This window comes from Onychostruthus taczanowskii, unplaced genomic scaffold (assembly GCF_017590055.1).
Source record: "Onychostruthus taczanowskii isolate IOZ18803 unplaced genomic scaffold, ASM1759005v1 scaffold74, whole genome shotgun sequence".
In the NCBI taxonomy this organism is placed as follows: Eukaryota; Metazoa; Chordata; class Aves; order Passeriformes; family Passeridae; genus Onychostruthus; species Onychostruthus taczanowskii.
The window spans coordinates 898,829-958,694 of NW_024505229.1; the positions used below are offsets into that span (position 1 = coordinate 898,829).

The 59,866-nt window shown below is 47.3% G+C and overlaps 3 protein-coding genes across 4 annotated transcripts; all 3 read right to left on the bottom strand.

Moving 5' to 3' along the window:
- Nucleotides 1-2,420: 2,420 nt before the first annotated feature.
- Nucleotides 2,421-16,844, bottom strand: NUCKS1 (nuclear casein kinase and cyclin dependent kinase substrate 1). 2 transcript variants are annotated; one of them, XM_041422550.1, is made up of 8 exons: nt 16,516-16,844; nt 8,083-8,132; nt 6,937-7,042; nt 5,504-5,559; nt 5,070-5,222; nt 4,701-4,853; nt 3,699-3,845; nt 2,421-3,065 (listed from the first exon to the last, which is right to left on the bottom strand). In XM_041422550.1, exons 1-8 carry the CDS (start codon nt 16,530-16,532, stop codon nt 2,866-2,868), a joined length of 882 nt encoding a protein of 293 aa, XP_041278484.1. In that variant the 5' UTR covers nt 16,533-16,844; the 3' UTR covers nt 2,421-2,865. The 2 variants fall into 2 exon arrangements, with proteins under 2 accessions (XP_041278484.1, XP_041278482.1); XM_041422548.1 differs by having other exon boundaries at nt 3,699-3,848.
- Nucleotides 16,845-22,625: 5,781 nt separating this feature from the next.
- Nucleotides 22,626-37,435, bottom strand: RAB29 (RAB29, member RAS oncogene family). The gene is made up of 5 exons (XM_041422519.1): nt 37,305-37,435; nt 35,227-35,298; nt 32,209-32,390; nt 29,671-29,792; nt 22,626-22,638 (listed from the first exon to the last, which is right to left on the bottom strand). The coding sequence occupies exons 1-5, from the start codon at nt 37,423-37,425 to the stop codon at nt 22,626-22,628; spliced, it is 510 nt and encodes a 169-aa protein (XP_041278453.1). The 5' UTR covers nt 37,426-37,435.
- Nucleotides 37,436-38,499: 1,064 nt separating this feature from the next.
- Nucleotides 38,500-56,531, bottom strand: SLC41A1 (solute carrier family 41 member 1). Its single transcript, XM_041422683.1, has 10 exons — nt 55,613-56,531; nt 50,928-51,035; nt 47,224-47,295; nt 46,640-46,784; nt 46,400-46,546; nt 45,185-45,332; nt 45,031-45,110; nt 43,385-43,519; nt 42,029-42,177; nt 38,500-40,945 (listed from the first exon to the last, which is right to left on the bottom strand). The coding sequence occupies exons 1-10, from the start codon at nt 55,970-55,972 to the stop codon at nt 40,760-40,762; spliced, it is 1,530 nt and encodes a 509-aa protein (XP_041278617.1). The 5' UTR covers nt 55,973-56,531; the 3' UTR covers nt 38,500-40,759.
- Between the last annotated feature and the right edge of the window lie 3,335 nt (nt 56,532-59,866).

The following is a 59,866-nucleotide window of genomic DNA, read 5'->3' on the forward strand; positions in this document are numbered from 1 at the left end:
CCAGAATTATCCAAGAAGTTGAGGGAATTTCTGCTCTCCCAGCAATCCAGCAGGTGGAAGAGCTGTGGGAGAAGAGAGGGGATTAAATTTTCTTTTTCAAGATTGAGATTTCCCTTCAGCCTGATGCTGTTCTGGAAAAAAATATATTAAAAAATCAAACCATTGTAAAAAAATAGATTTACAATGAAACAACTTCATCTTTATTGTAACTGCAACAGTAGTTCCATGAGAGTCAAGAACGTTAGAGAACTTCAATTTTCATAAGGTAAAGGAATTTACCAGCCTCAATAAAACCAGGGAATCACACAGGACAATCACTCAGCTGCTGGAGGAATATTCCATTCCCCACCTGAACTGGATTCAGGGTCCTTCCTGATCATTTTTTAGTGTATCACCTCTAGGAACTCTCCAAAATCCCAAAGAGGATTGAAAATCTGCTGCCACCAGAAATCCCAACTCATGAATTAGCTGCCTTATGTCACCTTCGAGAGGCTGGTTGCAAAATGGGGAGTTCTGTGACAAAAAAAATAAAAAGCAAAAAACCAAGAAGGATGCAAAGCTTGTCAGCTGGAAGGAGAGCAACAGACAGAAGCACAGAGGGTTTAGGGAAAAAAATCAAAATAAAAATGGCAGGTCCAGTTTTCAGTGTTTCCACCAACAAACGTGGCAGAAAAGCGTCTGAGGGTGTGAAAACCGAGGTTCGTGGAGTTTCACGAAGTTCAGAAAATAAAAATATTAAGGAAATTATTTGGCTGCTTGGATAAAAGCACATGAAAGTGGCAGCACACAGCTCGAGTGTCCTGCTGAGCCAGGGACAGCCCCAGGGAGCTGATCCCACAGATCCCACAGGGAAAGGGGAGCTGATCCCACAGGGAGAGGGGAGCTGATCCCACAGGGAGAGGGGAGCTGATCCCACAGGGAGAGGGGAGCTGATCCCACAGATCCCACAGGGAGAGGGGAGCTGATCCCACAGATCCCACAGGGAAAGGGGAGCTGATCCCACAGGGAGAGGGGAGCTGATCCCACAGGGAAAGGGGAGCTGATCCCACAGACCCCGCAGGGAAAGGGGAGCTGATCCCACAGGGAAAGGGGAGCTGATCCCACAGATCCCACAGGGAGAGGGGAGCTGATCCCACAGACCCCACAGGGAGGGGGGAGCTGATCCCACAGACCCCACAGGGAGAGGGGAGCTGATCCCACAGATCCCACAGGGAGGGGGGAGCTGATCCCACAGACCCCGCAGGGAAAGGGGAGCTGATCCCACAGATCCCACAGGGAGAGGGGAGCTGATCCCACAGATCCCACAGGGAGAGGGGAGCTGATCCCACAGGGAGAGGGGAGCTGATCCCACAGATCACACAGGGAGAGGGGAGCTGATCCCACAGATCCCAGAAGCAGGGTGGGAGCAGATCCCACAGACAGGGGTGAGGAGAAAACCCCACAGGCAGGATGGGAGCAGAACCCACAGGCAGGAGGGGAACAGATCTGTCTGTCCCTCAGACCCCACAGGAACAGTGAGGAGCTGATCCCACAGATCCCACAGGCAGGGTGAGGAGCTGATCCCACAGATCCTACAGGAGGGGTGGGGAGCTGATCCCACAGGAAGCATGGGGAGCTGATCCTGCAGGCAGAAGGACAGCTGACCCCACAGGCAGGGTGAGGAGCTGATCCCACAGATCCCACAGGCAGGGTGAGGAGCTGATCCTACAGGCAGAATGGGAGCTGATCCCACAGGTATAAGGGGAGCTGATCCCCCAGGGAGCAGGGTGGGCACAGGGAAGTGCCCCCTGTGCCAGGGATCCCTGGAGCTCTGCTCAGGGCAGCAGCAGGGAGGGAAACACTCAGGGCTGACTCACGGGACCTCAGGTGACCAGAGCACTACAGCAAGCCTCTGCTCACACCCACGAAGGGACATCCCTCACCCCAAAAGCTGAAGAATCTCATTTTACATTATCTGTTCATTTGTTTGGTTTTCTTTTCTTCCTTGGGAAAATCTATAATAAAAAGATTTTCCACAATACCCAATGGGAAGCAGTTTTAAAAATGATTTTGCAATTTCTCTTCCCTGTTCTGCCCCTCTACAGAAGGAACAAAAGAAGGGTGAGTGGATATGGGAAGGCTGTAGGTTGAATATCTGAATTTCTCTGGAATGGGCTGCAATTTGCCTACAGCAGAACAGTTTTCTATCCAGCAGAGACAAAAGATCTCCCATCCTGACTGAAGGGTCTTTTCTAAATCAAAGACACTGAAGCATCTCCGAGTTTCTTGATTGCTTTCCATGAAAAACGTGCCTGAATCCAAGAAACACAGGATTCCTCCCCATGTTCCATCCTCCTCCACTGCAATTAGATCAACTACATTTTTGCTGAGAGCAAACTCGTCTCAAAGTCTGTTAAAGCAGAGGTTCATTATTTTTTTTCCCATATATTCCAAATACAGAATAATAGTTTTAAACAGCTCTTACCAGCACTGGGAAAAATCTATTCTACTTAAGGATTTGTAAGTATGGTTTCCACAGATCAGTCTCAAACCTTATTGCTTCACAACTGCAGTATCCCTTGAAAAAAAAATAAAACATTGAATGGTCTGTTAATTTGTCTCAAATGGCTTTTCAGATTTGGCAGGGGAGGGAGAACGGAATGGCCAACAGAGAACATTGACTTCAAAATATTACTGTAGAAGGGTTTCCTCTTATTAAAAAAGAATACACTGTATTAAACAGCTGAAAGTAAAGACAGCATTCAAAGCCCATGAGTCAAGCCACAGCCAAAACCGTGTTCTACCCCTAAGTATTGTTTTCTTTTCCTTTTTCTTTTTTTTTTCCTCTTTTTTTTTTTTAAACAAAGATTTTCCTCAACTGCCATTTTAATCTTCACCAGAGGGTGCTTCATCTTCAGATCCCTCATCCCCTGACTTTTCTGGCGGAGGGCTGGCTGATTTTTTCTTTTCTGGGGGACTTTCAGGCTCTTCATCCTCTTCTTTGGGGGATGGGGTCTTTTCTTTTGTTGCCTTGGAAGCTGTGGGGCGACCTGCCTTCCCTTTGCCTTTCACTGGGCTGGGGGTCACTGGAAAAAGAAAAACCTTGTAAAACTCAGCAGCAGCAGCAAAGGCAGACTCCCAGTAAATGGGATTTCAAAGTCATCCAGCAGCAGCCTGACCATACCCACAGTGTTTTTAGCACTCCCAATTAGCAAAGCTGAAGTGAAGAGCAATCTAATGAGATTTAAAAGCTGGTTAATTGCAGGTCCTGGCTGATTGCTGGATGTGACATCATAAATGGACACAGCTCTTCTCAAAGCAGAGCAGGCATTGCTGTTATCATTTGAAATTTCTGCAGAAATGCTTCCAGTTTCCCTCTGGTTCACATGTCCCCACCCTGACAACATCCCAAAGTCCCCAACAGAGCCATAAATTGGTAAAATTTGGCTGTGAGACACAGAAAATCAGAATGCAGCACCTCAGCAGAGAATGTTTTCAATACCATGAGTTTTTACCACCAAGACACAGATCCCAAATCAACCCCTAAAGGAAGAATTAAAGCCAACTCATTATTCCACATTGCTGCTTTAAATCATGGCACTTGGGCCCTTCCAACATTTTTGTGGATCATCTGTGACTCCAAGATTTCAAAAACAAGATTCTGCAGCAAAAAGAAAATCTGGGTTTTAAACTGAGAAACTTCCCTTGCACAGACTCACCTGTAGCCTTTAGCCTGGGCTTGGGCATTTTCTTTTCTTTCCTCTCTGGCTTGGATTTCTTGGAGACCTTCTTATTTTTCTTTTTTGAACTGCCATAGTCACTGTCATCATCATCTTCCATGAGGAAGTCTTCATCACTTCCTGAATCTGCTCGAAGCATAAGGAAATTTCAGTTTTTTGGGAAAAAAAAAAAAAAAAAGGAAGGAAAAGATAGAGCTGAGATCTGCCAGTGAAACTGTGGACACAGACTCTGAGACCTTGTGGGCTTCCATTAATCTGCTGTGCTAAAATCTGACTGGGTTCTTACATCAGCAATGCCACAGGGACAGCAAAAAGCAGCAAAAAGCATTGAGAAGTTTACAATTATCCTGTAGGGCTGCTTACAAAGAAATACATCTCTGGAAAACACACACTCACACCTCAGGGGGGGGAAAAAAAAATCTTTATCTGCAAGGAAAAGGCACCAAGGCAAAGTCTCTTGTCTCACAGATTCTTCAAGATTCACTGAGTGAACTCTTCAGTTATTTAAGGCTTTCCTAAAATCTGTCATTGAAGCTTACAAACTTTTGACTGCAAAAATTCCAAATCAGTTTTGAAGCACTGGCTCATCTGCCCCTGTACATGACCAACCAAGCATGCAGAACAGTAAGTGGTGCAAATCCATGGCAGATTCCAATTTTCAAGTTACAGGAAGTTGCCACAGCCACATTTATAGAATTTAAGTACTTGATGACTTAAATCTCATTGTGGATAAAACCTGCAGGGAAGGGATCAACAGATCTACCCACTTGTGAAGACAAATTTTGTGGGACACACACACACACCCACACAGAGACACCTTTGCTGCAAACTTGGAGCACAAATTCCAGCTGAGAAAACCGAACCTGGACAGACACACAGTGAAAATGAAGTTATTCAGGAGCACAATTTCCACCCTGTGTCCCAGCCAAAAAGCAAACTGTGGTTTTTTTGCTGTCCCTTTTTCCAATCCCATTTACTCACTCTCCTGGAACTGTGCCTCATCATCCTCCTGCTCCTCCTCCTCACTCCCCACATCATCCATGAGCATCTCCCGCTGTTTGGAGGCTGCTTTGGACGCCGCCTGCCGCTGCTGACGAACGTTTTTGTGATCTTCCTTCTCATCCTCGCTGTCCTCTGCAGAAAAAGGCCCCAGACTGTGCTGAGCACAGAGCAGAGAGCTCCTGCCACGAGGCAGCACGTGGGCAAAACAGGGGCAGGGCATTTATCAGGGGTTAGAACACTGGCTGAGTTACTGTGGGGACAATTCAACCTCATCAACACCTTCCTTACTCACCCAACGAAGATCCTCTGCAAAATAACTTACTTTTTTCTTTTTATTTTTCTTTTTACCTGCAGGCCTTTTCCTGGATTTGGAGGCTGCTCTCTTATTCTTGTCTGGTTTAGCTTTCTTTCCTTTTTTGCTTTTTTGAGAGCTCTCGTAGTCGCTGTCGGCTTTGCCATCGTCGGCTCCTACGTCATCGTCTTCGCTGCCAAAATCTTCATCTGCAAGGAAGAGGCACCAAGATGAAGATTTTGGATCATTCTGGATAAAAGCTGCAGGGAAGGGATCAACACATCTATCCACTTCTGAAGACAAATTTTATAGGATCATCACATTACACAAAAAACCCATTAACAAACCAGGGAAGTAACAGCAGCAGAGGCAACATATGACTTTAAATAAATCAGAATAATTTAATTTCTGTCTCAAATCCTACTCCTGCAACTCTCACAGGTGTCAACAGATATGATTTAAAGATACACAATCAGTACAATGCTATTACCTGCTGAGTGTGAATCATCTTTCTTAGTCTTCACATCTTTGTCTTCTGAATCCTCACTGCAAATGAGAGGAGGATAAAGTGAGAGTGCTTGTCTCAACTTTGACTTCAGTCACTCTTGTGTGGAAAATAACAACTTTTAAAGAGCAAACTGGTGTCCAGGATGAGAATTTTCACTTTTCCTGGACATACTTCAGGATTACTCAGCTGCCTGTGGAGTTATCACGGTTGGGAAGATAAAGTTCAAAGTGTGAATCCCAGAAAAACTGAAACCAGGCAGGAAATAACCAGACTGAGGTGAACCAAGCACTTCACTCCCAAAGCAACCCACAATCCACATGGCTTCCAGTGCAGTTACAACTCTGATGGTTTATATGCAGTCTATACATGAAATAAAGGTTTATCCTGAAGAGATTTTAAGTCAGCACATGTCTTTATGTCATTGTTCAGATTCCATTCTGTGCATCTTGCATTTACTGGCACATGTCTGGTCTAAGCTTTCTCAAATGATTTGATCATTTGGAAAATAAAAGACATCTTGGGGTGCTAGAACAAGAACCAGCTGGCAGAACCACAAGAATCTTCAGAACCAGCATCCCTGAAGCTGAGCTCTGTCATAAAAACCCAAAAAAAAAAAAAGTCAAAGGTCTCGTGGCAGTCACTGGGGGACTGAAAAATGGAAATTCTACAGGAAAATTTCACTTTTCAGTAGGGCAGCACTGAGGCTGCTGGAGGAACTCGGCTCCCAAACCAAGCTGTGTGTTTACAGATTACCCAAAATGAGGAACCAAGAGCCACAAAACTTCCAGATGCCCCCTTGTCCTCAGTGCCACCCATCCCTGGCACCACAGGGATGCTCTGAGGCTGCAGAACACGGGGCACCTTGCCCTGCCTCACCTGGGGATGCAGCAGCTGCCAATCCTTGTGCCCAAATCCCTTTCCCTGGCACTCCTGCTGCCTCTGGAGCAGTGCTGAGCCATCTTAAATGAAGTTTAGAGATGCTCAGGAGGGCAACTTAATGTTTATAGATTACCCAGAATGAGGAACAAAGAGCCACAAAACTTCCAGATGCCCCCTTGTCCTCAGTGCCACCCATCCCTGGCACCACAGGGATGCAGCAGCTACCAATCCTTGTGCCCAAATCCCTTTCCCTGGCACTCCAGCTGCCTCTGGAGTGCTGGAGCACTGCTGACAGTTCCACACGTGATTTCTGCCTCACCTCAGTGTCTCAGACCTGAGCTCCAATCTCACTGGAATCTGGAGTGCTGGAGCACTGCTGACAGTTCCACACGTGATTTCTGCCTCACCTCAGTGTCTCAGCCCTGACTGAGCTCCAATCTCACTGGAATTCCACTCCCCCTGGAAGATGCTGCTCCCCACACACAGGGCAAAGCTCTGGGAAATGTTGCCAAGAGATGCAAAGCTGCTTTTCTTACCTGTCCTCCTGAGAATTCTTCCCAGATCTCCTCTTGTTTTTAGCCTCTCGGGGAGACGAGCGGATTTTCTTGGATGGGGGACCTGAATCTCTTCCATAATCATCATCTGGACAGGACAGGACAGCACAAAATGGGCTGGGGTCAAACTCATCCCAGCAAACTGCTCTCCTCAGCCACAACTCCAACTGAGCATTTCATGCACATCAAAAAGAAAAACTTCATAAAGCTTCAATAAACTTTGGTGGAAGCGAAGTCCTGGTTTAGATCACTGATCTGAGCTTTTCTTCTGCCAACAGCACCGTGGAAATGTTCTGTACAGTCAAGTCTCACCCAGGGAAACACACACAAACCTCACAAGAGGACCCAGGATTCATTTTGTATTTAGTTATTTTATAAATCCATTAAAAATTAACAGCCACATGGATTTCTGCACGATTCTAACAGCACACACTCTTTACTGTCCTGGGATGGATAAAGGATGTCATGGAGCTCGCAGCAGAACTCCTTGCAACTCTTACACAATACCTTATTTAATGAATAAAACCTCTGTAATTAAGAATGATGCATATTTGTCTCATTTTGATTATCAGTGCAACCTTAGCATTGAGTTTCTTTTCCAAGAACTCAGAAGAGTCCAGAAAGTTTCTGTTAATTCACACAGATGATATTGTTTTAGAAATGGGATCCAGAATTTTAATTCAGACATTACATTTTTACCAAATGTGATCCAGCAATATTTTGTTAATTCACACAAATGATATTTTTTTAGCTGCAATCCCCCCCAAATGCCTGATAATGTGGGCTCAACTGGAGCCATAAAATAAATGGAAAACATCTTTTCCTGTGGAAAAAAAGTGGCATCAAGGAGCCTCTGCCCCAGAACATAACATAGAGCAAGGAAGGAATTGCTGCCAGCAGCCTCCAGGCACTACAACAATACCAGCATTAAATAATAAGATTTCTATCACCATTGTTTGTTTAATACAAAACATATGAGAATGATTATATTTTCAAATACTTATTAACAGTTCAGGCTGTGAAGAACAGAAACTCCTTGGAACTGGAGTTGAAGATGTGATTAGAAGCAGAACAATTAACATGCATGGCAAGAACAAGGAGATGAAGGGAAAAAAAAAAGTCATTTACCAGCATCATCTGATTCCTGAAACTGGGAGTAATCCACCACCTTCCTGTTCCTGTTAAAAAGCAGGAGAAAAAATTAGGAATTCATCCCTTCAGGGCTACTAAAGCTTTAAGGAACACAAAGTGCCACATCCTCATTTCCAGTGCTGCATCTGTAGCCCAAAAACATCTCAAGAAAACTTGGACAATTCAGCCACCTCCACCTCTGCAGTCAGGAGTGAACACAAAGTACATTAAAGCATAAACAGCATTTTCCTGAGGGGATTTTATAATAATCTGGATTGCATCTCAGAATGTGAACATTGTTTTTATAAATACACAAAGATTATGAATCAAACGTTTCCAGACTGCTCCTTTTGGAATTTCTGCTCCTCACCTGCTGTCACACCTTCTCCCCCAATTTTTGTTTTCCCACATGATCCCTGTTCTGAAAGCACTTGAAGCTCACTGGGGTTTCCAGGAGCTTTCTGAACGACTTACACCGACCTGGAAGTCAACAAAATCAAATCTGCCTCTTCAACTTTCTGCAAGCTCCAAAATGGAATCGTTGGGGATTTTATCAGCACCTTGTCCATCAAATCCCAGCTGCTTTGTGGACAAGGCATCAAATCCCAACTCTTTTATTGATAAAGTATCAAACCCCAGCTGTTTTGTTGATAAAGTATCAACTCCCAGCTCTTTTATTGATAAAGTATCAACTCCCAGCTCTTTTATTGATAAAGTACCAAATCAGCTGTTTTACTGATAAAAGTATCAACTCCCAGCTGTTTTATTGACAAGACATCAAATCCCAGCTATTTTATTGACAAGATATCAATTCCCAGCTCTTTTATTGATAAAGTATCAGACCCCAGCTCTTTTATTGATACAGTATCAATTCCCAGCTGTTTTACTGACAAGATATCAATTCCCAGCTGTTTTATTGATAAAGTATCAAACCCCAGCTCTTTTATTGATAAAGTATCAATTCCCAGCTCTTTTATTGATACAGTATCAATTCCCAGCTGTTTTACTGACAAGATATCGATTCCCAGCTCTTTTATTGATAAAGTATCAAACCCCAGCTCTTTTATTGATAAAGTATCAATTCCCAGCTCTTTTATTGATACAGTATCAATTCCCAGCTGTTTTATTGATAAAGTATCAAACCCCACCTCTTTTATTGATAAAGTATCAATTCCAATTCCCAGCTGTTTTACTGACAAGATATCAATTCCCAGCTGTTTTATTGACAAAGTATCAACTCCCAGCTGTTTTACTGACAAGATATCAATTCCCAGCTCTTTTATTGATAAAGTATCAATTCCCAGCTGTTTTATTGATAAAGTATCAACTCCCAGCTGTTTTACTGCCAAGATAACTTCCCTATAAATCAGCGAGCAAAGCAAACCAAGGCAGCCAATAAAATTAAACAAAACCAATGAGATTCCAGCTGACAGTTCCTCCAAGTCAGACTCCTGTCAGTCCTGGAAGGGCTGACAGGGGCTGGGAACACAGAGATTCCCAGAGTCCCTTTTTCCAGCCCTTCTGGCCCAAAGCCAAGGATAAATGGGATTTTGCAGCAATCACCACGTGAGCTCAGTTCTTCAGCTGGGAGCTGCACCCAGCACAAGGATCCTTCCTCATCCTCCTCCTCCTCCTCTTCTCCTGCTCTCAGCACAATTCACACTGAGCTCCATTCACTGTCAATTAATTAATTATCACTAATTGCTGATAAACCTGCTCAGTTCAAAGACACCCCAAAGCCAGCAGGGCTGATCCATCAATAATCAAGTTTAAGTTGTTTTCCTGAGCATCTTGAACTGATGGCTTACAGTAGGAGCAAAACTGGTTTATTTCAACCCAAACCTCTTAAAAACCCCAAAAAATTAAACTAATCCCTTAAAAACACCCCAAAAATACAAAAAAAAAAAAAGACAAATGAAAGGAAGACAATATTTGCACAGGTAAATCAAGTTTGTCCTCCTGAGCATCTTGAACTGATGGCTTACAGAAGGATGAAGGAGCAAAATTGGTTTTATTTCAACCCAAATCTTTTAAAGAAATTTAAAAACCAAAAAATGAAACCCATCCCTCAAAAACATCCCAAAAATACCAAATGAAAGGAAGGCAAGATTTGTACAGGTAAATCAAGTTTGTCCTGAGCACCTTGAACTCATGGCTTACAGAAGGATGAAGGAGCCAAACTGGTTTTATTTCAACCCAAACCTCTTAAAAACCCAAAAAAATCAAATTAATCTCTTAAAAAGCACCCCAAAAATACCAAAAAAAAGACAAATAAGACAAGATTTGTACAGGTTGAAGCCCACCCAAGCTCTGCAGAGGAACACAGTCCAACAGCAGCGGGCACTGGTCTCTCCCTCAGGCTGAGCGTGGTAAAATTCCAATTTAGGGACCCAATTATTGGCAATTTTTGATTTCCTCCTATTCCAACAAGGAGCCTTCCTGAAGGTTGCATCTGATGAATTTTATCCTGATAAGCATCAGAAGAATAATTAAGTTATTTAGTAAGAAATCTGATTTGATGTATCAAGTATTTTTTTTAATGTAAAAGCACAAAAAAGCAGAATTTCCAGAAATAAACAACACTTTTAGGCATCACTGAGCTACTAAAGATGGAAAGGGCAGTTTTTCCACCTTGCTTCCTTCAGAGACACATTAAATCAGGTGCTGGGAAAGTGACAGTGGCAGCATTTACAGGAATTGTAGCTGTGGCAAAGATCCTTTACCAAAAACATCCCTTCCCCAGCACCATCAGAAAGTGAGATTTGTATTTAAAAAAATAAATTAAAGATCACTCTTTCAGAAGAAACCAAAAGTGAAGCTGTTTCCTTGCAGAAACTGATATTTGTATAAAAAAAAATTTAAAATAATTGTTTCAGAAGATACCAAAAGCGAAAAGATGAATTTTATTCCCATAAGCATCAGAAGAATAATTCAGTTATTAAATAAGAAGTCTGATTTTATGTATCAAGTGTTGGGGCTTTTTCGTGTGAAAGCATAAACAGGGTGAAAAAAGCAGAATTTTGTACTAAAAAAAAAAATTTTGTATTTCAGAGGAAACCAAAAGTGAAGCAGATTCCTTGCAGAAAGTGATATTTTTATTTTAAAAAATAACTTAAAAATCAATGTTTCAGAAGAAACCAAAAGTGACTCCTTGCATTATCTTATCTCCCAGGGTGGAGCAAAGGAGCAATCTCTGCACTGATACCACTGAAGATAAAAAGCTGCAAATAAATCTTCAACAGCACCAGAGAAGCTCAGAGAGAACCAAGCAGCTCCTGCCCTGACTCCAAACTCATCTTTCACCTCTTTCAGCCCAGCCAGCTTCGATTTGATTTGATTAGTTATTTATTTCATTATTCTGCAGCAATAGCTGCACAGAGCCTGCAGTGTTTACGACAGCAAGGTGATAAAAACTCTGGGGAAGATCAGTGGGAAATGTGGCACTGGAGAGCCTCTCTCATGTCCCAGCAGAGAGAAAAAGAAACTCTTAAATCCACTCAGGCTGAGCTAAAAGAGACTGGGATGGGCACTGTTCAGGGTGGTCTGAAATTGAAATTTAAACGGGGTGGACATTGTTCAGGGGGGTTTAAAATAGAAATAGAAATTTGAAGGGGATGGGCATTGTTCAGGGGGGGTTAAATATAAATTTAAAGGGGATGGGCACTGATCAGTGTGGTTTGAAATTTAAATAGGATGGGCATTGTTCAGAGTGGTTTAAAACATAATTTTAAATTTAAAGGGGATGGGCATTGTTCGGGGGGGGTTAATATATAAATATAAATTTGAAGGGGATGGGCATTGATCAGTGTGGTTTAAAATTTAAATAGGATGGGCATTGTTCAGTGTGGTTTAAAATATAAATTTAAATTTAAAGGGGATGGGCATTGTTCGGGGGGGGTTAATATATAAATATAAATTTAAAGGGGATGGGCATTGTTCAGGGGGGGTTAATATATAAATATAAATTTGAAGGGGATGGGCATTGATCAGTGTGGTTTAAAATTTAAATAGGATGGGCATTGTTCAGTGTGGTTTAAAATATAAATTTAAAGGGGATGGGCACTGATCAGTGTGGTTTGAAATATAAATTTAAAGGGGATGGGCATTGATCAGGGGGTTTAAAATATAAATTTAAAGGTGATGGGCATTGATCAGTGTGGTTTAAAATATAAATATAAAGGTGATGGGCATTGATCAGTGTGGTTTAAAATATAAATTTAAAGGGGATGGGCATTGATCGGGGGGGTTAAAATATAAACTTAAAGGGGACGGGCATTGATCAGGGGGGTTTGAAATATCAATTAAATTTGAAGGTAGCTTCCTTGCTGATTCACATTAACACAAAGTGTGCATGTAAAAAAGTTCACAGATAAGTTTTTAATAACAGCTGTCAGTTTTTGGAATAAACAGGAGCTCATCAACATGTAGGAAGGAAGCACTCAGTGCAGTAATTCTCCAGTAATTTAACTACAGCTCAGAAATGCACAGAAATTTTTGCAACCTGCACTTGATGCCTGCCAAAGTGCAATTTTGGAATTATGGAAAGCAACATCAACGTGTCAAAGGATCACTAAATGCCCATTAAACTGTAAAAAAAAATGTCATCCTCATACCTCATCTTCAATTTAGTCCCTAAACCTTCAGTTTTTAAATCAACATCAGCACAGCCCTACAATCAGATAGAAACATTTTGGGGTTTTTTAAGAGAATGCACAGATGAAATGCAACATCAACATGTCAGAGGATCACTAAATGTCCATAAAACTGAGAAAAAAATGTCATCCTCACATCACATCTTCAGTTCAGTCCTTAAACCCTCAGCTTTTAAATCAACATCAGCACAGCCCTACAATCAGATAGAAAGTTTTGGGGTTTTTTTAAGGGAATGCACAGATTCCCAGGTATTTGTACAGGTATTAAAACCCACATTTTAAAAAAATCCCACAACATGCAATCCTGCAAAGCAATGCTGAAAGGAGTCTTCAAAAATCCAGGCACTGAAGAGAATGTTTAGGTCAAACCCAACCACCCACCCTCAATGCAACAGAGCAAAGGCAAGGAGATTCAATGGTTGTTGAGGTTTTGGTGTGGTTTTTTCAGCACAACCTTGATTTAAGCAATGTAACCAAAAATCCTCAGCATTTCTGAACAAAGCTCCAGCCCCTCCTGACCCTCAGGGCTGGCTCAGCAGTCAGGTTTCACTTCCAGGTAAAGGTGAGACCAATATCATCACAAATATTGCCACTAAAATCACTTTTGGGTAGATTTTTTTATACAAAGAAAACACAAATTCCAGCCAGAAGTGTTTCCTGCAGGGATTTTCAGAGCAGTGCAAAGCAAATCTGCAGTGTTGGATTTGGGATTTCCATGAGCACTGATTTAAGATCACCAGCAGAAGGTGGCACAGGGCACCTGGTGACAGGCAGGGACCCAAACCAGGTCACTCTGGGGTTAACTGGGTAAAAACTGGGCTCGGGACTCACCACTGAGAGGGTCCCACTACAGAGCTCAGATCTGGGTCTGGCCTGACTGCCCACTTCAGCTTCTGCAGGATTTTCAGGGCTCACAAAACAATCCAACGATTTCTGCAGCAATAATTAAAGCAGCCTTGTGCTCTTTCTCTATGTGATTTTAACCAGAATTGAGATTTTACAGAAATGATGCAGAGAAGGAGAGGAACCAAACCCAAACACCCAGCTCACTCCCCCACCCTGGTATTCTGAATTTCCTGGTACCTCCACCACCTTTCTGTTTCTCCTCAGACTGAAAGAGAGCAAGAATCACCTTTTTCTTCATCTGGACCACACAGCATCCCTCAATTTTATTAAGTGCCAATCCCCCAAGGAACTGCTCCTTGCCTGCAATCCCACAGAAACCTTTCCACAATCACAATTATTTCTACTTTACCTTGCCCAGTGCCAACACTGGCAACAAGTTACATTTAATAGTAAAATTTCACCCTTCCACTGCAGTGCCAACAGCAGGCTGGGATTCAAACCCAGAAAAATGAAAGATGCAAAGCCTTGAAGCACTGAGATAAACTCATAACTGGCTTTAAGGTTAAAATGAATGACCAAAAAGCCCCCGGGATTCCCAGCCCTGCCCACAACAGCTCAATTTACAGAAGACAAGCAAGTAAAAGTGACCAGTGAGAAAAAGCAGAAGAAAAGCTGCACCAGAAGTCAGAACTCTGACTTTAAACACATGAATTGATGCTGTATATATAAAAAATAGTGGCTTCAAGTATTACATTTCATTTTAGCTCTGGAAGCAACCCCAGCTCTCTTTGCAAAACTTCAGCAGAGTTACACAGGAGATGCAGAAGTTCAGTAATTTCAGGTTCCTTTAGTTTTTACTCCTTGCCTTTTTCTAGGAGAAAACCCCATCATTATCCACCCAGGAGAAATGGAATTGTGCAGAAGAACCTGGCTCTCAGTGCCAGCCACATGGAGCCTGTAAATACCAGCACTTTATTACTACTTAATTTTAAATAACTGAATTAACAGCCAGACTCAGCCTCAGGTCAATTTTCTCAACAAGTGGAGTAAAAACTTGGGATATGGGATGGATTTGATGAAGTTCACTGCTTCAGGTGCACACGTATTCACCAGAAAGCAGCAGACAAGAGCAGTTAATTCAAAGAACACTGACTGGAGGAAAACTCTCCCACCACGACATCTCTGATGAAGAACCTTTCACCAGGCTTCCATTTCACCAAAAACCAGCAAAGACAGGCAGACAAAACTTCATCCCAGCATTAATTTGTGAATGGATTGGAATCTGTAGACAGGGTTTTCTAGCTAGCAGAGCAATATAACTTAGCAGGCACCGAATATTTACCTTTTTTCCCCTGGAAGGGCTATTAAACCCAGGGAGATAAGGGACTGCTGCCTCTATCCTGCCCCGTGCCAGGAGGTTTTGTGCTCCCAACAACCTGCTGGACTTTGGTGCTTCATTTTCAGCAGAGGCTGACAGCAGGCAGACCTCTCACAACATTCCAGGACTGGACAGAGGTGTTTTATTTTAATCATTTTTTTTATAAACTCTCGCAAAAATACTTAATTCCAGCAAGCTCAGAGTCTCTGTTTTTCAAGACAGCAGCCCTTCCTGACCTGGAGGAAATCTCTAACACTGAAGTGTCCCCTCAGGCAGCAGAGTCACATCACCACTAATTTGGGCAGCTCACCCAGCACTGAGCCACTCCCACACTCAGCAAAGCAGTCCTGGGTTCCATTTCTATTTTAAATTCTGCATTATAAGAGATGTTACTTAAATCCAAATGCTGTCACCTCTAAACGCATAGATGCATCATTGTCACAATTAATTTGTGCCTATTAGTTACATTAGCTAAAATACTCAACATCCACAGCCCAGCCCAGGCTCACTGGGAATAAAACATGAAAACTCCAACTGGGATGAAACTCCAGCCAGTCACTTGAGAATGAAGAAATTCCAAAGCATTACAAGAACGCCGTGGGAAACCTCACACCTTTGCCATGAAGACACCTTAAATCACAAGTGCACGCTTTTGCCACCTCCTCGGCAAAGCTTTGACACCCGAGGGAATCACAGAATATCCTGGATAGGAATGGACTCACCAGGATCATCCAGTGCCACTCCCGGCCCTGCACAAACACCCCAAAATCCCACCCTGGGCATCCCTGGCAGAGCTGTCCAAACACTCCCGCAGCTCTGCGGCCGTGCCCATTCCCCGGGGACCCTGAGCAGCGCCCAGCACCCTCAGGGAGAATAAACACCCCAAACCCTTCCCCAACCACCCCCGGCGACCACAGCCGCAGCCCTTCCCTCGGGCACCACCTCCCCAAAGCCACCACGCTCCATCCCACCTGGCACAGCCCAGCGCGGCCGCCAAAGGCTCGGAAACGAGAAGCAAAGGGCGAAAAGAGCAGCGGCGAGGCGAGCCCGGAGCGCGCAGCCCGCGGGCGGCCGGGCGGAGCGGGGCGTGCGGCGGCGCCGCTCGCACCGAGGGGGCGGCTCCTGCCGGCTCCTCCCCTACGCGTGGTTCCCCATGCACAGCCCCCGTGCCCCGGACCCTCGCCGGATGGCACCGCGTCCCCTCCCCCGGCAGCGTGCTCGGCCCGGCCCCGCCGCCCGGAGGGGGCCGCGGATCGCGGCCAGAGCGGCGCCCGCCCCGCGCCAACTGGGTCACGGCGGCGGCGGAGAAAAAAAAAAAAAAAAAAATCCCCTTTTTTCCCCCCCCGTTACAAAATGTGGGACAGCGGCCGCGGGGCCGCCCCGCCGCGGCCCGGTTGAGCGGCGCGGCGCGAAACGCGGTGTTGATGGCGGTGGCCCGGCCGAGTTAGCGGGGAGAAACAAGGGGAAATAGAGGAGAAATCGGCACGGCCTGCCCCGAGCGCGGCCTGCCCTGCGCGGGGCCGGCCCGGCGGGAGCGGCGCCGCCGGGACTCACCTGACGGGCCGCGACATCCTCCCGGCGCTTCGGGCCGCGCGGGGCCGGGCGCGGAGCAAACGGGGACGCGGAGGCCGCCGGGGCCGCTGAGGCCGCCCGGAGCGAGCGGGAGCGCTGGGCCCAGCGCCTCAGGCCGCGCCTGCGGAGCCGCCGCTCCCCCGTCAGGCGCCGCCGCCGCCCCCGGTGCCGCTCCCCGATGCCGGCCCCGGCGCCGATCCCGCTGTCGCTCCCTGAGCCCTGTGGCGGTCCCGGTGTCGGTGCCGGTCCCGCTCCCGCCGCTCCCCCCCGCAAAATGGTCGCGCTCGCCCCGCCGAGAGGATGCGAGCGGGGGGGCGGTGCCGCCGACCCCGCCGGTCACGCCCCCCTCGCCAGCCGATTGGTTAGGGCCCGCGAGAGCCCGCGCCCCATTGGCTCGTTCGAACCATCACGGCGCGCAGGGCCCGCCCACTGTCCCCGCGGGGAGGGCGGGCAGCGCGGCCCGCACGCGGCGGAGCTCCGGCGGCAGATTCGCCACGGGCTCCCGGTGCCGCCGCGGCTCCTCCGCGCCCCTTCCCGCTGCGCCCACCGCTCCCGCCGCGTCCCTCCGTCACCGCCGCCACGCCGGAATTTTTTCCCGTTTCTCCTGGAATTTCTCGAGGCGCTGCGGCGCCTCAAGGCCCGAGCCGCAGATTCGCCGCGCGGGCCCGGCGCGGTTTTGGAGGGAAAACGCGGCCCCGGGCGCGGGTTCAGAGTAATTAATTTTTATTATAAAAAAATGCAAAAATTCGGTGTCAGCGGCAGATTTTGACACCAGCACTGACGTCACTGATGCCACTTCTCCCTGTGCGAGCCAGCAGTTAAGTACACGCACAATTCATGCAAAGTCCAATGAAGATTTGGGATTTTTTTGCACTTTAAACTCGCCAGAAATCCCAAAAATTACTCATTTGGGTGAGGAAAGGGGACGCTTTAACCACGGAAAAATTAAGATTATTCCACAGTCATTAAAATGAAGCCTCTCTATTTTGCTCTGCATTTTGGTCTTTGGAGGTTCATCCCTCCATTTTAGTGAAAATAGAATTTAAATCCTATTTTTACACACTGGGAACTGTGAGAAGATGGATTAATGATACAAATATTATCAGATTTATAGCAGAAATTATAATTTGGGGTTTTTTCACCAGCACCGTTTCCCCTGCGCTGGCCAACGCAATTCACGCAAAGCCCAACTGAAGATATTTGATTTTTTTACACTTTAAATTCCCTCCAACCCCCCAAAATCCCTCATTCTGGGGAGAAAAAATACATGAAAAAACCATGAAAAAATTAAAAATATTCCACAACCGTTAAACTGCAGCTTCTCACTTCTGCTTTGCATTTTGTTCCTGGGATGTCCATGCCTCCATTTTAATAAAAATCCCATTTAAATCCTATTTTTACACAGTGAGAAGACGGACTGATGACACAAACATCACCGGATTTACAGGAGAAATTCCAATTTTTGGATGATTTTGCAAACCCTGCGTGATTTTATTGGAATCCCTTTGGAATTTTGGCCGTTTTCCTGAACCAAGAGGCCCAAAACACACGGAATTTAGGAGCAGGAACCACAGCAGGGAATTCCTGTCTGCAAATATCCAATCAAACCCCCTGAGGTGCCCAAAATTTTCATTTTTATGTAGCTCGATAAAAACACAATAATTCAGGATGTTTCGGCTGAGTTAATTTGGGGTTTGGTATTTTAAATTTTATTTTATTGATTTTTTGGGGGTTTTTTTGGGTGTGTATTTGGGGTTTTTTTGATGTGTATTTGGATTTTTGGGGTTTTTTTGGGTGTGTATTTGGGGTTTATTTGAGGTTTTTTGGGTTTTTGCATTTGGGGTTTTTTGGGTGCGTATCTGGAATTTTTTTTGGTGTGTATTATGGTTTTTTGGGTTCCTATTTGGGATTTTTTTGGGTTCATTTGGGTTTTTGCATTTGGGTTTTTGTGGGTGTGTATTTGGGTTTTTTTGGGTGTGTATTTGGTTTTTTGGGTTTTTCTTTGGGTGTGTATTTGGGTTTTCTGGGGTTTTTTTGGTGTGTATTTGGGTTTTTTTGGTGTGTATTTGGTTCTTTGGGGTTTTTTTGGGGTGTGTATTTGGGATTTATTTGGGTGTTTATTTGGGATTTTTTTGGGTGTTTATTTGGGTTTTTTTGAGTGCCTATTTGGGATTTTTAAAATTTTTTTTGGGGTGTGTATTTGGGGTTTTTTGGGGGATTTTTGGTGTGTATCTGGAATTTTTTTGGTGTGTATTATGGTTTTTTGGGTTCATATTTGGGATTTTTTTGGGTTTATTTGGGTTTTTTTGATGTGTATTTGGTTTTTTGGGGTTTTTTTTTCGGTGTGTATTTGGGTTTTCTGGGTTTTTTTTGGTGTGTATTTGGGTTTTTTTGGGTGTTTATTTGGGATTTTTTTGGGTGTTTATTTGGGTTTTTTTGAGTGCCTATTTGGGATTTTTAAAATTTTTTTTGGGTGTGTATTTGGGGTTTTTTGGGGGTTTTTTTGGTGTGTATCTGGAATTTTTTTGGTGTGTATTATGGTTTTTTGGGTTCATATTTGGGATTTTTTTGGGTTTATTTGGGTTTTTTTGATGTGTATTTGGTTTTTTGTGTTTTTTTGGCTGTGTATTTGGGGTTTATTTGGGTTTTTGCATTTGGGTTTTTTTGGGTGTGTATTTGGTTTTTTTTGAGTGTGTATTTGGGGTTTTTTTAGGTGTGTATTTGGTTTTTTGGGGGGTTTTTTTTGGGTGTGTATTTAGGGTTTTTTTTTGATGTGTATTTGGTTTTTTGGGGTTTTTTTGGGTGTTTATTTGGGTGTTTTTGAGTGCGTATTGGATTCTTAAAATTTTTTTTGGGTGCGTATTTGAGGGTTTTTTGGGTGTGTATTTGGTGTATTTTGATGTGTATTTGGTTTTTTTGGGGTTTTTTTTGGGTGTGTATTGGGGATTTATTTGGGTGTGTATCTGGAATTTTTTTTGGTGTGTATTTGGGTTTTTTGGGTTCATTTTTTGGGTGTGTATTTGGGATTTATTTGGGTTTTTTTGAGTGCGTATTTGGGATGTTTAAGATTTTTTTGGGTGTGTATTTGGGTTTTTTTGGGTGTGTATCTGGAAATTTTTTTTGGTGTGTCTTATGGTTTTTTGGGTTCATATTTGGGTTTTTTGGGTGTGTATTTGAGTTTTTTTGGGGTTTTTGGGTGTGTATTTGGTGTGTTTTGATGTGTATTTGGGTTTTTTGGGGTTTATTTGGGTTTCTGTACTTGGGGTTTTTTTGGGTGTGTATCTGGAATTTTTTTTGGTGTGTCTTATGGTTTTTTGGGTTCATATTTGGGATTTTTGAGTGTTTATTTGGGTTTTTTGGGTGTGTATTTGGGGTTTCTTTTCCCTTTTGTTTTGTTTTTTTTTGGGGTTGTTTTTGAAGTTGGTTTTTGGTTTGGTTTTTTTGTCATTTGGTTTGTTTGGGAGGTTTTGTTGGGTTTTTTTGGTGTGTATTTGTGATTTTTTAAGGTGTTTATTTGGGCTTTTTGGGTGTTTATTTGGGTTTTGTTAGTGTTTATTTGGGTTTTTTGGGTGCATTTGGGATATTTTTGAGTGTTTATTTGGGTTTTTTGGGTGTGTATTGGGGTTTCTTTGGGTGTGTATTCGGGATTTTTTTTGGTGTGTATTTGGGTTTTTTGGGTGTGTATTGGGGTTTCTTTGGGTGTTTATTTGGGCTTTTTGGGTGTGTATTGGGGGTTTCTTTGGGTGTGTATTCGGGATTTTTTTTGGGTGTTTATTTGGGTTTTTTGGGTGTTTATTTGGGATTTTTTTTGGGTGTGTATTGGGGGGGTTTTGGGTGTGCATTTGGGATTTTTTGAGTGTGTATTTGGGATTTTTTTTGGGCTGTTTATTTGGATTTTTTGGGTGTGCATTGGGGGATTTCTTGAGTGTGCATTTGGGTTTTTTTGGGTGTTTATTTGGGTTTTTTGGGAGTGCATTTGGGATTTTTTTTGGGTGCTTATTTGGGTTTTTTGGGGTGTTTATTTGGGATTTTTTTTTTGGGTGTGCATTGGGGGATGTCTTGAGTGTGCATTTGGGTTTTTTTGGGTGTTTATTTGGGTTTTTTGGGAGTGCATTTGGGATTTTTTTTGGGTGTTTATTTGGGGTTTTTTGGGTGTTTATTTGGTTTTTTTGAGTGTTTATTTGGGATTTTTTTGGTGTTTATTTGGGTTTTTTGAGTGTTTATTTGGGATTTTTTGAGTGTGTATTTGAGATTTTTTTTTCTTTTTTGTTTGGGATTTTTGGGTTGTTTTTGGGCTTATTTTTGGGGTTTTTTTTAGAGTTTTTCCTGGTGTTTTTTTGTTTGTTTGTTTAGGGATTCTTTCCCTCTTTCCCCCCGGATTTGTTTGTTTTTCTGGCTTTTGTCGCCTCCCTATCGCGACAGCGCCGGGGTCGGGGCAGCGCCCGCGGGGCCAGCGCTGTCCCGGAGGATTTTCCGCACTTCCAGAGGATTTTCCCAATTATTTCCTCCTGCAGCCAAACCAGGCTGCGTTTTGGGGTTAAATGAAATTTATTATAAATCCCCACAATTTCCTGTTCTCAGCACGTCTCACGCTGGGGTTTTATCAGCCCTGGGGGCAGTGGATTTTTATTTTTATAATTTAATTTTATTTATTTTATTTTATCATTTAATTCATTTCCATTTTTATAATTTTTATTTTATCTTTTAAATTTATTTTTATTTTTAGCAATAATTATCATTTCCTGTATTTTTATTTTATTTTTATAATTAATTTTTATTTTATAGTTTATTTTTAAATTTTATTTTTAGAATTAATTTAATTTCATTATTTTTTATTTTATTTGTATCATTAATTTTTATTTTTATCTTTTAATTTATCTATAAATTTATTTTATTTTTAGCATCATTTTTAATTTATATCTTAATTTCATTTATTTTTATTTTATTTCTGTCATTAATTTTTAGTTTTATTTGTATCATTAATTTTTATTTTTATCTTTTAATTTACCTATAAATTTATTTTATTTTTAGCATAAATTTTTATTTGTATCATTTAATTTAATTGATTTTTATTTTATTTCTATCATTAATTTTTAGTTTTATCTTTAATTTATCCATAAATTGATTTATTTTCATTTTATTTTTGGCACTAACTTTTATAATTTAATTTCCTTTATTTTTATTTTATTTCTATCATTAATTTTTAGTTTTATCTTTAATTTATCCATAAATTGATTTATTTTCATTTTATTTTTGGCACTAACTTTTATAATTTAATTTCCTTTATTTTTATTTTATTTCTATCATTAATTTTTACCTTTATAATTTCATTTTACTGGGAATAAAGAGGCCCAAAACACACGGAATTACGGAGCCCCAGGAGGAAGGAGCAGAAACCACATCAAGGAATTCCTCGCTGCAAATTTTGAATCCAACCCCACTGAGGTGAAAAGTTTTGCATTTTTATGTAGCCCAATAAAAATGCAATAATTGAGGATATTTCAGCTGAGTTCATTCGGGGTTTGGGGTTTTGAAATTTTATTTTCTTGTTTGTTTGGGGCCTTTTTTTGGGGTTTTTTTTTGGGTGTGTATTTGAGGTTTTTTTTCTTTTTTGTTTTGTTTTGTTTGGGTTTTTTGGGTTGGTTTTGGGGTGGTTTTTTATTTTTCAGGGGTTTTTTTGTTTGGTTTGTTTGGAGGGTTTTGTTTGGGTTTTTTGGGTTGTTTTTGGGGTGGTTTTTTTTATTTTTCAGGGGTTTTTTTTTTGTTTGGAGGGTTTTGTTTGGGTTTTTTTGGGTGTGTATTTGGGTTTTTTTGGGTGTGCATTTGGGATTTTTGAGTGTGTATTTGGATTTTTTGGATGTATATTTGTGATTTTCATTGCTATATTTTTTTCCTTTTTCTTTTCTTTGGGGTTGTTTTTTCTTTTTTGTTTCTTTGGGGTTTTTTGGGGTTTTTTTTTGTTTGGTTTTCTGTTTGTTTGTTTGTTTTTTGGGCTATTTCAGAGGAATTTGTTTTCCTGGCACTGCAGGGCACTCCACACCGCATTTTTTATAATTTTTTGTTGTTTTTATTCCTAATTTCAGCTTGTAAACTCAATTTTCAGCACTGTTGAGACAGCAGAACAACAACCACCAGCCAGCAATGCCCCATTTTTATTCCAAACCCTTGCAATGCTGCCCCAGTGATATTGGTGTGGATTAAAATCCATTTTTTTTTCCTCTTTACACACCCATAATACTGAATTTCACACTGGTCAGGACCCTGCCTCTGAAATACTTCAGTGAAACAGCAAGAAATTAAAAAAAACTTAAAAAAAAAATAAAAGCAATTAAAAAAAATTTAAAAAAAACAAAATAAAAGCTGAATTTTGATATTTTTGACTTATTGAGGCCGCAGTAAAATTCTCCAGCTGTGTGAAGAAACCAAGTGCAGCCACCAAGGCACAAAAAACACCTGGAAATTCCTGGGGTTTTGGGATAAAAATTGAAATTCCAGGAAGGAAAAAGGAGCAGGAAATGGAACAGAGTCACACAGAGGGCACGGAGTGAACGCAGGGAAAAGGAAATTCCTTTTTTTCCCCAAAATTCCCCAATATCCTCATTCCTGACGAGGCAGGAGTGGAAATTCTGAAGGAGAATAAAGATAATTTCTGATTCCTATTTGGAAGATTCAGGTTTTTACCCACCTGCATCAACAAAAGTTCAATGAAGCCATTTTTTGGCTTTCCCCTTCCATTATTTTAAAAAAATAATTCTGGGGTTTAAAATTTTAAAATATAATAATAATTTAAAATAATATTATTAATAATTTTGGGTTTTAAAATGTTAAATATAATAAATTTAATAATAATTTTAATAATTCTGGGTCTAAAATTTTTAAATGTAATTTTAATAATAGCAACAATTTTGGGTTTAAAAATCTTAGAATATAATGACAATTTTTAATAATAATTTTTAATAATTCTGGGTTTAAAATTTTTAATATAATGATAATTTAAAAATAATAATGTAAAAAATAATTGTGGGTGTTAAATTTTTTTAATATAATAATATTTTAAAAACAATAATTAAAAAAATAATTCTGGGTTTAAAAATTTTCAAATATAATAATTTAAGTAATATTTTTAATAATTCTGGGTTTCATTTTTTAAAATAGAATTACAATTTTTATAATAATTTTTTAGCGATTCTGGGTTTAAATTTTTTAAAATATAATTTATTTTTATTTTTAATTTAAATTTTGAAATTATAATTTCAATTAGAATTTAAACATAATTTTGGGGTTTAAAAACCAGAATTATTTCAGCTGGGCACCTCCCCTGCTCCTCCCACCAGAATCTGGTTTAATCCAGGGGCACTTTTTTGGGTTTATTTGGGTTTTTTAAGCACGGGGAGATCTCTGCAAACCCCCAGAGCTGCCCAGGGAATTCGTTTTCCTGCCTGGTTTGGGTTCACACTCAGCTCAAGCAACGACTCTTCCTTTTCTGCAGCTCCTGGGGGTTTTATTTGACTTTTTTTTCACAAGTTAACCAACAGGAAATGTGGAAAAACAACCTCCCCAAGGCACACCTGGGCACTGGAAACCCAAGGGCAGCACACAAATGCCGTGAAATAGATTTAAAAAATTGCATTTTTTTTTGTTTAAAAATAAGATTTTATCCAAAGAAACGTCCAGTTTTATCCCGATGATACAAATCTGGCCAGATTTATAGGAGAAATTCCAATTTTTGGGTCATTTGGGGGCATTTCAAGCTCTGCTTGAGCTCCATTGGATGGAGCAGGAATTGGGAATTTTCAGCTGCTCTGAGCCTGGATTTTCCAGCTCTGAGGAGAGCTCTTGGCTGAAACAGTGCAAGTACAAAAATCAATAAATAACACCTGAATCTGAAGGGGTTTCGTGGCAGCTCCTTAAAAAAATCAGGCACTTCTCTGGTGTTCTAAAAAAAAACCAGAAATATTTATAGGATTAAATATTTGTAGGATTAAAATCCTTTTTTTTTTTTTTTTTTTTTTTTTTTTTTTTTTTTTTTTTTTTTTTTGTTTGTTTGTTTTTTTGGGTTTTTTTTTTGTTTAAGACAATGAAGTAAAATTCATCAAGGCACTTCCATTTAGATGCAAACCAGTTCTCCCTGGGTGCAGAAAATGGTATTTTTAAGCACCTATAACCCCAAATTTGGCAATATTTGCCCTGGTATTTCAGCTTTGCATTAAAAAGTGCAGCACAAATAATTCTAAATTTCTTGACCCTCACTGTTTAGTTTTAAATTCTTTTCAGCTCCAGAGAATGAAAACTCAGATTTTTTTTAGTGAAGGTAAAAACTGTAAAATCCCTCTATGTGAGACAGGCAGGAGGAAAAATTTCCCTAATTCAGCAGGAACCAGGACACAGCAATTTCCAGTCCTGTTTCCCAGTTAAGGAGGTAAAAAAAACCCAATTATTGAAGGCTTTTTTTCTGAAATCTAAACCCAAAACGTGAGCAGGGTGATTTGTGTTCCATGAAAAAATCATGGAAGAGCAAATCCAGAATTAAACCCACAAAACTCCACTCCTGAAGTGTGAATTCCCTAAAAAATTCCCTCAATTTGTACCAATTTTTTTTGGCTAGAACTGCTCTCCACCACCAATAACTGGGGAAAGTGGCACCAGAGGGAAAATGGGAATTAAACCCACAAAACTCCATTCCTGAAGTGTGAATTCCCTAAAAAATTCCCTCAATTTGTACCAATTTTTAGGCCAGAACTGCTCTCCACCACCAATATCTGGGGGAAAGTGGCACCACAGGGAAAATGGGAATTAAACCCACAAAACTCCATTCCTGAAGTGTGAATTCCCTAAAAAATTCCCTCAATTTGTACCAATTTTTAGGCCAGAACTGCTCTCCACCACCCAGACCTGGGATGTGCAGGGGGGAAAGTGGCACCAGGGGGAAATGGGAATTAAACCCACAAACTGAATTCCTGAAGTGTGAATTCCCTAAAAATTCTCCTCAATTTGTACAGAATTTTAGGCCAGAACTGCTCTCCACCACCAATATCTGGGGGAAAGTGGCACCACAGGGAAAATGGGAATTAAACCCACAAAATTCCATCCCTGAAAAGTGTGAATTCCCTAAAAATTCCCTCAATTTGTACCAATTTTTAGGCCAGAACTGCTCTCCACCACCCAGACCTGGGATGTGCAGGGGGGAAAGTGGCACCAGGGGGAAATGGGAATTAAACCCACAAACTGAATCCCTGAAAAGTGTGAATTCCCTAAAAATTCTCCTCAATTTGTACCAATTTTTTGGCCAGAACTGCTCTCCACCACCAATAACTGGGGGAAAGAGGCACCACAGGGAAATGGGGAGTGGTTCCTTCCTTTCCTTTTATCCCACAAACTCCTTTTTCCCTCCTCCTCCCCCTCTTCCCCAGCTCACTAAAACAGCAGGGGGGTTTTTAGGGAGCTGTTTCCTCCCCAAAATTCCCTCCTGGCTGCAGGAGGATGCAGAAGGCAATTGAGCAGCACTTGCCAAAAGCACTTTGGGCTGGCCCAGAAGTGCCAGGGGCCCTTTGTGGGGCCACAGAAGGGGTTTACAGCCCCCTCCTCACCCTGGCCCACAAAGGGGCAGCAGAAAATCCTGACCAAATTTTGGGGTCCCTGCTCCACAGGGGAGTGAGGATTGTGCTGCTCCAGGAAGGACAGAGCAATTCCTGACCAAATTTTGGGGTCTCTGCTGCACAGAGTGAGGATTGTGCTGGTCCAGGAAGGGCAGGAGAAAATCCTGACCAAATTTTGGAGTCTCTGCTGCTCAGGGAGGACCCAGCAACTCCTGACCAAATTTTGGGGTCTCTGCTCCACAAGCAGAGCCCAGGGGAGTGAGGTTTGCTGTGGTTCAGAAAGGGCAGGAGAAAATCCTGATCAAATTTTGGGGTCTCTGCTCCACAGGGAAGTGAGGGCTGTGCTGGTCTAGGAAGGGCAGGAGAAAATCCTGACCAAATTTTGGGGTCTCTGCTCCACAGGGAGAACACAAATAGTGAGGATTGTGCTGGTCCAGGAAGGGCAGGGGCAGCTCCTGATCAAATTTTGGGGTCCCTGCTCCACAGTGAGAACCCAAATTGTGAGGTTTCTGCTGGTCCAGGAAGGGCAGAGCAGTTCCTGAAAATTTTGGGGTCTCTGCCCCACAGGGGTTGAGGTTTGTGCTGGTCTAGGAAGGGCAGGAGAAACTCCTGACCAAATTTTGGGGTCTCTGCTCCACAGGGAGAACACAAATAGTGAGGATTGTGCTGGTCCAGGAAGGGCAGGAGCAGTTCCTGACCAAATTTCGGGATCCCTGCTCCACAGGGAAGTGAGGGCTGTGCTGGTCCAAGAAGGGCAGGAGAAACTCCTGATCAAATTTTGGGGTGTCTGCTCCACAGGGAGAACCCAGGGGAGTGAGGATTGTGCTGGTCCAGGAAGGGCAGGAGCAGTTCCTGACCAAATTTTGGGGTGTCTGCCCCACAGGGGAGTGAGGATTGTGCTAGTCTACGAAGGGCAGGAGAAAATCCTGACCAAATTTTGGGATCCCTGCTCCACAGGGTTGAGGTTTGTGCTGGTCCAGAAAGGGCAGAGCAATTCCTGACCAAATTTTGGGGTCTCTGCTCCACAGGGAGCACCCAAATTGTGAGGATTGTGCTGGTCCAGGAAGGGCAGGAGCAGTTCCTGACCAAATTTCGGGATCCCTGCTCCACAGGGAAGTGAGGGTTGTGCTGCTCCAGGAAGGGCAGGAGCAGTTCCTGACCAAATTTTGGGGTCTCTGCTCCACAGGGAGAACCCAAATTGTGAGGATTGTGCTGGTCCAGGAAGGGCAGGGGCAGCTCCTGACCAAATTTTGGGGTCTCTGCTCCACAGGGGAGTGGGGGTCGTGCTGCTCCAGGTCCCAGCTCACCCCAGAATTCCACAGTGCTGATGCACATCCAGCAGCTCTGGGGCACTGCTGTCCCTGCAGGACACAGATCCAGCAGGGATCCCCAAATCCCCAGAGCAGGGAGGGAGGAAACTGCTGGAATGTCCCCAAAAGGGAGGGGGTAAAGGTGCAGAAAGTTAAAAAATCCCTCTGACAGCCCGGGCCAGCACTGCCAGAGGGGGAAGTGCTCAGAATTTTAAAAAAATATAATTCAATATAATCCAAGGCACTGCTTGGACATGGATTGTGCTCCACCAGAGCAGCAGAGAAAATGAGGAATATTCCTAATGAGGAACACTCCCAAATGAGGAACATTCCCAAATGAAGAATATTCCAAATGAGGAATATTCCCAAATGAGGAATACTCCCAAATGAGGAATACTCCCAAATGAGGAATACTCCCAAATGAGGAATATTCCTAATGAGGAATATTCCCAAATGAGGAATACTCCTAATGAGGAACACTGCCAAATGAGGAATATTCCCAAATGAGGAATATCCCAAATGAGGAATATCCCAAATGAGGAATACTCCTAAATGAGGAATATTCCAAATGAGGAATATCCCAAATGAGGAATATCCCAAATGAGGAATAAGAGGCTTTCTCTGAGCCTGGAGCATCCTGGACACAGAGACTGCAGCCCACGAAGGCTCAGGAAATAAACAACTGGGAGCCTTTTGGTTATTTGAATCAAAGTTTTTAAACTTTTAAATAAAAAAAAAAATTTGAATTATTTTAAATTATATTTATTTAATCTAAATTAAATTTATCGTATTTAATTTTTAAAAATGTTTTTATTTTAAGTTATATTAATTTAATTATTTTTATTTAAATTTTGATTTAAATAAAAGTTATTTTAATAAAATGCCTCTCAGTTGCCCCATCTCTAAGCCAGAAAAGAGCATTTTCCCACACAGAAGGATATAAAGTGCAGGAAATGAGTAAAAAAATCAGGTTAAGGAATGGGACAGCACTGGCAGCTGGACAGGGCAGGGACACCTCCCACTGTGCCAGGCTGCTCCAGCCCTGCCCAGCCCACACACAAAAACACACAGAAAAACACACAAAAATACACAGAGAAACACACAAAACACACAGAAAAACACAAAACACACAGAGAAACACACAAAACACGCACAAAAACACACAGAGAAACACAAAAACCACATAGAGAAACATACAAAAACCATAGAAACCCACATAAAAACACACAAAAACTCCCAGAGAAACACACAAACACATAGAGAAACACACAAAACCACAAAAAACCACACAGAGAAATACATACAAACCCACAGAGAAACACACAAAAACCCACAGAGAAACACACAAATACACTGAGAAACACACAAGAACCATACAAATCTACACAGAAACACACAAAAACACACTGAGAAATACACAAAACACGCACAAACACACAGAAACACACAGAGAAATATACAAAACCATACAAACCCATACAGAAACACACAAAAATACACAAACACACAAACACATAGAGAAACACACAAAAACCATACAAACCCACAGAGAAGCACACAAAAACACACACAGAAACACACAAAAACACACAGAGAAATACATAAAAAACATACAAACCGACACATAGAAACACACAAAAACCATACAAACCCACACAGAAACACACAAAACACACACAGACCCACAGAGAAACGCAGAGAAACACACAAACCCACACAAAAACACACAGAGAAATACACAAAACACACACAAATCCACAGAGAAACACACAGAAATACACCAACACACAAACACATAGAGAAACACACAAAAACACAGAGAAACACACAAACCACACACAAACCCACACAGAAACACACAGAGAAATACATAAAAAACACACAGAGAAACACACAAAAACCATACAAACCCACACAGGAACACACAAAAACACACACAGAAACACACAAAACCACAGGAACACACAAAAACACACAGAGAAACACACAAAACCACAGGAACACACAAAAACCCACACAGAAACGCACAAAACCACAGGAACACACAAAAACACACACAGAAACACACAAAACCACAGGAACACACAAAAACACACACAGAAAAGCACAAAACCCCACAAACCCACACAGGAACACACAAAACCCCACAAACCCAAGAGGCCCGGGCAGTGCCGGGGCAGGGGCAGCTCCACTCCCCGGGCAGGGAATGACCCCTGGCACACAGCTCCCACCTCATGGCCTCGTGGATGTTCTTGTTCTCCTTCACAGACGTCTCCACCCATCCTGAAAATCCGTTTTCCTTGCTGAAGCGATCGATCTCGTCCCTGCTCACGGCCCACGGGGAGAGGTCACACTGCGGGGCAGAAACGGCGCGTCTGAGGGCACTGAAGGCCAGGGTGGGCTTGGCTGGAGGGAGACCTTGAAATCACCCAAAGGCAGGGACATTTCCGCTGTGCCAGGCTGCTCCAGCCTGGCCAGGGATGGGGATTCTCTGGGAATTCCAGGGAAGGGTTTATTCCCAATGCCCCATTCAAACCAGCACAGGGAATCCTGGAATATTTGGGTTGGAAGGAATCAGCAGCTCCACACTTTTCTCCATCCCAGGCTGCTCAAACCTGGCCTGGAGCACTGCCAGGGATGGGGATTCTCCAGGAATTCCAGGGAAGGGTTTATTCCCAATGCCCCATCCAAACCAGCACAGGGAATCATGGAATATTTAGGTTGGAAGGAACCAGCAGCTCCACACTTTTCTCCATCCCAGGCTGCTCCAACCTGGCCTGGGGCACTGCCAGGGATGGGGCAGCCAGGAATTCTTTGGATCATCAGTGCCAGGGCCTCCCCACCCTCCCAGGGTGGATTTTCTCCCCAATTTTGCAGCTGGGAGAGCCATTCCGTGGCTGTGGGAAGCAGCTCAGCCCTCCCAGATCTCGGGGCAAGGCTCTCACCGGGGTGTTGCAAGCAGCAATTTCTTGATCTGCTATCTCAGGCACTGACACACCTCAGCCAAGCACGCCTGGGATGGAGCTCCCAAGCTTTCCCTCATCCCAAATGTGCCCAGCAGCCAGCGGAGGTGGCACAGAGGTGGCACCACGGTGGCACAGATGCCAAGGGGATGGACAGAGCCTGGCCCGGAGCTCTCCAGGTGTCCCTGATCCTTTGAGGCAAAGTTGTTGTCTCAAAACAGAATCCCAGGGTCATGAGGAGGGAAAATTCCTGTGGGATCATCGAGTCCAGGCTGTGAACATCCCCACCCTGAGCACGCAGGGACACCTCCAGGTGACACCTCCAGGGGTGGGCACTCCAAACCCACAAAACAAACACACAAAAAGCATACAAACCCACGGAGAAATATACAAAAAGCATAGAAACCCACAGAGAAACACACAAAAAACACACAAAACCCCACCCAGAACACACAAATACACAGAGAAACACCAAGAAACCCACAGAAACCATACAAACCTACAGAGAAACACCGAGGAACACACACAGAAACACAGAGAAACACGCACAAAAAGAAACGTAGAAACCCACAGAGAAACACACAAAAAACATACAAATCCAGAGAAACCCATAAACTACACACAAAAACACACAGATAAACACACAAACACACAGAGAGCCACACAAAAACCCACGGAGAAACACACAAAAACGAACCCATAGAGAAACACACAAAAACCATACAAGCCCACTGAGAACCACAAAACACATACAGAAACACACAAAAAGCCACAAAAACACAAACACACAAAACACACAGAGAAACACAGAGAATACACACAGACACACACACACAGAAACACACAAACACACAGAGAAAACATAGAAACCCACAGAGAAACACACAAAAACCACAGAAACCCACAGAGAAACACACAAACACACAGAGAAATACACAAAAAACATACAAACCCAGAGAAACCAAACAAATACACACAAAAACACACAAACACACAGAGAACCACACAAAAAACACACAAACCCACAGAGAAACACACAAAAACCACAGAAACTCACAGAGAAATGCACAAAAACCATAGAAACCCGCAGAGAAACACACAAACACACAGAGAAACACACACAAACCCACAGAGAACCACACAAAAACCACACAAACCCACAGAAAAACACACAAAAACCACACAAACCCACAGAGAAACACACAAACACACAGAGAACCACACACAGACCCACAGAGAACCACACAAAAAACACACAAACCCAGAGAGAAACACACAAAAAACGCACAAACCCAGAGAGAAACACACAAACACCATAGAAACCCAGAGAGAACCACACAAAAAACACACAAACCCAGAGAGAGACACACAAAAACCACACAAACCCACAGAGAACCACACAAAAAACACAAAAACCCACAGAGAACCACACAAAAAACACAGAAACCCAGAGTGAAACACACAAAAACCATAGAAACCCACAAAAACCCACAGACAAACCCACAAACCCACAGAAACCCACAGAGAAACACACAAAACCCACAGAAACCCACAGAGAAACACACAAAAACCATAGAAATCCACAGAGAAACACAAAAACCCACAGAGAACCACACAAAAACCACACAAACCCACAGAGAACCACACAAAAAACACGCAAACACACAGAGAAACACACAAAAACCACAGAAACCCACAGAGAACCACACACAAACCCACAGAGAACCGCACAAAACACACAAAGCCCCCCACAGAACCCCCCAAACCCGCAGAGGAGCCCCCAGCCCGGCCGGGCACGCTGCCCACCTTGTTGGCCAGCAGCAGGCAGGGCACGGCGCTCCCGTCTGGCAGCACCAGCTTGCTGTCCAGGTCCTGCTTCCACTTGTGGCTGTTGCTGAAGGTGCTGGCGTTGGTGACATCAAACATGATGACACAGGCTGAGGCCTCCCTGTAGTACAGCCGGGTCATGGAGGTGAAGCGTTCCTGCCCTTCGGGGTCAAAAAGCAGAGGGAAAAACCCAGCCAGAGTTGGTGTTTTGGGGTTGGTGCAGGTGGGTTGGGTGTTTAGGGGTTGGGTTTGCAGCTGGCTGTAGGGATTTGTGGTTAGAGGGGGGATTTGGGGTGTGTGATGGGCAGGGGTCGCTGGGCTGGGTAGGGGTCAGGTCACAGAATCAAGAAAAACACAAGGAGAAATACAAAAAATACAAAAAAACCGATATAGATCCACAGAGAAACACACAAAAACACACAAAAACCATACCAACCCTCAGAGAAACACACAAAAACTGCACAAACCCACAGGGAACAACAAAAACCATACAAACCCACAGAGAAACACATAAACACACAGAGAAACACACAAAAACTGTGCAAGCCCACAGAGAAACACACAAAAAGACACAAAAACCATGCAAACCCACAGAGAAACACACAAAAACTGTGCAAACCCACAGAGAAACACACAAAAACACACAAGAACCATACAAACCCACAGAGAAACACACAAAAACTGTACAAACCCACAGAGAAACACACAAAAAGACACAAAAACCATGCAAACCCACAGAGAAACACACAAAAACTGTGCAAACCCACAGAGAAACACACAAAAACACACAAAAACCATACCAACCCACAGAGAAACACACAAAAACTGTACAAACGCACAGAGAAATACACTAAAACACACAAAAACCATACAAACCCACAAACAAACTCAGAGAAACACAAAATACACACAAAACCCCACAGAGAAGCACACAAACACATAGAGAAACACACAAAAACCACACAAACCCATAAAGAAACTCAGAGAAGCACACAAAATACACACAAACCCCCACAGAGAAGCACACAAACACATAGAGAAACACACAAAAACTGTACAAACGCACAGAGAAATACTCTAAAACACACAAAAACCATACAAACCCATAAAGAAACTCAGAGAAGCACACAAAATACACACAAAACCCCACAGAGAAGCACACAAACACACAGATAAACACACAAAAACCACACAAACACACAGAGAAACACAAAATCCACACAAGAAACACACAAAAACACACAGAGAAACATACAAAAACCATACATATAAACCCATGGAGAAACACACAAAATACACAGAAAAACCATACAAACCCACAGAGAAGTATACAAAAACCCACAAAAACCATACAAACACACAGAGAAACATACAAAAACCACATAAACCCATGGAGAAACACAGAAATACACAAATACCACAGAAAAACAAAATACACAGAAAAACCATACAAACCCACAGAGAAGCATACAAAAACACACAAAAACCATACAAACCCACAGAGAAGTATACAAAAACCCACAAAAACCATACAAACTCACAGAGAAACACACAAACACACTAAATACACACAAACCCACAGGGAAACACACAAAACCCATACAAATCCACACAGAAACAAACACACAAAAAACACATAAAACCCACACAGAAACACACAAAAGCCATATAAACCCATAGAGAAACATATAAAATACAGGTATACAAAAACCCACAAAAACCATACAAACTCACAGAGAAACACACACACAAAAAACACATAAACCCCACACAGAAACACACAAAAGCCATATAAACCCATAGAGAAACATATAAAATACAGAGAGAAACACACAAAATACACACAAACCCACAGAGAAACACACAAAACCCATAGAGAAACACATAAATAGAGAAACACACAAAACCCATTAAGAAACACATAAAATACACCGAGAAACACACAAAACCCATAGAAAAACACATAAAATATACAGAGAAACACAGAAAAACACACACAAACCCACAGAGAAACACACAAAACCCACACAAACCCACAGAGAAACACAGAAAACACACACCAAGTCTGTTTGGGTTAAAGGGACCAAAGACCCCCAGCGGGCACAGGGTGCCAGGGTGCCCCGGGGCTCTGTGACACCTCCAGGGACAGCCCCAATATCTGCATCCTCCCCAGGTGACCCGGAGCCCTGGGGCCACCTGGGCACCACACGGGCACAGTGCCAGCTCTGCCTCCAGCTCCTTTTTGGGGCCAGAAGCCAAAGCAGCCTCTTGCTGCGTGGCTCACTCTGCCAACTTCTCCTTCCTGATGCCATTTTAAGGATCCCAGGCAGCCCAGAGGAAACCACAGCCCTGCTTTCCTCCCTGCTCCACATCCAGAGGGGCCATTTTAGAGATGCTGCTGCCCAGAGCTCTCCTGGTGCCAGGGAATTTGGGAAATTCATTCCTGGAGCCTTTTTTTTTTCTTCATATTTTCACTGGTTTGTTTTCCTTTCCTGCTTCTGAGAGAGGAAATTTCCTTTTCACTGCCTATTTTTATTATGGTTTGTTGTTCTTTCCTGCTCCTGAGACAGGAGCTACTTGTTCCACTCCAGCTTTTATAATTCTGTCCCTCAGAGTGTGTCCCGTGCCAGAAATTTGGATTTTAACCCAAAAAAAAGAGCTGAGCAGTCTCATATCCAGCCAGTTCCACACTCCCTCTGCTCTGGCTCTGGAACAGAGGCAAAAGGCCCAGCAGGAATTGCTGTGTGCATTCCTCACAGGTGGATTTTTAATTAAATATTTAAATTACTACAGCAGGCTGGAGGCAGCAAAGCAGAGCAGTCCTGCCCCTGGAACCCACAGGCACCTGGGATTTATTTTTGGAGGAGAAGGAAAAGGAAGATAAAGGAATATGAAAGGGGAAAGAACGGGGAAGGGAAGGGAAGGGAAGGGAAGGGAAGGGAAGGGAAAGGCAAAAAAGGCCAAAACATTGAGAACATTAGAAACCCTTCCAAATACCTGCAATGTCCCAGAGCTGCAGCCGAACCGTCTCCGACTCCGACCACTGAACCACCTTCAGGGCAAAATCCACTGGAGAATTCCCAAAACAGCAGGAAGGAAAGCTGCTCAGGGCCATTCTGCACCTCGGGGCTGCTCCTGCACAGCCTCTCCCCACCTGCCAGAGCCCCAGCCCAGCCACGGGGCCACCCCAAATCCTGCACCTGGGTCACCAGCCAAGCACAGTTCCAGGCTGGATGGGGCTTGGAGCAACCTGGCACAGGGAAAGGTGTCCCTGTTTATGGGGTCAGAGGAGCCCTGAGGTCCCTTCCAAGCTGAATCACCCCACATTTGCTGCCACCAGTGAGTCAAAAGGGGAAGCCCTGTGCTGTTCTCACATCCTGATGTGTCAGGGTTTCAACCTGGCATTCAGACCTAGCTGGGCTGGAAGTGACCAAAACCAGGAACAAAATACAAAAAGAAAAGTCCCAGGAACCAGCCTGCAGCATTTGCTGCAGGCAGAGACCAGGGCACAGCCCAGAGCTCTGTGCCTCTCCAGTTTTCACCTCTGATCCATCCCCTCTCAGGTCAGGAATAAGAAGATTTAAACAGCTGTGCTCAACACCCCCAGTTTTGGGTCCTTGGGGAGATTTCCTGGGTAAAGCCTTGGCAGCTCCTGCTCCTTCCAGGTTATTCATTCACACAAAGACCCAAAATCCTGCTCAGCCCCATTCCCTCCTCCCAGAGCTTCCCAAGAGCTGCTGACCCCTCAGCAGGGAGGCCAGGCTGTTTAACTAAAGCCAAACCAGCGCTGCTGATGGTTTTACTGGGATGAGCTGACCCTATAACCTCAGATTATCCATTTTGCAGCTCCCGGGGTGGCTATTCCAGGGCGTGGGAGAAGGATGGGACACCCCAAATGAGTCAAGAAGCTCCTGGGGGCTCAGGGCTGTCCAGTTAATGCCAAACCAGTGTGGCTGCTGGTTTTACTGCATAAGCTGAGCCTGGAACCTCAGCCTATCCATCTTACAGCTCCCGGGGTGGCTATTCCAGGGGGTGGGAGAAGGATGGGGCACCCCAAATGAGTCAAGAAGAAGCTCCTGGGGGCTCAGGGCTGTTCAGTTAACGCCAAACCAGCGCTGCTGATGGTTTTAGTGGGATGATCTGAGCCCATAACCTCAGCCTGTCCATCCTGCAGCTGGATGGCTATTTGGGGTGGCTATTCCAAGGGGCAGGGGCACCCCAAACGAGCCTGGCAGAGGGACAGGATCCCCGGGGGCTCAGGGAACAGGCTCTGGCAGTGAATACCCCACAAACCACCGACGGTGCGTGGCTGTTCACACCCCAAACTCCCAACCCCATTGCCCGGGGTGGACGGGGGAGAGGGGGGAGTCCCCCGGGACGAGGGGCGCAGTGCGGGCTGGGGACGGGCACCGGGATGGGCACGGTGCTGGAGCCTGGGAACCCCCGGGAACCGCTGGGAACCGCCGGGGAACCCCTGGAAACCACGGAGAGCCCCCCGGGAACCCCTCAGTAACCCCCAAAAACCCAAGAGAACCCCGGAACCCCCAGGTAACCCCCCAGTAACCCCCCGGTAACCACCGGTACCCCCCGGGAACCCCCAGTAACCCCCAGCGAACCCCCGAGAATCTCCCCTCCGGGTAAACCCCAAGAACTCCCGATAACCCCCGGAACTCCCCGGTAACCCCCGGTACCCCCCGAGAACCCCCAGCGAACCCCCCGGTAACCCTCGGTACGCCCCGAGAACTCCGGCAATCCCTCGGTAACCCCCCGGTACCCCCCGATTAACCCCCCGGTACTCCCCGGTAATCCCCAGCGAACCCCCCGGTAACCCCCGGTACGCCCCGAGAATCCCCGGTACCCCCGGGAACGCCCCTCCGGTAACCTCCAAGAACTCACGATAACCCCCGGAACCCCCCGGTACCCCCGATTAACCCCCCGGTAACCAACCACCAGCGAACCCCCCGGTAATCTCCGGTAACACCCGAGAACTTCCCGGTAACCCCCGGGTAGCCCCCGAGAACCCCTCGGTAATCTCCTGGTACCCCACGGTAGCCCCGGTACCAGGGCGGGCTCACCCCCCACGGTGGATTTGTAGTGCCGGTTGAAGCTGTCGTTGGCGTAGCGCTGCACCAGCGAGGTCTTGCCCACCGTGGCGTCCCCCACCACCAGCACCTTGAACATCCGATCCTGCCCCATCCCGGCCCGGCCCGGCCCGGCCCGGCCCCGCTCGGTCATGTGCGGCTCAGCCGGGGCAGCGCCGCAGCCTCCCGGGGCTGCCGGGAGCTGTAGTTCGCTGCCTTCCGCCGGAGCCAGCCCGGCACATCCCCCTGGGAGCAGATCCTGCTGTGTGCGCCCCCAGATCCTGCTGTGTGCGCCCCCAAATCCTGATCCTGCACCCCCAGACCCTGCTCTGTGCACCCCCAGACCCTGCTCTGTGCGCCCCCAGATCCTGATCCTGCACCCCCAGACCCTGCTCTGTGCACCCCCAAATCCTGCTCTGTGCACCCTCAGACCCTGCTCTGTGCGCCCCCAGATCCAGCCCTGCACATCCTCTGTATCCCCAGATCCAGCCCCCTGCACCCCCATCCCCACTCTCCCCTGCCCCAGACAGCCCTGAACCCCAGCCCATGCTCCCTGCACCCCACAATGTGCAAACACCTCTCCCATCAGATTTTAATTTTTAAACAAGGCTCCCTTATTGCTGGGATTTCTCCAAGGTCTTAAAGCCCAGCTGCTTCTTCCTGCACCTCCTGCTCCCTTTTCCAACGAGGAAATGCCAACAGAACCCCCCAGGCCCAGGAGAGCAGGAGAAGTCCCGGCCCACCCCAATATTCACCCCAATATTCACCCCAGTGTGAGAAGCCAGCAGGGCTGGGGGGCTGCTCCCCAAACCCGAGGCTGGCGTTTTGGGATTCTGCTCTGGGGGCACAGCCCTGCAGGAAACACCAATTCCTGCAACTCCAGGGGTTTTTCTGCACCCCAGAAGGGGCAGAACCCTTTTGTTCCATGAAATCAGCAGGAACAGGCAGAGGCCACGTGGCAGCAGGGCCTGGATCCTGAACCAGCACCTGGATTCCTGCTGGGAGCCCCCAGGAGCTGCCAGGACCCGACCTAGGGCACCTGGCACTCACACTAATCCCAGCTTGCTTCATGCCCAGCAGTTTATTTGATTTTCGTAACTCTCCTATCAAAAGAGAGCTCAAATAAGCCTCAAAACTTGAAAGGGGCCTTCAACCTGATGGAAAAAAAAAACCCCCACCAGAGTCCACATAAATAAATGTCATCTTTATTTAACCAAATATAATTTATCCATTAGGTCGACATCTGTCAGTTATAGGAACTATAAATAATTAAGACAGTCTTTTTCCTTTGATAAAAGAGTAAACCAGGATTTTCATCTGCAGGCAGCTGTAGAGTAGGCATGCATTGGAGTGCAACCAGTGGGAAGAGGCTTGTTTCTGGGTTTTTTCCATCAATATTCCTCACTTTTAAATTAAATTCTTCCCTGACCATTCCCCAAGCACACCTCTGACCATATTTAATGTACAGATGCCCCCAGCCCCACAACCCTAGGGAATCTTTTCCTGGGGGATTAAGTGGTGATGTGACACCAGAAAGGCCAGCAGAGCTTCTCTTTATATCCATAAAAGCTGTAGTGTTAATGGAAGGAAATCTTGCATTTAATCCTCAGCATCAGGCAGAGAAATCAGGTGAGCAGCTGAGAATATTCCAGAAAATATTCCAGAAAATATCCAGGATTCCCTGGGCTGAGAGCTCAGCACAGCAGGGACAGGCTTTGTTTTGTGGTTGGGTTTTTTCCTTTGAGCACAGCTTTGGCCAAAGGAGAGCTGAGAAATGTCACCAGAGGGGACAGAGGAGGACCAGAGCTGCTCCCACATGGGACACGGACACAGGAGGAGGGGGACTGAGCCTGATGCTGGATTAGCAAGGGGAAAAAGGGGAAAATCACCTCAAAAATACAACACCTGCTCTTCTGGGGAGCAGCCAGTCCTGCCTCCTGCCCACCTCCAGCAGCAGGGAAGGGTTTGCAGAGCTCCAGAGAGGGCAGGAGCAGCCAGGAGCCCTGGCTTAGCTCCATGTGCTCCGTGGATTTCTAGAATTCCACCCTGACCCTCCTTTCCAACAATCCAGAACTCCTGCATCCTGGCCCTCCTTCCCAACAGCATCATCAGGAGCCAGGCCCAGCTCTGCTGCCAGATCCTGGCCTGGCACAACGAGCCTGGACTAACTTTGGTCTTGGTTTGCCCCTCTGGTTTTGCTGCCCTCCCAGCATGGCCTAAGGGGAAGAGCAGGAATTCCCTGAGGTGAAGAGCACAAAAAGCAGGAGGGGAAGCAGCAGAGGAGGAACCCTGCACTCCCAGGGCTCAGCCAGGGCCTCCCAGCTGGGCTGAGCCCCAGTCCCAGATTTTACACAAGGGCAGGAGGTTCCTGTTCCTGCTCCAAGAGCCAGGGCTCCTGTGATCCTGCACTTCCAGCTGCTTTCCAGCTGGCAGAGAAATCCCAAGGACGTCCTTCCCTAACAGACACCAGGAGCAAAATGCTCCTGCCCAGCTGGGAGCACCCCAGGCTCAGCTGGGGCAGCTGCTGGGTGGCTTTTCCTGCCTGCAAGGGGCCCCTCAGCAGCCAAAAGGAAAGCTGGGCACAAAACCCAGGGGCTGTTTGTCCATCCACCCCTCTGGGAACGTCAGCTGCACCGAGGAGAGCCAGGGAAATGGAGCAGCACCAGGAGGGTCTGCAGAGATCTCTGGCAGTGGGATGGAGATGGTGATGATGATGATGATGGTGGTGATGGGTGGGGAGAGCTCCCAGCCCCTCTGGGTGAGGCTCAGAGCAGCTGAGCTGGGCTCACCAAGGCAGGAGCAGCGTGCTGCAGCCTGGGGCGGGTGGCAAAAGGGAGCCTGAGGTGCCAGCAGAGCCCAGCCAGGGGCTGGGGGTCCCAGATGAGCTCACTCGCATTCCTGGGGTGAACACAGGAGCCTTCCTCACCATCCTCCTCATCCCCCTCACAGACACGCCCCGTTTTTGGGTGTGGGCCCAGGCTGGAGCTTCAGAGAGCCAAGGCAGGGGCACCCCGTGCCCTGAGCCACGGGCTGTGCTTGGCTGGAAGGTGCCAGCTCAGCTGAGCACACCCGAGCTCCACCCGCAGGGTTTAAAACGCTTATGAAGCGAGAAAAGCAGCACTTCAACCTCGAGGGAGGGGCAGGGGGGCTCCCTGCAGGATCTGACCGGGCAGGAACTTCTCTGGAACCTTGGTTCAGACATAACTGCTACGAAAATTGCACTTAGTGATTGTCTCGTTACACTTTTTGTTTGTTTGTTTGTCCTTCCCAAAACTAGGTAGATTCTTCTGTACAAACTCGGCTTGAAATATAAACCAGGTAAAATTCCCATTGAAAATAATGAGAATCCAGTATCAAAGGTGAAATCTTCCAGGGGGGTGGCAGGAGGGGGAAGCAAAGAAACAACAAATGGAAGGAGGAGAGCTGTGGGAAGGGAGGAGCAGGGAGATTTAATCCCCAACATCAGAGTCCCGGTCACCGATGAGCCAGAGCACGTGGAAGCTGAGGGCCAGCAGCCCTGTCCCAATCAGGTCCCCCAGGGCTGTCAGGTACGGGATGGAGAAGTTGTCGGGGTCCAGGTGCCTGCCCCACATCCAGTGCACCATCCAGTCAGCGATGTAGAGCAGGATCAGCACCTGCAAGAGCCACGGCAGCACAGCCCCTGAGCCCTGCAGCCCCACTGCAGCTCTGCCTGGCCCAGGGAGCACAGCCCCAGGGGCACAACAGCCCCATGGGCACAACAACCCCCTGGGAATAACAACCCCATGGGCGCTCTGCCTGGCCCAGGGAGCACAGCCCCACGGGCACAACAACCTCACAGAAAACAACAACCCCACAGCAGCTCTGCCTGGCCCAGGGAGCACAGCCCCACGGGCACAACAGCATCACAGAAAACAACAACCCCACAGGCACAACCACCCCAAGGGAACAACAGCCCCACGGACACAACAGCCCCCTGGGAACAACAACCCCATGGACACAACCCCATGGGCACAACAGCCCCGTGGGAACAACCAGTCCATGGGCACAACAACCCCACAGGCACAACCACCCCATGGGACAGAACAACCCCGTGAGCACAACTCCATGGGAACAACAACAACCCCTGGGCACAACAACCCCACAGGCACAACCACCCCATGGGACAGAACAACCCCGTGAGCACAACAACTCCATGGGAGCAACAACAACCCCCTGGGCACAACAACCCCATGGGCCACCACCATCCCACAGGTACAACAACCCCGCAGGAACAACCACCCCATAGCCACAACAACACCACAACAACCCCGTGGGCACAACAAAATCTGCAGTGGATGCTCTCAAGCCTTTGGTTTTGTGTGTCCCTCAGAGCCCTGTGGGCTCGCCCAGCTCCAGGCTGTGCCAGGGCAAAGGGCAGCACAGGGCACACATTCCCTGCAAAATTCCACATCCTCCTTTCATCACCAGGCCTTTTCAAATTGCCAGATCACCCCGGGGACAGAAACACTTTGGCTATCAAAAAGACTCAAAAGAGACAAAAGGCAGATTGTAAACTCCCCAAGAATGGCAGGATGGAAGAACTGCGAGCACAGGTGTCCACAAAGAGTTCCCGAGGGTCCCCCTGCCCAGCACAGGATCTCCGGGCAGGGACAGGGTCTCTCCCTCCAAGCAGTCCCCAGTGCAGGTGCCACCCGTGTCCCCTGAGCCAGCCCAGCCCCCCGGGGGGCCCAGCTCACCTGGAGCAGTGCTGCTGTCATGTAGAACACGATGAAGATGAGGGTGAGCGTGGTGTGTCCCCCCTGCATGGAGTGGATGGTGTAGAGGAACACCAAGTGCCCGGGCACCACCAGGAGGAAGAGCACGCGGGCAGAGCGGGAGTTCACGTCTGCAAAGGGGACATCAGGCCTGCTTCAGACCCAAAACCAGCTTGGGCAGGGCTTGGCAGCAAGCTGGGCTAGTGGAAGGTGTCCTGCCCATGGCAGGGGGTGGCACTGGGTGAGACTGAAGGTCCCCTCCCACCCAAACCATTCCGTGACCCCACGACCCAAGGCTGCAGGCTGGCAGGGATTTTGGGGGGGTCTGTGCAGGGCCAGGAGCTGCACTGGATGATCCTGTGGGTCCCTTCTGAAACGGGGGGTTAGAAATTTAACTCGGGGGTACAGACCAATTTTGGATTTTTTGTTTAGTCTTTTAACTTGCGTACTCACAAAAATACCTACAGAGAGAGAACAAAGAAGACTCAAAACTACTCAGAAAAGAGATAAAGAGAGGCCCCCACTAACCTTGAGACTAAAACAAACAAAAACTAAATCTGAACTATAAACACATTACAACTACGTGACTAAAAAACTGCACAGGCCCATAAAATTAATAAACCAGTTTAATGCATATGCATCTATATTTTATGCATATGCAACAGGTTAGAAGACAAAGTACACCCAAGAATTTTCAGGAGTGCACATGCCCTTAAGGAGGAGCATGTATCCAGCACAATAAATCATACCAACTTTGCAACTTTAACAAGTTGTGGAGGTTTTTTCCACTGTCCTAGATTGCACAGCAATGTGTGTGTTCCATCCCCATCTGTCAGAGGTGGGCACTTATCTGCTGTTCATTAGGCAGTTTGCTTTATCTCTTCACAAACCAATCCTCCCTCCAGATCTCTGCTGTTCATGGGCCATTAATTATTAATTATAAACTGGCTCTGGCAGGGTTGTTTTGTTGATGTTTGTGCTATTAGATTTGTATTTTTTTAGTTTTCCTAATAACTGTTACTCCTGCTCCCACATCTTTACCTGAGAGCCCCTTAATTTCAAAACTATAAAAATTCAGAGGGAGGGGGTTTACATTTCCCGTTTCAGGAGGGTCTCCCACCCTCCTTAGCAGAACCTGGCTGTTCAAACCCAGCCATGCACAAATCCCCTTCCAGCTCAAGACACCCCACACCCACATCCCCCCCCAGCAGAGCCCTGGATGGGGCAGGGAAGCTCCAGCCTGACCCCGAGCAGGGCTGGGCCCCCTCTGCCGTGCCGAGGCTGCAGCCCCCGGCCCAGGGAGCCCAGCTGGCACCAAGCCTGCCCTCAGGGCTGTACCTGAGCCGAAGAAGGTGCTGCAGGGGCTGGGGCACTTCCGAGGGGCTGTGCCAGGGCTGTCTCCGGGCTCCCCGCTCATGTGCAGGTAGGTGGAGATGCGGCTGGCCTGCACGGCCACCAGGTTGCCACCCACACCTGTGGAAGAGGTTTTACAGCAGCTGCTGAGAGGCAGAGAAGTTTGAGAAGAGGGTCTGTGTTTAGCCCTGGGAGAATTTCCCACCCAGGTGGTTGACGTGGAAATCAAGAAAGAAAGAATAAGGGGAAGGAAGGGGGAAAAAATAAGGAGGGGGGAAAGAAGGGGGAGGGAAAAGAAGGGGGAAAAGAAGAAGAGAAAAGAAGGGGGAAAAGAAGGAGGGGGGAAAAAGAAGAAGGGGAAAAGAAGGTGGGGGGAAAAAGAAGGTGGGGTAAAAAAGAAGGTGGGGGGAAAAAGAAGAAGGAGGGGGAAAAAGAAGAGGAATCTGCAACTGCCTATTCCAATGAGCACTTTATTTATCTTTCCTGACCAATGAGTAAAGTATAAACTTATGAGTTTTGTAAGAATGTATAAAAAGCATGCTTGCTAGAATAAAACGGGGTTTGAAGCCTTCTGAAAATGAGAGTGTGGCTTTGTATTGTGACCATGTCAACTCCAACACAGCTGCAGGGCACAAACAGCAGCCAGGGGATGGCCCAGACACCTCCAGGAGCTGCCCCCAGCAGCCAGCAGGTCTGCAAGTGCCAGGTGCTGGAATTATGTAGGACAGCCTGGTTTTGACCCCAATTCCACTTTTGCAGGATGTGAGGAGCTGGGACAAAGCTGTGGCTTTTCCCCTCAGGCCCCTGAGTAAAAGTGAAGCAGTTCAGTTACTGCAGCTCGGGGGTGGAAGAAAAATGATGAGTCAGGCAACAAAACACACACAGGAAGTTCAAAGCTATTATTTTTCACATGAAACTGTGAAAGCCACCAGCACAGGATGCACTGGCTGAGAATTAACTCCACCTACTGCAAAAAAAAATAAAAATTAAAATGATCCTTCCTGGTTCATCAGGCAAAAAGGAAGTGAAAACTTTGCACCAGAACCAGTCAGATTTCCTGACTCCAAGGCACAAATACAAATCTTTGTGCTGCCAGGTGCCACAAGGCACATGTTTTAGAAGATGGGGGTGTTCCACCAGACAGGAGGAATAAGGAAATTAAGAAGTCCACGGAAATGTGGATTTTTAGGGAATAGCCTCCCAGGCCTATCACCTGAAAAAGTGGCATGGGGGCAGCCAGACCTGTGTACCTCAAAAGAGAATTACTGCCCTGAAATCCCAGATAATCCCAGTTTGCCATGAGCTAAGAGTGAAAGGGTGGCACAGGGGAGCCAAACCTGTGAGCCCCAACAAGGAATGACTGTCCTGAAATCCCAGACAATCCCAGTTTGTCAAGGGCAAAGGGTGACAGGGTGGCAAGGGGGCAGCCAGACCTGTGTGTCCCAAAAGAGAAGGAGTGTCCTGAAATCCCAGATAATTCCAGTTTGCCAAGAGCAAAGAGTGGGGCAAAGGGTGGCATGGGGACAGCCAAACCTGTGTGCCCCTGGCTTCCCAAAAGGGAATGAGTGTCCTGAAGCCCCAGACAACCCCAGTCTGCCAAGAGCTGCAGCCCAGGGCAGGGCAGGACTCACCATTGATGACTGGGGTGAAAACTGCCATCCCAGCAAAGTTGGGGTCCGACACCGTCCTGTCCAAAATCAGCCCCCCGACGCTGCAGGGGGAGAGGGGAGGTCAGTGCTGGGACAAGCCTGGGGGCTCTGGGGACAGGGCCAGGGCCAGGCCCACCTGCTGATGGCCATGGCGATGATGACAGGCTCCCAGCCCGAGTAGAGCACCTCCCTCGTGGCAGAATTCTTCCTGGCAATGATGATCCAGATGGGCAGCAGGGACAGGAAGAAGGCGCACACCAAGGGGTTCACGTAGGCTCTGCTCTCTGGGCAGGGGGGACAAGGAGAAAAAGAAGCAGAAAAATCAAGGCCATGTCCTTCAGGAGCTCCAGAAGGAGCAGGGAAAGTGCAGATGTGGTGGTTCACTGTCACAGCTGTAGCCTGTAAAATAAAACTCTCGGATGTGTTTACCAGCAGATCTCAGTGAGATCTCTGCAATTCCAGCTCTCATCCCCACTGCCCACTCTGGGGCAGGATCTCCCAGTGCTGCTGCCTTCACCCCTGGATGAACCTGGCTGAGTCCCAGCCCTGTGTCCCAGGGAAGGAAGGAGGAGGAGGAGGAGGAAGGAGGAGGAAATTGGGAGTCTGCAGCTGCAGCCCTGCCCTGAGGATCCCCAGCTGGAGCTGACAGCTCAGCAGATGGAATCCAAATCTGCCTTCTCCCACTGCTGCAGCCCCAGCCAAGCCCCTGGAAAGGGCCAGCCTCTCCCTGAACACCTCAGCTGGAGGTGGACAAGGCAGAGAGAAGCTCCATCCCCTCGGAAAGTGCAGATGTGGTGGTTCACTGTCACAGCTGTAGCCTGTAAAATAAAACTCTTGGATGTGTTTACCAGCAGATCTCAGTGAGATCTCTGCAATTCCAGCTCTCATCCCCACTGCCCACTCCAGGGCAGGATCTCCCAGTACTGCTGCCTTCACCCCTGGATGAACCTGGCTGAGTCCCAGCCCCGTGTCCCAGGGAAGGAAGGAGGAGGAGGAGGAGGAAGGAGGAGGAAATTGGGAGTCTGCAGCTGCAGCCCTGCCCTGAGGATCCCCAGCTGGAGCTGACAGCTCAGCAGATGGAATCCAAATCTGCCTTCTCCCACTGCTGCAGCCCCAGCCAAGCCCCTGGAAGGGGCCAGCCTCTCCCTGAACACCTCAGCTGGAGAGGAGGAGGTGGACAAGGCAGAGAGAGGCACCATCCCCTGCCCTAACCTGAACTAAGCCCAACTGAGGGAGCTCCAGAGCAGGAACCCCACACAGCCCAAGGAAGATGATTCCAGAGGAAGAGGGTGAAATGAGAGGGAGACACAGCAAGGACCAGGCAGAGACTGAGCCTTTGGCTGCTCCTCACCCAGCTCCTTGTACAAGCCCCAGCTGATCCCTGAGAGCAGAGCCAGGGTGATGAGGTCCCCCAGGCTGGCAGCGATCGGCGTGGCCACGTTGTCAGGATTGATCCCCATCTTCCTGGAGCCAATGATCACCCCAATCATAATCATGCCTGCAAACAGAAAGAGGCCAGAAAAAAACAGGATTAAGGCAAGGGGAGGTTAATATTTCAGGAAGAGGTGCACAGCAGAGGGGTGGCTCTCACCCAGGACCAGGGAGGCAATGAAGGCAGTGGCCACGCTGCTGGCACACAGCAGCACAGCGTGGTCCATGCTGAAGTGCCCATCTGGGATCCACCCAAACACCACGGCTGCAATTGAGGCCAGGAAGCCAACCACGGTGGCCTGGACCTGGAAATGAAAGCACAGGGTCACCAAGGCACCAGGACAGCCCCAGGGGTGGGGAGAGCCTGAGCACATCCAGAGGAGGCAATGAGGCTGGAGAGGGGCTGGGAACACAAAAACCCTCTGAGGAAGCACTGAGGGAAAGCTGTGGCTGCCTCATCCTTGGAAATGCCCATGGCCAGGTTGGAGCAGCCTGGGATAGTGGAAGGTGTTGCTGTTTCCATGAGAAACGGATGAGCTTTAAGGTCCCTTCCAACCCAAACCATTCCATGATTTTATTCCATGATTCCAAGAGGGAAAACCCACCCAGGGGGATCAGAATCCAGCATGGAAACACCCAGTCCACCCTGCAGGACCACCTGCCTCCCTGTCAGACACAGAATATTGGCAGCAAACAGCAAATCCCAGACATTTAAATGTCAATATTCCCCTTCCCTCTGCCCACCTGTATCAGAGCCATGTTCCCTGTAATCATCTTCCAGAGCTCTTTGGGTGTATCCATTTGGCCAATATTAGCCTGTAAGAGGAAATCAGACACCATTACAGCCTGGCAGCCCTTCACACCTGCTAACAGCCAAATTCCTGCCTGCCAGGAGCAGGAGGGGACCTCAAACCCTCAGCTCTTCCAGGAGAATAACTCAGCAGAAAAGGGAGCGCGGAGCGGAACCAACACCAACAAAAAAATCCAAAAATTTTGGTGTCACCAACCAAAAATCTGATGGGAATGCTGCAAAACCGACGAGATCTCGGTGTGCCCCTGCAGCCACACACTGCTCTGTCCATGGCTCTCTCAGCCATCCTGGCTGGGGCCCAGCCGGGTCAGGCTGCCCCAGGCAGGGGTGCAGAGCCCCAGGTCAGCCCCTGCCCCCAGAGCAGCAGCACAGCTGGCAGCAAAGCCTTTGCTTTGCTCCTTCCCTTTGCTTTCCAAAGGGAAAAGCTGAGCAAACAAGGCTGGAGCCACCTGGGGACACGGGGAGGAGCTGGCAGCCCTGGCACAGGGGGCACCAGGAGAGGCTGAGCAGGATGACCAGGATAAAAAATAACCCAGTAAATATCACTGTGGGTGATACCGACCAGGACCAGAAGGTGGAAATTGCTTTAATTCCTGGTGTAGGATCCTAAATAAGCCAGAGGAATCGCTGCAGGGCATGAACTCTGCTCCTCCCTGCCACCTCCAGGGTCTTTATGGGAAGAATGGGTGAGTTTATACCCAATTTGCATCATTAGCAGCTGATGAACTCAGGAAACAAGGGAGAGGCTCAAACACTGGAGTGGGAAGTGCACCTTGGAGGTGCATTTTGAAGGAATGCATTTTGAATTTTGAAGGAGTTAGAGATGAGACCTCTGAGTTCTTTAGATGATGGGATTTATTTTTCTTGTCTTCTACTCAGACAGGAAGGGTGAGTTCAGCTCACATCCTCACTGCATGGCTCAGAAGGTCTCAAGACCTTTAGTTACAATACCTTTTAAGGATTTATTGACCAATAAAACACTGCAAACAAGGATATTTATGTTTTTGACCCAATCTTTAAATATTTCATCTTATGGACTCCTGCTACAGTGTAAGCTTTCTCAGCTAATCATGCCACACACACAAACCTACAGCACTGCATCCCAAACTTCTTCAAACTTGTGCACAACAGCACAGCAGCAATTTCCTCCTCTCAGGTGGAAAAGAAAACAAGAAACCCAGAAACCATTGATTAATTAATGCCCCTGCTCTCCTTGCTGGATGTGCTTTACTGAGCTGCTCCCACCTCTGTGGCAAATCATCCTGGGCACAGAGGAGGAAGGAATGGGGGAAAAAAACCCCAAAAAGTTGACTGGAGCAGCACATCCAGCACAGGAATTCGAGCTCCATATGAAGCCTGACCTTAAAATTCCAGCCCCACGGCAATTAGGCTGGGATTAGCATAACCTCTCTGTAGTCCCTTAATCCTTTAACTAATGGGGGAGTTTTGCCTCTTAATTGTGAAAGGAATTTCTGAGGTGCCTTAAGGCAGCACTAATTAGAAACCCAAAGCCTGAGAAAGCACTCGAGGCTGTGGGGAGAGCTGGGGCATTGCATTTGTGGGACGAAGGAAGGAATAAAAAATCTGACTCCATGCTCTCAGAAGGCTAATTTATTATTTTAAGATACTATATTATATTAAATAATACTATACTAAAGAATACATAAAAGATATTTACAGAAGGTTAAAAAGATAATAATAAAAGCTCGTGACTCTTTCCAGAGTCTGACAGAGCTTGGCCCTGATTGGCCAATGAGTCAAAACAATTCACATGAAACTAATGAAACAGTAATATTTTTTATTTAATATTATATTAAAGAATATTTAATATTATATTAAGGAATACTATACTAAACTATACTAAGGAATACAAAAAAGATATTTACAGAAGGTTAAAAAGATCATAATAAAAACTCATGACTCTCTTTCCAGAGTCTGACACAGCTTGGCCCCAACTGGTCAATGAGTCAAAACAATTCACATGAAACCAATGAAACAATCACCTGCCAGATAAACAATCCCCAAACACATCCTAAAGCAGTAAAACACAGAAAAAGCAACAAAATAATTATTGTTCTCCTTTTTCTCTGAAGCTTCTTAGAAGAAAAATCTTAAACAAGAAGATTTTTTTGGAAAATATGAACTTACACTTGGGACTCACCTCGGGGAGACCCACACAGGTGGGTGTCTGTCCCCACACAGGTGGGTGTCTGTCCCCACACACACCTGGGACCAGAGATGCCCCTGTGCCACCAGGCACAGGCATGGGGAGGCTCTTGGATGGTCCTGGAGGTGTCCTGCAGCCTTAATGACCCCTGGTTCCATGATTTGAAGGAGAGGAGGCAGAGGCCAAAGCCTCTGGGGTCAGCCTGGGGACAGCAGCAGGACAGGACCCTGTGCTGGTGTCCCCGTGACCCCCCTGCAGCCACCAGGGCAAATGGGGCAAAGTTCTGCACTCCTGACCTGCCACAGCCCGGCTCCTGTGCCAAAGCTGCCCCAGAGCTGCCCCTGCCAGCCCCAGGAGGGGACACACGAGTGCCAGCAGTGCCCCTGTGCCAGCAGTGACCCTGAGCAGCCCTGGCCAGGAGGGACACGGTCCCCGTGGCCAGGACAGCAAAGATCCAAGGATCCCAGCCATGGAGAGGGAGCCAAACAAAGGGAATTGTTTGTTTGTTTCCCAGAGAGAAGGGGTGAACAAAGCTCAGCCTCTGTCCCTGCAGGCTGGCCCAGCAGCTCTGTCCCCCCAGAGCCTGAGGAAGAGAGGGACAGGAGAGGGACAGGAGAGGGACAGGAGAGGGACAGGAGAGGGACAGGAGCTGCCAGAGATGCAGAGAACCCTGAGCAGCTCTGCTGTGCCTTCTCCTGCAGCAAGGGCAGGGCTCAGAGGAAGGGAATGAGCCCAGCAGAATTTTTTGGTGGCATTTGTCTCACTGGCAGCCTCACAGCAATAACTGTCACAGCTGGGCACTGGCCACTCCTTGGCTGGCACTGGCACACCCACCAAACAGGTCACAAAGGGTTTGTCTGGGCTACAACTGGTTAAACACAGTGTTGGAGCCTGTTGACGTGGGCAACCCTAACTCATTTTGGGTTATCTACAGGCATATCTGCATGGCAAAAGCAAGTCAATAAAACTAAGAAGTGCTAGAAGATCATTTGATTCAACTCCACATTTGATTAAAGCCTGGATTTGATTAAACCCCTACATTTGATTAAACCCTACATTTGATTCAGCCCCACATTTGATTCAGCCCCCTGGCCAGAGTGAATTCCAGCAGGACAAACACCCAGCAGTGAGCTCCATCCCCTGCAGAGCCTGTCACTCCCCTGCCAGCTCCCCTCTGCTCCCCAGCTGTCCCCAGGTCCCCTCCTGCCCTGGCTCCTGCCAGCTGCTCTGGTGACACTCCTGTGCCCGGTTCCTGCTGGAACAGCTGGATCCCAGCCAGCTGTCAGCAAAGCTCCAGGACCATTAACCCTTCAAACCCCATCGGCCAGCAGGGTGTAAAATCTTCCCAGCAGCTGAACCCCCGGCTCTGGGGTCACTCACATGGGGAAATTTGGGAATTTTACCCCCACACACACACACAACCCCTCCCAAAGCAGGTGTCCTGTCCCTCCCCAGCTCCTGGGCACTCACAGCTGTGGACAGGCGGGATGCCAGGGTCATCTCCAGGTTCCCCTTCAGCCCCAGCAGAGCAGGAACCAAGATGAACACCTCAGTGACGTGTTTGAAGACATCCCAGTGCTGCAAGATTAAAGCACATTCAGTAAAACCAGCACATCTCAGCAAAGCACATCCAATAAAACCAGCAAATCTCACCAAAACAGATCCAATAAAACCAGCAAATCTCACCAAAACAGATCCAATAAAACCAGCAAATCTCACCAAAACACATTCAATGAAACCAGCAAATCTCACCAAAACACACCCAATAAAACCAGCAAATCTCTCCAAAGCACATTCAATAATAAAACCAGCAAATCTCACCAAAGCACCTCCAATAAAACCAGTAAATCTCTCCAAAGCACATTCAATGAAACCAGCAAATCTCACCAAAACAGATCCAATAAAACCAGCAAATCTCACCAAAACACATTCAATAATAAAACCAGCAAATCTCACCAAAGACCCTCCCATAAAACCAGCAAATCTCACCAAAGCACATTCAATGAAACCAGCACATCTCACCAAAGCACACCCAATAAAACCAGCAAATCTCACCAAAGCACACCCAATAAAACCAGCAAATCTCTCCAAAGCACATTCAATAACAAAACCAGCAAATCTCACCAAAGCACATTCAATGAAACCAGACAATCTCACCAAAACACACCCAATAAAACCAGCAAATCTCACCAAAACAGATCCAATAAAACCAGCAAATCTCACCAAAACACATTCAATAATAAAACCAGCAAATCTCACCAAAGCACATTCAATGAAACCAGCAAATCTCTCCAAAGCACCTCCCATAAAACCAGCAAATCTCTCCAAAGAACCTCCCATAAAACCAGCACACCTCAGGTGGGTGATGCCAGCCTCTGCTGTGGGCTCAGTGCCACCTCTGGCACCTGGCACCGCCCTGAGCAGACACCCCAGTGCCCTCCCTGCTGCCACACTGGGAATTCTGCAGTGGGAATTTTCCCACTTGTGACATTTGCAGCAGCGACCACAGGCTGAGAAAACAGCCCTGAGCCAGCAACTTTCAGTGAAAAATCCCCCAGAGAGTCCCCAGTGACAAAATGTTCACACACCCAGAGGCCAAAACAGGGAAAGATGGAGAGGCTTTGCCCAATACTTGCAGTTTTTGGCAGATTTGAGTGAAGTTTAGTCAGTCTCAGCTGAGAGCTTTTGCTGTGTTTTGCAAATATATATATATTAAAATTGTGTGAATATATATATATATACACAATAAAATTGTGTATATATATATATATTAAAATTGTGTGAATATATATATACACACATTAAAATTGTGTGTATATATATATATATAATGTGTATATATAAATAGTGCATATATATAAATTGTATATATAAAATTTTATCTACATAATAGAATTATATACATTATAGAATGATATCTATTCTATATATTATTATAATAATATAGTACTATAATAATATATAGTATAGTATTATATATATATATATTTGCAAGACACAGCAAAGGCTCTCAGCCATCATAATAATAATAATAACAACAACAATAATAACAATAATAACAATAATAATAATTTTTTTTAATCCAAAACCCAGCCCACTGAGCCACCTTTCCCTGTTACCTGTGTTAACTCAGGCCCTTCCTAACTCCTCTGCCTCTCCAGCTGCCCTGGGGAGAGGGACAGAGGCAGCCACAGTTATTTAGGAAAAAAACCAAAGAGCAACTGTGGGGTAAGCAGCCTTAGGGGAGCACTGAAAACACAAAACCACTCCAGAACCCCTCACAGGCATTTAAAAACACCCCTGGGAGCCACGCCCTGCTTTTTATTGCCCAAAATCTCTCCTGTTCCCCACCCTGCCTGGAGCACACAGAGCACAGGAATGGCAGCTGGGGTTGTGCTGGGTGTCCCTCTGCACTTCCTGCCTGCAAATGTCACCTGCAAACACCACCTGTGCAAATATATATATATATACTCTACTAATATATATTATATTACATGTTTCGAATATAATATATATAGTCTAATATATATAATTTATTATATAATATGTCTAATATAATATATGTCTACCATATATAATATATATACTCTAATATATATGTTCAATGTTATATATATCTAACATATATAATATATACTCTAATATATATATGTCTAATATAATAGATGTCTAATATATATTATATATATGTAGTCTAATGTATATAATATATATGTCTAATATTATATATATAATATATAGCCTAATATATATTATATAATACATGTCTAAGATATATAATATACACAGGCTAATATATATTATATATTCCATAATATATGTCTAATATGTATAATATATATGTAGTCTAATATATATAATTTTAGCTCCAGGACAGGGCTGCTCCTGGAGAAAGACAGAAAAAGCATCTTTGGGGAAGGAAAAGAAGGAGATTTCTGCAGAGCTCAGCTGGCTGCAAGGAGCAGGACCTGTGGGGTCCTGGCAGCTTTCTGCATTTAAATGTTACAAAGCACTGGGGGGCTGTGGGGATCCTGCAGGGAACAAAGCTCCTGAGGAGAGGAGTGACCACAGCCTGGGTCCACAGGCACAGACAGAGCCAGGCTGCTGGGGGAAGGCAGGGAGAAAAAAAAACCAACTGAAAATGGTCCAAAAAATTTAATAAGAACTAGAAAAGGCCAAAAAAACAAACCTAAAAGAGGCCAAAGCAACCCCCCAAAAAAGGTAAAAAAGGCAAAAAATCCCAAAAAATCTAAAACAGGCCAAAACCCCCTCAAAAAAAAAATAAAATAGAAAAGGCAAAAAATAACTGAAAAAGGAAAAAAAAAAAACTAAAAAAGGCAAGAAAGCTCCTAAAAAGGCAAAAAACCCCACCCCTGCTAAAACTTTAAAAAGGCAAAAAAAAAAACCCTAAGAAAGGCAAAAAACCCCACCAAAACAGGCCAAAAAACCCTCAAAAAATGGAAAAAAACCCCCAAAACTCAAAAAGGCAAAGGAAAATGCCCACCAAAACCTAGAAAAGGCCAAAAAGAAAAAAACCAAACCCAAAAAAACTTAACTAAAAAAGGCTAAAGAGAAAAAAAAAAAAAAAAAAAAAAAAGAGGGAAAGAAGAGGAAATAAGAATTTCAGTTCAGGACATGGAGGTGTTAAAATCCCTGTAACAGCCCCTCTGAAAAGCACAGAAACACAGAAATAATCTGGTTTTAGGGAGGCAAACACAGCAGGATGTGCCCAGGAGCCCACGCAGCACTGAGGGCTGAGCTGGACCTGGCCCTGCTGGAGGTTCTGGAAGAATCTTCCCCCTCGGTTGAATCCCAAGGCTGAAGGGAGTTGGAGCTGCTGGCAGCACAGGCTGGGCTGCTGTGGGACGCAGGAATTCCAAAGTTTTTCTTCCTAAAGGCCACGGGAATCAGGGCAGGAGATCAGGGCTGAGCCAGATCTCCCAGCCCTGCCTGTGCCTGCTCCAGGAAAAACCTCAGCTTGGGCTCAAATCACTTTGGGGAACTTCCAGAAGAGCCAGGCAGGGACCTCGTGAGGGGAAAACACGCTTGAAACGTTCTTATTTTTCAGAAAACGATTCCAGTAAAGCCGTCCCGGATTAATTTCCCCCGTCCAGCCTTTCCTGTTTGGAGTCACCTCCCGGCTGTCCCGGCAGGTCCCACCAGGAGAGGCCACAGGGATGAGCAGAGCTCAAAGGCACGCAGGGAAACTGCTGCTCTGGGCAGGACAGCACGAGGAGAGGCTGCCTGACCACCCACAAATCCCAAAAAAAACCCTCAGGCTTCCTGGCACTGGACACTGACACTGGAGCCTCTCCCTGCCCACAGCACCGGGCCTTGTTTACCCAGCCCAGCACACCCAGCAGCTCCAAGCCCAGCATTTTTTGGTTGCCCACAGCTCCCAAATGGCTGTGTCCCCATCCCAAAGCTGTGGGTGAGGCCATTTGGGATGAGTTTTGTGCCTCAGAGTGGGAGGTTCTGCCCGGCCTGGCCTTCAGGGCACAGGAGAAGCTGCCAGGCACGCCTGGGGAACGTGGTGGGAGCAGCACAGGAGCCTCAGCTTGCAAAGACGGCGTTCCCACATGGAAACACAACCAGGCTGGCACATTCCCACAGGGAACACCTTGGTTTTCATCCAGGGGCAACTGCCAGCTCCCTGCTGGCCTTTTCTCCACAGCCCTGTCAGGGGAACGCTCCTGTCATCCCCGGTGCCCCCAGGGCACAGGGAAGTGCTGCAGGAAGCTCTGGAATGAGCCACACGGAGAGAAAACACCAACCTGGCTGGCAGGAGCCTGGGCCAGCACAGCGAGCACCTGAGGTGGGAAAGGGACAAGAGGAGCCAGCCCCCGGGGCTGGGGTGTCACCAGGCAGCAGCAGGGATGGGATCTGTCTCCCCGTGCTCCCAGCTCCCAGGCTGCACCTTCTCCTCTGAGCCAGTGCCCTCTCCTTCCTTCATCCCTCACACCTCTCCCATGTCTTTAAATTAACTTAATGTACAAAGCCAGGGCTGGGACAAGGTGCTGCAGGGCTCCCCATCTCCCCACCCAGCACACCAGGAGAAAGCTGTTTTCCCTCCTCCCTGTTGCTGAAGCAGCCCTGGCACTCCACGGCTGCAGCCAGCCCTGCTGTGCAGCGTGCCAGGGGAGCAGCAGCCTTACCTGCACGATGTCCAGCACCATGCCAGCAGCGACCGTGCCGAAGCCTGCCAGCAGGAAGGGGAACAGCACCTGCAGCCCGATGGAAAACGAGGTCTCCTTGAGGGGCGAGGGGGGCTCGGGCCCCCGGTCCGTGCTGGTGTCATCGCTCTCGTTGCTCTGGCTGCCGTTTTCCAGCAGGGCATCCTCCTCCCTCACCCCCTTGGCGTTGGCACGGGACTCCAGCACCACCACTTCCACCCCGGTGCCATCGGGCCGCAGGAAATCCGCAGGCTGCCCGCAGCCCGGGCTGGCCAGGCAGTCCCCGGGCACCACGGCCCCGTTGGCCTGGGGGTTCTCCTTGTGCTCCAGCGTGGAAGTCATGCTGCAGGACACGCTCCTCTGACCCTTGGCTCGGTGGGCCTACAGCCAGCAGCTGCTCCAGGAGGGATCTTCTGCCAGCAGCTTATCCACACGGCCTTCCCAGCATCTAGGGGTGAGCTGTGCCAGCCCTGCTCGCCCGCCCGGGAGTGCGGAGCCTGCTCCTGCAGCAGAGATCCCCATCCAGCAGCGCCCGGGGACAGGGACACGGGGCACAGGGCGGGCAGGGGACACGGCAGGAGCTGGGCAGGGCAGCAATTCCCTCTGGCTCTGCTCCCCTCCAGCGCCGTGTGCTGCGGCAGCCGCCCAGGCAGGATCCCAGCTCTCCTCCCGAGATGTCTTAGCGCATCTTCTCCCAGGTTTCTTCCAGCAGATGGGATGGGGCACAGGGAAAACCAGATGAAGTGAGGGAAAACCAGATGAACTGAAGGACGCAGAAGCTTAAAGGAACACTGAAGGAGGGCACTGGCTTTTAGACATGATCCCACTCAGGCTCTTCTCGCTGCCAGGGCTTTGCCACTTCCTCCAGCGGCACCGTCCCTCTGCAGAACTCCAGGCTGAAGGCTCCTGCGGGCTTTCCGCCAGAACAGCCAGCGATTCCAGCAGGCTCGAGTGTCACTGCCGCCCTCCTCCTCCTCCTCCTCCCCAGCAGAATTTCTCGCCCAGCAGCACGAGGCGAGCGCGGTTCTTACTCGCAGTAACAGCAGCTCCCACCGAAGGTTACTCACGGAGCTGGGCAGGCTGCCGGGTGGGGGCTGGCATTTGGACAGCCTGGCATCCAACGTGGCTTTCCAAGAACTCGCCTGTCACCTGAAACACACGGGAGGAAAGCCGATATTCCGGGGGGTCCCGTGGCAGCCCGCATCAGCGGCTCGGTCCGTTTCCTCCAACCTTCGCCGTACCCCCACCTCTCCCCCGGCTGCTCTCCCGCACCCCCGGCACCGTCAGCGGCTGAGCCGGGGGCTGGGGGGGCACAGCCGCCCCCGGGAAGGGGCACCCGGGAGGGACCCGCAGGGCGATCCCCGCGGCCGGGGCTCCTCCCGCCTCCCGCTGCCGCAGAGCCCCGCGAGCCGCCAGCTCCGGAGCGGATCCCCGCGGGGATGCGCGCAGCGGAGCGGAGCGGGTCTGCCGCCCGGCCGGTGCCCACGGTACCGCCGCCCGTGTCCCCGCGGTGCCGCTGCCGTGCCCCGCGGTGCGGTACCGTGTCCCCGCGGTGCCGGTACCGCCCGGTGCCGCTCGCTCCGCTCCCTCTGCGCACCCGCGGCTCCTCCGCCGCCCCGCGCTCTGCCCCGCCGGGCCCCGCCCCGCGCCGCCCTGACATCACCGCCGGCCAATGGCGGCCGCGCCCGCCCCGCCGCACCGCGCTCCCATTGGTCCGGCCCGCGTGGCGTCACGTCTGGCCCCGCCCCCCGGCGCGGAGAGCGTCCCCGGTGAGATAGGCCACGCCCCTTTGGCGGCGCGGGGGGCGGGGCTTGTGGTCACGTACGGGTGAGCCCGCACCGGGCGGGAGCGGTCAGTCCGTCTGTCTGTCCTGCTGTCCTTCCATCCGCTCTGCCGTCCATTCTTCCATCCTTCCTTCTCTCTGTCCATCTGTCCATCCATCCCTCCATGCCTGGATCCATCCATCAATGCATCCATCTGTCCATCCATCAATGCATTCATCTGTCCATCCATGCCTGGATCCATCCATCCATCCATCCATCCATCCATCCATCCATCCATATCCATCCCTCCATGCCTGGATCCATCCATCCATCCATCCATCCATCCATCCATCCATCCATCCATCCATCCCTCCCTCCCCCATGGCTTTCCCTGCTCTCACCTGGTCCGTCCGGGGATCCCTCGTTGTGCCTGCTGGGGACAGGGAGCTCACAGGTGGCCAGAGGTGCCCGGCGCTGCCACCCCAGGGGTGCTGCCAGGGACGCCCTGGAGGGACACACAGGATGCAGGCCAAGGAGCACCAAGGTGCTCAGTGGCAGCGCTGGATCTCAGGCCTCTGCCAGGCTGAGGCAGCTCTGAACAGAAGGTCACCGATATTGTCACGTACCCTGCCTCTGTTTATGCCAAATTCTCCCACAACAAATAAATAAAGAGCACAAAAACTCCTGCTACAGAGGTCAGGTCCTTGTTGCTCTGTAGAATTCTGTGTTCCTGAATGAACCAGCTCCTCTGATTCATGCTTTCCTTTTATTTCCTTTTTTTTTTTTTTTTTTTTTTTTCTTGTCATGAGTGGAAATTTTGAGCAGTTGTTTTTCCTTCCTGCCTTTCCTTTCCTCCCAGGAAACAGCCAGCAGCGAGTTATTGCTCAGGGTGATGATGTGACCCCAGCTCCAGGCCTTGGAGACACGCTCCGGGCCAATAAGGGTGGCTGGGACACTGAAGTGTGTGGGGGAAGGGGAGGGCACATTCCCACATGGATTCAGGGACTCAGCAGCCTGGAGCTGCTGCCTTCATTCCTTCAGGAAACAGCAGCAGTGGTGGGCAGGGATCCATTGTGACCAAAAGCTCTGGGCTCTGCTGCTCCATCCTGCCTGCTTCCATCACCAGCTGGGCACAGCGAGGTGTTCTCCTGAAGATCTGGTGCTTTTGGAGAAGAGGATGGCAGGAACTGTGGGGCAGAGCAGGACAGGTGATTAGAGAGAGCAGCACTGACAGGACAAGGGACAGTGGCTTTAAAGTGCCAGAGTGTAGGGTTAGATGGGATTTGGGAAGGAATTCTTCCCTGTGATGGTGGCAAGCCCCTGGCACAGGGTGCCCAGAGCAGCTGTGGTGCCCCTGGTTCCCTGGAAGTGTGCAAAGCCAGGCTGGACAGGGCTTGGAGCAGCCTGGGACAGTGAAGGTGTCCCTGCCATGGCAGGGGGAGAACAGACGAGTGTAAAGTCCCTTCCAGCCCAAACCATCCAGGGATTCTGGGATTTCAAGGGATGAGAAGCCTTTGGAGTCATTTCACTCATTCCCAGGACCTCCATCAGCAAAGAAACCTCACGGAAAACTTGAGACATCCAGAGACTCAACTCCAGCCACAGCCAACTTCCATGCTCCAGCTGGCACTGGAGCTCCAAACCCTGCCTCCAGCCCAGCCTCCATCCTCCTTTGTCCAAACAAACCTGGCTGCAAGGCTCTGCTTTCACCTTCATCTTTCCTTCCTGACTGGGAAAATCCATCCCTTCCCCAGGATGGAGCCTCCATTCTTCCCTCACCTCCCCAAAAACCCAAAGGTGACCTCACTGCTCCCCAGCTGCAGGCTCAGGAAGTGGAAGTGTGGGGACAAAAGCTGCCTGAGACAAGAAAACAGAAATAGATAAAACCCCCACCAGCAAGGCTGAGATCAAAAAAGCAGAGGATGAAAGGGCAGGAAATTGGGTTTCCAATTGCAGGGAGCAGGTAGCAAAGGCAACAAAAACGTTTGGAAAGGAAGGAGCTGAGCACTGAGCTGTGCTGGATGGTGGAATGTCTGGTGGAATGTGGTGCCCGTGTGTTTTACAGCGGCCACGTGATTCTGGCACTGCTGAACTGCCCAGCTCTGGGCCAGCACTCAGGAATGGCCTCAGGGATTCACAGGAGAATCCAGCAGGATAAAAGGGTTTGGCCAAAGTCACTCCAAAAATCCTGATACAGGAGTGTCAGTGCCCTGAGAGGTGCCTTTGCTCCCTGTCCTGGCTCCACCACTGCCCCTCACAGCCTAAACAGAGCTCCTGCTGCTCCTCAGCAAGGATCCTGAGGGAACTGGGTTCTGAATTCCTTGCAAGCAGGAATGTCAGCAGGAAAACAAACCCGAGCAGGTTATGCAGCAGGACTTGTCCCCTCAGATGTCACTGCAGGGCACAAGCAGCTCACGAGGCCAGGACACATCAGAGGCTGGCCCTGAGCTGGGGCAGAAATGCAGCTCCAGGA

Excerpts from the sequence above, each read along its gene's own strand:
- NUCKS1 (XM_041422548.1), bottom strand. Across the intron at positions 7,043-8,082 it reads TCAGGAATCAGATGATGCTG|ATGATGATTATGGAAGAGAT; the intron begins GTAAATGACTTT and ends TGTCCTGTCCAG. Across the intron at positions 3,066-3,698 it reads GCCCAGGCTAAAGGCTACAG|TGACCCCCAGCCCAGTGAAA; the intron begins GTGAGTCTGTGC and ends TTCTTTTTCCAG.
- RAB29 (XM_041422519.1), bottom strand. The coding sequence starts at position 37,425 with ATGGGGCAGGATCGGATGTTCAAGGTGCTGGTGGTGGGGGACGCCACG. Across the intron at positions 35,299-37,304 it reads CTACAAATCCACCGTGGGGG|TGGATTTTGCCCTGAAGGTG; the intron begins GTGAGCCCGCCC and ends GGAATTCTCCAG. Across the intron at positions 29,793-32,208 it reads GCCTGCTGCTGGCCAACAAG|TGTGACCTCTCCCCGTGGGC; the intron begins GTGGGCAGCGTG and ends TCTGCCCCGCAG.
- SLC41A1 (XM_041422683.1), bottom strand. The coding sequence starts at position 55,972 with ATGACTTCCACGCTGGAGCACAAGGAGAACCCCCAGGCCAACGGGGCC. Across the intron at positions 47,296-50,927 it reads CATCCCGCCTGTCCACAGCT|GCTAATATTGGCCAAATGGA; the intron begins GTGAGTGCCCAG and ends TTCCTCTTACAG. Across the intron at positions 46,785-47,223 it reads GGAACATGGCTCTGATACAG|GTCCAGGCCACCGTGGTTGG; the intron begins GTGGGCAGAGGG and ends TTTCATTTCCAG.